The sequence below is a fragment of the Cupressus sempervirens genome, chromosome 7, assembly GCF_028749045.1.
Source record: "Cupressus sempervirens isolate cs-2001-9-10 chromosome 7, ASM2874904v1, whole genome shotgun sequence".
NCBI lineage: Eukaryota > Viridiplantae > Streptophyta > Pinopsida > Cupressales > Cupressaceae > Cupressus > Cupressus sempervirens.
The window spans coordinates 900574583-900646671 of NC_143124.1; the positions used below are offsets into that span (position 1 = coordinate 900574583).

Consider the following 72089-nt stretch of genomic DNA (forward strand, 5'->3'; position numbering starts at 1 on the left):
AACAATAACTTTGCAAACCTTTCCAAGTATCTTGCATTTTATTCTAAAAAGTGCCCTTCTTTGTTTAGGCTCTTCTTTGCTAGGCTCCTTGATCAAAACTCTTCTAAACATCAGATTTTCTCCCTTCTCAGAATCAAGATTCACTTCTGAAGTTATATTGTTGCTGCATTCTTCTTGAACATATGTTATCTTCTTATCCCCTTGGGAAGATGATGCCTTCTCAGGACATCTATAGGCTGGATGACCAAGTTGTCCACAATGGTAACATTTCATGTTTGCAAAATGTGAACCCCTGCTGAAATTGTTTGATCTGCCTCTAGCTCCACCACCAAATCCTCTTCCTCTAGTGAAATTACCTCTTTCACTTGTTTCCCCACTTTGCTCAATCAACTTGGAGTCTCCTGTGGCCTTGGGTTCATTGCTTCTTCCCCCATAACCACCTCTATGTCCTCTAGAGTCTCTCCCTCTTCCTCTACCCCTAGAGTTAGAGTCTTGTTTCCTTCTATTCTTATCTTCCACTTTGAGTGCCAATTGAAAACACTTATGAACAGTAGTAGGAGTCCAAAGGCTGATCTCCTCTTGAATACTCCATTTCAAACCACCTAAATATCTAGCCACCTTGATGCTCTCCTCCTCTTGGACCTTGGATCTCAAGCAAAGTTTTTGAAACTCTTCAGTATAGGAGGCCACATCCAAATCTTTTTGCTTCAAGCTTTGTCTCTTCTTGTGTAGCTGGATTTCATAGTCTTCAGGCAAATAGTTATCTCTGATTTTTGCCACCATAGCTTTCCAATTAGAGATAGGTTTCTTGCCTTCTCTTTCCCTCTCTTCTTGAATGAACTTCCACCATGTTAGGGCTGGTCCCCTTAATCTTGCTTTGGCAACCTTCACCTTTTGTGCCTTTGATACGCCTTCACATTCAAAATGGTTCTCCATCCCTTCAATCCATTCCATGACCAATTCTGAATTCATCTTACCAGTAAATAGGGGTATCCCCTCAAGAGATTTGCCACCCAATGCCTTGATGGCTTTAAGGAAAGGTTCCTCTTGTAATGGAGGATCAAGTTTAGGTACATAGTCCTCTTCATTCTCTTCCTTTCCCTTTTCTTTATTAATTTCCAACTTCTCTTTCATTTTTCCAGCTGTCTCTACCACTTCATCAAGCTTATCTTTCATAGCTTCTAAGGCTTCCTCAAGGAGCCTATTTTTCTCCCTTTGTTCTGTCACTTCCTTTGCCAACTCAGCATTTGTTACCATTGTGGTTTCTCCCACTGACTCACTTCCAAAATAAGACATACACAATGTCTTGTCCCAAACCTTTCAAGGCTCTGATACCAATTTGATGGGGAGGATCTTGAACAAGGTTCTAGCCTCAACTACTAGAACTCACTTTAGGCTTTCTCCTAGCCTCTTAGGGTATTTATCCTATACCCTACTCCAAGGGAATCTTCTCTCTATTCCCTTATTACACTAATCCTCACCAATCAACTCAAAACTCTATTTAACCATGGGGTCTCCCTAGTGCTCTCATTGCACCATTCTTGACAACTGGCTTCCAGGAGTGCATTCTTGGCTATATTGAATTCCAAGGCTTGTATTAGGTCTCATTCAATAGTTTTTAGGATCACTAAGTGAATTGGAGTATTGGGTTTCCAATCGATTTGAAGATTGCATAGTTAAGAGGGCTACCAAGACTAATAACAAAATTAGGCCTCCAAAACTGATTTTTGGCTTATATCTCCTCAAACCCTTAAGAAGTACTCAAAAAATTTTATGATTTGGATACCCTTTTGGCTCCCCTTGAAGATTTTTCAGGTCTGCAACACCCAGGTCATCCGTACAAGGGATTTCCAAAAATATGTCTATTTACAAGGGTTTCTTGTTTGTATGAATAGGAATATAGAGAGTTCTTCCTTCCACCACTCAAATGGACTCTAAATGACTGAACTCCTGGAATTAACTTCCTTCACTCACCACTCTTGCCTTCCATGAAGTTGTATTGCACCCAACACCCCATTCTATGCCCCTTTCAAACACTTATTTGCTGATTTCATTGCCTAGCCGGGTATGCAAACTCGCCTAGGGCCTCTTGGAAAAAACAACAAACCTCTGCAAAACAAGACAAAAATACATATTTACATTGTTTATACAGTCTAGTACTTGATTCCAAAAGGCCATCATGGTTCCACCATTGGAATTCAAGTTATAGAGATTTCTTTGCTGATTGCTGTGTACAGACCAGCGAACTGGCACCTTTAAAAAGATTTTTCAAACTAGTAATGAAACTGATCAAAAAAACTCCTAATCTTTACCAAAGCATCTACATTCCATACACTATAAAATCACATGAAAACAACAACCCTATCAATCCATTAAAGGTGTGGATGAAGGGTGAAATCAGAAAACTGTCATCAAAATGCTCAGTTTGCTCTTCATTCCAATGCCAAAATTCGTACAAAAGCATATGCCAGCCCTCAAACTAACTTGGATTGGTCTTAAATACCTCTTACCCACGTGAATCAACAGATCCCATAGGTTTCCAACTGATTCTTGAAGCCCTTATAAAGTTTTAGCACTTTTTGTCAATGTTGTTAAGCAACTTTGCAAAGTTGCAAAGTTGCCAAGTGCAACTTTTGCACTATTGTGCATTTAATGGCTCCATGACCTCAAACATGGTTAAATGAACCTATTTTCATGTAATTACAACTTTTAACATATTTTCCATGTTTCCCATCCTCCTGGGGTCTTGGTCAGTGTTTGACCATTCTAGGCTCTAACAAGCAATTTAAGCAATTTTGCCAACATAGAAGCAACTTGGAAACTCAAACACAACAAAAACCTATTTAAAAACACAACTCACACACTTGGGGCTTTATCACATAGCCCTTATTCATGTGGTCTAGCCAAGACCACTACAAGCCAAAAACGATTTAGGAAACTTGGCATATTTCCTAGGTGCTCCTGCACCATTTCCACTAATATAAGATTTATTGAAAAATACCTTCGTATGATGAAGATATGACCAAAATACCATTGATTGCTTTTTATGATTAAAAAAAACTCAAAGGGATGATGGTTTGAAGGTTGTCAAATTTTGGCCCTGAGGTGGATGATATCATGCCTTGCACATACAAGTGTACCTATCTACGTAAATACTTTGCTAATGTGCTTTTAAAGAGCAAAAAGTGCATGCACTTTAAAAAAAAAATGTGCTTTGTGATTTTTTTTCAAACTGTTTTTATTACCATGCATTTTTTTCTTTTCAAAAAAGGCATGCACTTTGTTGAATAAATCACTTTTTGATTTTTTTAGAAGAAATACAAAATCAACACCTCATTTTTCTTGCCCAAGGTCATAAAGTTTGGGGCAAAAAGGTTTTGCCTCAGATTGCGATTGTGCCCAAATTGGATGTGTCTTATGTGGAAATATGGGTGTTTGGGTGCTACGAATCCATCTATGAGGTCTGTTTGGACTCAAAGTGCACCAAAAATTAGTGACCACCCCTATTGCAAAACAAAAAAATTTAAAAAAACACAGTTTGACCTACATAAAACCTTGTTTCTTTGATAGCTTCAAAAATTGAACAAGTTGAGGAAGATATAGTTTTGATACCATGTAGAAGTTGAGAAATACAACTTTACATAACTCAGAGAACACTTGCATGCAAGAATATGTCATAGAGAAGTATAGAGAAGAAAAGGAAAGAGTTTGTGCTATGAAAATATTGAAGATATATTATCAGACTAAAAGGATGGAAAAATATACAATGGATCAATCATTTTAAAAGGAGATCAAAACCTAAAAGGGAAACCCTAAGAGATAAACATTTAATAATTTATATAATTATTAAATGTCACTAATCTAGGTTGCATTATAATAATTAATAAAAAAACTAATTATTATACACCTAATGTTTAGCTTAAGTGAAATAGAGATGATAAGTGAGTTAATAATTAAATCAAAGTGATTTAATTAACAAGACAATACCTTATTAGGTTAGCATACTTGAAATTGATGAATGCTTGAGATCTTGAATGTACTTGATGATGTGCTCGTAGATATCTCTTATGCGCCTATAATGTTCATGATGATGTGAAAAATAGATGCCCAAGCTCCCTTAAATACTAGTTTTTAGGGTTGAAAACAAAGCAAGTCAACTAGGGCATTGGAGAAAACAATTGAGGAACCAGAGAGGACACGAGATCCAAAGTTCATTTGGTTGTAGGTATAGGTCAAATTGGGTCAACCTATACCCAAAGGAATCCCTAAATTCATGATTTTGAGGTCTTAAGGGTTGTGCAAAAAGAATCAGGAAATAAATTATTTTATTAAAAGATATGAAAAAGACATTAAAATAACACTTATGAGGGTCATGCATAGAAATTGCTAATGACCTTGAGATTTGAGCAAGGTTGGAAGAAGAGAAAGGGACCAAAACCACACCAAGGAGAGCTAAAGGGTTTCAAAATAGGTGGTCCATTTTAAGATGATTCACCTTGGCATGATCCTTTTACTCTCATCATCCTGGGTGATGTGACGAGTTCTTTTACTTGGTGGTGGTTATGATGATTTCTTTTGCAGATGTCTTGTTGGAGCATGAGAGCTTGATGAAAATTTAAATGGTACATAGGTGGCTAAAAGACATAGTTTTCCCTTGTTAGCAATTCTTTGTTGGAAATCTAATAGGCAAAGTGAGATATTGGGGGGGGGGGGGGCGGGGGGGGGTGGGGGGGGGTGAAGGGGGTAGGGCGGTAAATCAGGATCTATAAAACTCTTCACACTTCAAACATGAAACATATTTGATATCTTGATACAAACATGAAACATATTTGATATCTTGATATTGCTATCAAGATTTAACTGTGTGGTTTTGAGTCAAACTCATTGGCCCATGTTTCATGAGCAGTGATTCAACATGAATCCATCTCTCATGATAATAAGTGAAACACTTAGCACTCGTTGGATCTAGGTTATGCTCACAGAGGTGAAATCTTGGACTTCACCAGACTTCACCTCTAGCAAGGATATAGATAGGTTGTGAACATAATTATTTAATATTATTTTTCCTACATGTAAATACTTAGAATGAAATAATTAATGACTCAGGGAGCACATGAGTGGCCTTTAATATTCTCCAAGTGGGGGATTAGAAGAGGCCTGACACGTCTTTTGGTATTTTGTCATTTATTACATTTAATGGAATGTTTATATGGTAAGATTGGGTACACAAGTTGGATGGAAATTATTGAAGCGAAAAATAGCATCCATTTGGTTCTTACGCGGGGAGTCCAAGGGGTGTTCGGTAAGAATGAAGAAACTTTTTGTGCACACCTTATCACTCGTTTTAGAGCTTTGGTCATTCTATACTTACAACTCTTTGGATGTAGAATGCACAACAATTGAATGTAGAATTGATTGGAGAAATAAGAACAAATATAAGGCGCGAGGAGGTTGTTCATGGACATCTTGAAAGCAAATAGACGAATAAGTGAATGTATTTAAATCACATCTATTATTGGTAGTACATACTTGACCTCATTCTTTAAAACTGAGAAGAGTGTTCTTCTCCATAAAAAAAACTCAATATTGCAAATCTTCCCAAACAAAATGAGTCTCCGGCAACAAGCGGTTTTAGCCTGAATGGATCTATATATAGAGCGAAAGAAAAGCAACCGTTAATGTTTTTAAAAATCGCAGGCGAGCCGCAGAGAAATATTGAATATCCATCCACCGGTCAGGCGATTCACTGTATCAGCTAGAACAGCAAGTGTCAAAGATGATGTCCGCCGATATTCCTCCTAATCAAACGATTTACGTTAACAATCTCAATGAGAAGATTAAAAAAGAAGGTATTTCTTTTCCCTGTTTACTTTTCCTATGTAAATTCCAGTTGCATTCGTTTCACTCGGAGGAGAAAATTTGTTTTTTCAAACGTTATAAACCCTAGCGTGGCGTCATTTGGCTCTATTTTTTTTCCTTGCAGCGAGGTTTTTATATTGAACCGATATCTCGGGCAGCGCATATATTGAACTAGCTTAGTTACCCTATACTAATATCTTATTACAAAAATTCCAGTGGAAAACTTGGAAGCGTAGCTTATTACCAAAGATAAAGCCCTTTCCTCAAATATTTCACTGTCAGTGTATTTGTTTGCACATATCTTCGTTTTAACATTAGAAACAATGGCGTGGAAGCATTGGGAACGATGCTGAATTCACATGAGTTTGACCTGTTGAGCTTTGCAAACAGCTGTTCTCTTGATCTTAAAACCTCTAAAGTGGGTTTTAGTCATTGAGCGAAAGGGGGATTGTATTGGACAATGTTTGTTCGAAATAATTTTAATTTTGGCTCGAGGTGCTGGCACTGAGATACTGGACGGCATCTTTTGTGGTGTAATGGTGGGTGGGTGAGATCAGCCTTACCATTCATTTTAATATATACCTTATTATCTTACATAACATTACGTACTCATATTTCAACTCCTAATATATGAGACACGCTGGCCGTCTTATTGTAGTCTGGGTTTGACCCTCTCTATCACGTGATTACTAATTTTTAGTGTAACATGGAAAAATTTCATGTAAGCGAGGAAAACTTATTACCATCTGTCTGCTTTAAATTCTCACTAACAGAATTTGGACATAGTTTCAGAAATACAATAGTTCAGAATCCAAACTAAAACTGGCTCATACAATTAAACCCTTCATCGAAGTTTGAATGTAGATTCTGAAATACACGAGTCCAGATTACACAAAATTACAACCAAGAACATGACCCTGTCCACGACAAGATGATGCAAAGTACGGCCCTTACGGATTTGACTCTTCATAGTTTGTTTAATAGACAGTACAGAATCTCTGTAAATTCTTTGAAGAGCACAAATATGTCAAGCAATAATGGAGTGGAAATTATACTGAAACATATTTTAGACTTCCAGGACTCAGGATGTTGATAGAAGAAAGAACTGACTAAAATGAAATCCACTTTTCCCCTGAAAAATTCAATTCTGGTAATGGGCTCAAAAAATCCCTGCTAAACTCCGTTTTTACGGATTCAAAAGCAGTAAGACAGAAAGATGTTAGATAGGTCATGGAGATTTACAGTTAGATGAATGGAATTGAGTGAGAGAGAATGTGCTTTGCACAAGTGATCATTTATACCATTGGCTTCTATGCTCCCGATTTGAATGTTCATTACGATTACATCTCTTCAAATCTCACTGGTCAATCCTGCCATGTTTCTTGCCTGTATATCAAGTCCACTGTCTTGCTAAGGGACACAAACTGAATTGAGTCAGAGAGAATGTGCTTTGCACAAGTGATCATTTATACCTTTGGCTTCTATGCTCCCGATTTGAATGTTGATTGTGATTACACCTCTTCAAATCTCACTGCTCAATCCTGCCATGTTTCTTGCCTGTATATCAAGTCCACTGTCTTGCTAAGGGACACAAACAGTATACACTGGTAGATCTCATCAAGTAATTCTTTCCTATTAATGTATCTCTTTTAACTTCTTTGTGGAAGTCATTATTTCCAATATATCTTGGCTGTATATCAAGCCTACATTGCAGAAAAGGAACAAAAAATATCTATACTGGTATGCTACACTACATAGTTATTTCCTTTTAATGTAAGCCTTTTAGTTATTTCCTTTCAATGTAAGCCTTTCAACTGCTCCAGTAAGGTCAATAAGGATCATGCATGATGATGCATTGTGTTTCTTGAAATTAAATTGTGTGAGTATAGCATGAACTTGTTTGTAGTCTTTAATGGTTAATCAGCCAACACCTATTTGGGCAAGGCAAACTCTCTTGCTAGGTATGCAAAGATGATACATTATACTTCCGAATTTCTTACCGCTTTTTTACTGTTTAGATAATTGAGGCGATTGCTCCTACAAATAAGGGACTTTGCTTTGATTGATCAATCAATGTGTTATATAATTGGGGGGGGGGGGGGGTGAATCAGTTATATAACTATTATGACAAATATCAACCTTATTAATCTTTAACAATATGAACAATATAATCAGCAACCATAACAAGATACTCATACACAATAAGAGCAGATATGTTAACTAGGGAAACTCTTGATTCGAGGGAAAACCCCGGTGGGGATATGGTAGCCACAAGATGATGTACTAATATAAATATTCCTTGTTAGAGGATGGACGCTATTAGGAGTCTATGAAATACATTCAGTACATATCAATCCCTGTTAGGAGACTTTGAATCCCTATTAGGAGATTTCAACCTTGTTAGGAGTTGAAGAAGGCAAATGGACCCACTATCGAAATAGCTTTAGGAGCAAGACCAACGAACCCACTGTCCAAATGATCTTTTTATTATTCCTTGTAGAATAATAGAAAAAAACTGTACTTTAGCTTCCTCTTCCTCTGTCCTGTCAACCAAACCGCTCTTCTTCTGATCTCGATACCGGATCACCAACTCTGCATCCAATAATCCCTTGGATCGCTTACTCGCATTTACCAAACACTTTGCTCTTGCTCACACTCTTGATACACACAATTCACACTTCTCAATCAAAGAAAATACTTTCCTTTATACCATGTCCTCAAAACAATTCCTTGAGTTGGCCTTGAGGCTCTCCCAATTAATTATAATAGGATCACAATAATATAATTAATTATTGCACAATTACACAACATTGTCAGCTCATAGTTTTTACAACTTCTCACATGTGTGACTCCAGACCATGCACACTCTCTGACGTCGTCACTAGACTGTCTTTTGTCACTGTATAACTTTGCATATCCTGATTCTATCTTTGTTAGGAGATACAATCCACTCATCAAAAACTGCTTAACAGGTACTCTGTCTCTGTACTACTTCTTATAAACCAATCATATCTTTTGTATGACTTCGAATTACTTTGTGCGCACTTAGCCTCATCATTAGGACACAATGTAGAACATTGTGTTTGTAATATCCTTTGCTCAAACTGACTGATTTCAGCTCAAGGAATATTGTCAAACACTTGTATGCTGCCTTTCAATGCTAAGAAATTTAGAATGTTCGCAAATGATATTACAATGCCTTTTACAATGAACTATTATGCAAGTGCAGTTCTTTGGGTATTTTCAATGCATATACATGGAAACTAAATATGGAATGCATACCGACAGCCAATTGACATTTTGAAAAACAATTGACATACAACTATTATGTTGATCATATATGCTATTAGATGGACATTTCATCAAACAAATGGTATGCAACATGTATCTCTTTTATTGAATTCATTCTCATGTACAATAGTGCTACGAGTTTGTCAAGACAAATGGGCTTACGATAATGACTACAGTAATAGCAAAATCATATGCCTAAAAATTACAATGCTAACTACTAATAGTTGCAAGTGGAACTTGATAATAGTGATACCCAAGAATGGAGATGAATCAAGTGTAAGTACTGTAGTGTGACATCGTTCTTGTGTATTGTAGCAGCCAACAATAAATGTATTCTCCAATTTAAACACAAATAGAACTCTTGAATTGAAGCTCTCCTGAATACCAAATTCAGTGGATATTTCACCACCTCAAATGGTTGCAACACTGAAGAGTTGACGCTCTCCAATGGCTGACTGAAATCAAATACCTTAGTTTCTTCTTCCAAGTTTATATCAAATATAATCAGATCATTAACAATGAAGCTCTCACCTCTATTTATTCTTTTCCTTCAACCTTCTAGAAGGAAATAAAATATTATTTAATTGCATTCTTTAGAAGCTTCCCCTTTTCCAATACAAAAATTAGTTGTGTTTCTATAAAATGCACTATCTAGAAGCTTCTCCCTTGCAATACAATAATTAATTGTGCTTCTAAAAAATTAAATTAATTAAATATAAAGTCATCTTTTAATTTTAATTTATTTAATGACTTTATAAGAAATTAATTTAATCAATTTCTTCTTATTTCTCCACTTAGCCTTCGAAGAATGTAAAGGCTAAGAATTTCATTGAAATGCTAAAAGGATGGGGACATTACAATCCGCCCTCCTTGAAATTGCTTGTCCTCAAACAACTTAAAGTTCGGATGCTGCAAAACCTCCTCATTCTCTCATGTCGCATCCTCTACTTTGCAGGTCCTTCCATTTCACCAAATACTGCCTTATAGTACACCACCTCAAGTTCCTTTCCCTGAAATCAATGATAGTCTTTGGCACTAATACCAATTTTCCCTCATCATCCAAGGGTGGAAGCACTGTAGAAGGAACAATATGATGTCCTAGCGCCTTCTTGAGGTGTGACACATGAAAAACGTTGTGCACCTTGCTCTCCGCCGACAAATTTAACTCATAAGCTATCTCTCCCACTTTCCTAATAATCTTGAATGGATCATAGTATCATGGCTTAAGTTTCTCGGCACCACTCTTCTTGAGAGTGGATTGACGGTAAGGCTACAACATAAGATACACCATATCTCCAACCTCAAAAGTCCGCTCAGACCTCTTCTGGTCTACATACTGCTTCTACTGATTTTGTGCCTTGGTTATATTATCCTTCAGAGTCTTAACAATGTCTTGACTTGCTTGTAACAAATCACTTGCATGGGGCACTCTACTATCACTCAAAAGTAGATCCATAAAATTAGGTGCCTCATACCCATATAGGGCCATAAAGGGTGACATCTGAATAGACATGTGATAAGTGGTATTGCAGCAATACTCTAGAGATAAATCCACTTTACCCATGCCTTCTGTTGCCCTGCTATATAATTTCTAAAATATCCCTCCACCCATTTATTCACTATCTCCGTTTGACCATTTGTCTGAGGGTGGTAGTTAGTACTCGGAGTGAGCTCTGTCATACACAACCTGAATAGCTCCTGCCAAAAGTGACTCATCAACCTGTTGTCTCTGTCACTAAGCCATGTACTCTGAATATCTCTTTGGAGAACAACTCTGCCACTTGTGTAGTAGTGTATGTAGCAGTAATAAAAAAGAAGTGTGCAAACTTCGTATGGCGATCCACAACCACATATATGCAGTCCCTGCCTTGGGCTCTAGGCAGTCCTGTGATGAAGTCCAATGATAAACACTCCCACTTCCTATCAGGAATTGGAAGTGGCTGAAGTAAACCGGTTGGATAGGAGTGTTCCTGCTTATTCTGTGGGCAGGTGGGACACTCCCTAACATACTGAAGTACCTCTGCTTTGAGTCCTTTCCATGCGAAGTGCTCTCTAATCGGCCGATATGTCTCGTAGAAACTAGGATGTCCTGCCATAGGTGAATCATGAAAAGAGTTCAGAACCATCCTCCTCACTCATCCTCCTCACTGTTGAGCCTAGAACCAAAAATATTTGCCCTTTGTAAATGATGAGCTCATTCACAAGGGTGTATCTGCTGTCTTGAATAGTTCCATCTATGAATCCGACTATCCATGCATCCTTTGCATACTCTGCAAGAATCAAGTGTCTCCAATCCTTTGATATATCTGTCAATAAGCTCAAATGGGGCCTATGTGATAAAGCATTAGCAACTACATTCTGTGTCCCCTTAAAATATGTAATATCATAGGACTATAACTTGCTCACCCACTTCTGCTGCCTATCATTGAGATTTCGCCGCCCCAAAAAGTGTTTTAGGCTATAATGGTCGGTTTTGATACAAAATTTGCTACCTACCAAATATTGCTTGAATTTAGCCAAAGCATGCATAATGGCTAACATCTCCTTGTCATATATGCTGAAGCTCCACTTTGAACCTCTTAATTTCTCATTTTTATAAGCAATAGGGTGCTTCTCCTGCATAAGCACTGCTCCAATATCCTCTCCAGAAGCATCATAGTGTAGCTCAAAAGGTTTGTTGAAATCTGGTAACACTAACACTGGACAGGAAGTCATCAACTCCTTAAATTTCTCAAAACACTCCTGTGCCTTAGGAGTCCACAAGAAAGCTCCCTTTCTCATCAAATTTGTCAAGACTCAAGGGTGCTGCATGCCTGGAATATCCATCTACAAACCTCCTATAGAAACCACATAATCCTAGAAAGCCCCTTAATTGTGTAAGGTTCACCGGTAAAGGCCACTCCACAATGGCTTGAATCTTTTCAGGATCCATGTGTACGCCTTCTGCACTGATGATGTGACCCAAATACATCAACTTTGTCATACCCAAATCACATTTCGACTCCTTTCCATACAAGGACTCTCTGCCCAATATATCCAACATTGTGTCAAGGTGAACCAAGTGATCCTCCCAAGATCTACTATACACCAAGATATCATTGAAGAAGACAAGTACAAATTTCCTCAATTGAGGATGGAAAACCCTATTCATTGTTGCCTAAAAAGTAGCAGGTGCGTTAGTTGGCCCAAATGGCATAACTACAAACTCAAAATGGCCACAACGACATCTAAAGGCAATCTTCTCGATGTCCTGCTCTCTAACACTGATCTGGTGATAACCTGATCTCAAATCTATTTTTGAGAAGCAAGCAAGCTCCAAGAAGCTCATCTATCAACTCATTGATCCTGAGAATGGGATACCAATTTTTAATTGTCTTCCTATTAAGCACCCTGTAATCAATGCACATCCTCAATGTCCCATCCTTCTTCACCAACACCACTGAAGAAGTGCAAGGAGACTTACTTGGTCTAATGTGGCCCATAGCAACTACTTTATGGTTTTTTCAATTTCATCCTTCAACATCTTTGAATGCCTGTAAGGTGTAATCATGATGGGCTTAGCCCCCTCCTCTAACTCAATAATGTGCTCAATACCCCTATCTGGTGGTCTTCCTGGTGGAATGTCACTGAACACCTTAGAGTTTTTAACTCTAAGCTCCTGAATATCAGGAGAATATTTAGTCTTTTGCTGTCCCTCCTGTGATGGCATTAACGTGCACTCTACTTAAGCTACATACTCTGCTTCAGCTGTACTCTGTAAAATACAATCTTGTTTCTTGCTCAACCAAGAAACAAATTTTCCTCCAAGGAAAAATGCTCCACTACTGGTGTTTTTTCTGTCATCCATATTGCCTGCCCAATCCGCATCAATATAAACATAAAGTGAAATCACTTGATCTGTCATAATTTAGTCCGTAATTAGATGTTCCCTTCAAATATCCGAATATCCTTTTTACTACTGCATAGTGATACTCCTTAGGATCAACTTGAAATCTAGCTACAATCCCAACTGCATTTGCTATATTTGGTCTTGTGTGAGTTAGATATTGCAAACCTCCTTTGTCTTTGCTTCTAATGATCGACTCTGTAGGATGATTCTTTATCAGGTTCTTGTTAGGTGTAGGAGTTGCTATCTCAAATCTTATCTCTTCTCTTGGTTCAACTCTCCATTCTCCTCTTTGTTCAATAATTTGCACATCATTCTACAAGTCATTGTTAGTCTCAAAGAAAATGTCTACATTTTGTCCAACAATTCTAGGATTTTCTTCTTCCTCATCAGAGTTATAATCTATTATTCTTTCTTTAACTCCAAACTTTTCATCAACTTTCACATTTGCACACTCAACAATAGTCTTATCTCTATGATTAAAACATTTGTAAGCTTTTTTTTTTAATGAATAACCAAGTAACATACCTTCATCGCTTCTTGGATCAAGCTTACCAACATCATCATCTCTCTTTATGCAACTTCCAAAAATTCTGAAGTACTTTACTGAAGGTGTATGACCAACCACAATTCATAGGGAGTCTTATTTGTATCTTTTCTTATCTGCACTTTGTTCATAGTGTATATTTTTGTATTGACTGCTTCTCTCCAAAATGTCTTGGATACATCATTCTCAAACATCATTGCTCTTGCTGCCTTTGATAATGATCTGTTTCTTCTCTCTGCTATCTCATTCTGCTCAAGAGTCTTAGGTGATGATAACTATCTCTTAATTCCATTTTCTTCACAAAACATTGTAAACTCTCTAGAAGTAAATTCTCCACCTCTACCTGATCTCAAACATATAATTTTTACATCAGATTCATTCCCAACTCTATTCTTGAATATCTTGAACTTCTCAAGTGCTCCAAACTTTTCTTTAAGGAAAGCTACCCCCATCATTCTAGTGAAATCATCAACAAAAATCATAAAGTACCTTTCTCCATAGAATCCTCTTGTTCTGGTAGGGCCACTCAGATATGTATGAACAATCTCCAACTTATCTGTGGTAGTGAATTTCTTACTAGGGAATGATACCTTCTTTTGCTTAGCCATGATATATTCTTTGTAAACAACATTAGTAGGCTTCATGATCTTAGGGAAATCTTTAACTGCAAATGTGCTACTAACCTTTAATATGTTATTAAAGTTTATATGACAAAACCTTCTATGCCATAACCAATTGTTATCCACTTTTGCAACCAAATATGTCTTCTTAGTAGAATTCAATTGAAATACACTACCTCTGGATCTTGTACTTTTTTCTAATCATCTTACCATCCTTATCTTTGATAATACAAGTTTTCTCTATAAACTGCAATTGACAACCTTTATCCACCAGCTGTCCAACACTCAACAAATTATGCTTTAAACCATTAACAAAGTAAACATCATTAGTGTTAGTCTTTTCATCAAGAGTAATAGATCCTATCCCTGTGATGTGATAGGCCACATTGTCACCAACTCTAACAATACCTCCATCATGATTTATAAATTTAACGAACTTGTTCATATCATCAGTCATATGATGTGAACAAACACTGCCTATGATCCAATCAGATTTCTTTTCAACTTGGGAAACTAGAGCCTTCTCTTCTCTAATTTCTTTATCAAGATCATCTTCTTTTATAGCCACAAATCCTAATTCATCATTATTCTCACCCTGAACTCTTTCCTCATCATCCTCATTAGTATACAATCTCTAGGATTTCTAGACTTGAAATTTCTCTTATACTTTTTCTTTCTTTTACGACACTTAGATGCATAATGACCAAATTCATTACAAGTCCAACATTTAAAGATTTTCTTACAATCTGCGCTGTGTATCCAACCAAACCCTGTACACAAGAATCATAAATGAAATTGCAAATAAACTCCACCATGTACATCACATGAGAATCATAAATGGAACTGCAAATAAGCTCCACCATGTACATACTGCAGATCTCCCTAGCTATTCCAAGCTAGAATTGTGATGCACACAAAGGGTCCCACAACACCCTGAAGAGTGTCCAATAAAGTATATTGGGATCCCAAATCTTGAACCCATGCCAACCAAGGAAATTTACCCAAGACGTCAATTGTGCTAACAAGATCCCAACATCAAAATGCTCTAGAAGGTGAATCAATCCGCTGGGACCCACCCAATGTGCACTGCTAAACCTGCCTCCACTTGGATCCCAGTATAAATGAGGCTCACATTTGTCCATTACAAGGAAGAAAGGATATTTGGCAACATTTGATAGACTAATTCTCCCTTTACACTCTACCAATCCTTCGTGAGTGTGAAGTCCAATAGTACTACAGGGACAAGAACTCCCACAAGTGTTTGTACCATACCCAAGATATCTATGCTTTGCTAAACCGCCATGGATGTATTGACCTTGCAAGTAGTCTCCTACCAACTTGTAGTTGCTAACTCCATCCACCGAAGATGACACATATCTATCCCATAAAGGGTGGTATCATCTAGGATCCAATCTACATAGTCATGTAACCAAATTGTTAACCTGTGGATCAAAAGAGAAATGATGCACACTCCTCACCGTGTAGTCATGTTAAAAGGCTCTGATAGATGCCCTACATACCCAATTGCTTACTCTCTCTCATGAAGCAACTGGGCATATTCTATTTTAAGTGCCTCCAGTGCCCTCTAGATGAACCTCAAATTAGGAATGTGAGTACTGACCTCAACACCATATTGCCTCTTCTCAAACTCGACTCTCCAAAGTATGTACTCAACATATTTATGTGTGCTGTCAAAACGAGACAAGGTTGAATTGGCCCTTCAATCTTTGAGGCTCAACCAATTGTTTATTAACAACAATTGCATGAGATGAAGTAATTGATTTGCTTCCAGGAGAGGAAAACAAATCAACTCAAGAGGGAGTGGTGTAGTGAATTGTCCCACAACTCACAACCAAATCCACCTCTACATCACAATGGCTATCAACAATTTGCCCTGCAACACTTGTCAATGGACTAACCTCAGGAGAACATGGTGTAGCAAGTGACTCTCCAATGCACTCATCCATTGTACCGATCCTAACTGCCACTACAACACTGGTATTTGAGATTAGATGTAGCCACATCCCCAACACATCCATCACTACAATCCGTGGATGTATGGTCATCATCGATTGCCACTATAGGATTCTGTATTGAATTTGCAGTTGTTGAACATTGTACTCTGCTCAACTCCACAATAACCTTATCCAATTGACACTACAACTCCTAAAGAGACAATTGGGTGCTATCCAATATCTCTAAAGTCACCTCAAGCTCATGAGTGAGCTCAACTACCTTCTCTTCCTTTACCAAAAAAGCATCATAACATGTGCAACCCCATTCGAGAAGGTAGTCTCTATCGGCCAATAGCTACAAATAGTTGTGTTTCATTACCTTGATGGCCTCTCGAAGAGTATGAAACACTACAAGGGAAAGATTGCTGTCATAATGCCCATCAATCACAAGAGCACCCCATCCATAGGTAGCTAACATCTAATGGGCAACTTCATAATGCTTTATAACTATAGCACTTTGACTATTACTCACCCTTAATTGCGAGACTACAAGGTGTCTCTGAACCCCCTTGCTAATGTAAGCTCTTTGGCCCACAAAGTGCATTGTGATAGGAAGTTGTATCCGCATAGCTCACCTCATGACACATAACACCATGTGTGCTATCATCTCACAGAAATATCCTAAATGGATATTTGCTCTGCTGCTGCTATAATGTTTGATTATATAAATTATATTTTCCTGTAGATTTTTCTTTGATCTTATAGAGCTAGAGAAAGTTGCAGAAGAATGTTGTTTCTTTTTGTATTTTTTAGAATAAAGGTATTACAACGAATAAATAACAGTAACTGATAAAATAGAAGTGATAGAAATCATATGCAACAATACATACTAATCTGTAAATGATTCTAAATCCATATCAATAGAATCTAATTTATTTCAGAATAGTACCAATACAGATGTACTTCAAACAAGATTGCCGCTAGCTGAAGATGGGAACTAGCTACAGCCAAACAAATTCAAATGATAAAGCCCAAGCTGTTGCAATAAAACAAATCTAGTCTATTGCAAATAAACACCTCAGAATTCCTCATGTGAGCTGCTATGAGGAAACGCTAGGCTGAACCAAAGTGGCCCTCCCTTCCCTAAAAAATTCGTTGCCTGCAATACTTGAAATCGATCCTCTGCCTTGATCAAACTGCATGCATAAGAACTTTCGAATTTGATCTTGTTGAGGGCTACATCCCAACAAATCTGCCCTTAGCACTAGGATTTGCGTCTTGGGTGAGGAATGCTTTTCCAGAGCAATTGCATCCAAATAGGTTGACAAAATGATGAAAGGTACTCGTGTAACATCCCGTTTTCCTAGGTCTTAAATTAACAACTAACATACTCGAGAAATTGAGTTATTACTTCAATTTCATAGGAAGATAGTTATATCAGTCATGTTCATGTGAAAGAGATTTACCGTTAAAAATAGTTAAACAAAATTTCTTAACTAAAAACTTAAAACACCATCAAGGAATTTATTATAGAAATTTAAATACACATACCAGGGAATTGAAATCGAGAGATCATTGTAGGGATATTTCTGCAATCACCCAGATTAGTCTACAAATACTACTATAACGATATCATATAACAACTTCCATCCAATATCGCTATGTCAAAATCAAATGACGAATATTATTAATTACCGCTATATAAAATTTAGGGCATCACATACCACTGTAACAATTTGGGCATCGATTACCATTGGATCATTTAGGGCTTCAGTTACCTTTGTATCAATTAGGGCTTTTGATACCACTAATTCAGTTAGGGCTTTTGATACCACTGATTCAATTAGGGCTTCCAATACCACTGTATCATTTAGGGTTCCAATTACCACTGAATCAATTAGTGCTTCAGATGCCACTATATCATTCCTTTCCTTCTGATTACTTAACTGTGGCAATAACTCAAGATTAGAAATATGCTCATATTTGATATTCATACCAATGAAAAACAATCCATAAATCTATCTCTCGCATCTAGGTGTAAGATAATTGTAACTATGAAATAACTCAATTAATCTTACCTTTTTGCATATACATCATAAAAGTGATATTACTTGTTTCCGACAAACAATTTAATGTACAACTTATTTTTGTCTGTTGTTTGTCCAACAACTTGGAGAGAGGTGAAATATTGTCAAGGGCTTAACCACCCAACCTTGGACCTTAACTTATTCCCCACACAATCTCTAACGAGAAAGGCCCTCCCTACCTGGAAGAGGACTTGGAACATTTGTCATCTATCGAACAATCCTAGTATCTACACCACTCGACTTGACAACAGATTCCATTACTGGAATATTCATGAGCTATTAATTATTTACTCCTAATCTGATTTCATGATTTTATATGCACGATTAATGTACACCTCTTCACCATTCATTGGCCTCTCAGTTGGGTGAATTCCTTGGTGTCCACATGATTCTGATTTGGTTTTACACCTCTTCACCATTGCTATGGCTTCTTTGCCAGGTGAATTCCTCGGTGTCAAAGTGTTCTAAATATGCTTGGAAATTTTATTAAAGCATGTGCAATGATGTGGTATAATAAAATCAATCAATTTATTACAACTACTAAGGATTTCATAAATGATATAAACTCAGGAATATTTGGTGAATGATCTCATATACACCTCAGATTGCAAACAACTAGTATTATGGTTAGATCTCTACTTAATAGGCCTAGCTGGCCGTGAGTGGATACTCGAATTAGAAAGAGAAAGAAAAAATTTGGAAATCATAATCAAACTATTCTCAACCTAACATTATGTATCGACTGTGATAGATATCAAACTCAGTAAGATCGATTCATTCTTTACATTGATTCTATGGTATTCAATCTTGCAATTAGAAGATCCAATCTAGTTAGCTTATCTTGGAAAACAAAAAGAAAGAAAGAAAATATCAGAAATCGTGACCTAAGACTTGGTGGTATCTTTTGTTCTAGCCGGCCTCTTGTCCACCCGCTAACTTGAGACTAAATCTAGACACAATTTGTTGGCAATAATAATGGAAGAACAACAGGAATTCGAGTATGAGTAAGGAAGGGCATTCGGTTGAGAACTCAATATGAAATGCAAACGTATGGGGTTAAGAGAGAACAGGAGATGGAAGGAGGTATATCTGCCTAATTTGATCATGGATCCTAAATAACTTAGCCAAGACTCCTCGGCTTCCATTTGTTTTAAGATTATAAACTATTCGTTTTCTAAATGTTTTAAAACAAAGAAAATTTAAATGGTTGGAAGATAAAGTTGGAAGAATATAAGACAATTCGAATTGCCAAATATTAAATTGATTTTATCATGCCAAGTTTTAATCACTTAAAAGCAAGAAAACTAAAATAAAAAGCATGGAAAGAGAGTTGGAAGATTGTAATTCGAAAATTATAATAATTTAAATTTTATTATAATTCAAATATTATTGTAATCTTATATGTACATGTAAACATCACTTTATTGAATTATTAAATTATAATGGTGCCAAATCATTTTTATATTATATGCACGTATATAAATATTTATTAAAATAATATGATGAAAGATAAATTAAAATCCTTTGAGATATGTTTTATATTTTAACCCAATTATTTTCTCAATTTATTTATTTAAATAACTCATGTGGGTCCCCCAGATGTATCCTATTTCATGTCGCTAGGTTCTCAACCCATTTGCCTAGTGATGGTGATGCTCCTGCCTAATTCTTTTTTGACAATGCTTCCACCCCTTAAACGTGTTTCCTGCAATGAAATTCTCCGAATGTAAATTATAAATTATTTAATCATAAATAATCATAATGGTTAACCTTCTTCTCAATTCCATGAATTCGTGACAAATGATCAACTAGCTTGTTATCTTCATTTTGAAATTATAACGACTAACCATCTTATCATTTCATAGGATTATAACCATATAAACTGTCAACTGACTTCATGTGAACCTCAACAACTATACTTTAAATTAGGTAAAAAATTAGGATGTAACATACCATTCCCCTTGTTGTTCATCATCCTTGATGAACTTAAAATTGAAATGAACATTATAAAGGAGCGTTTTAAAATTGGAATGTAACGTACCATTCCCCTTTGTGTTTCATTGTCCTCGATGATCATTGCAAATTAGACACTAAAAGAATATTCTAATACTATATATATATATAACATCATGATATCATTTCTTTTTCAAAATCAAAATTATAATTGGAACTCAAGATCCATTTTTACTTCAAAGTTTTCAGAAGATACTTGCATGGTAACATAAAATTAAACACTAAGTTCACCTTACCATACTTGTGGTCATCTCAGCATCAATTGAGTTGATTCTATTTCATATTCCTGTCATACTCATCTAGATACTCACCATATCATTAGTTCGATTCCATATGGATATCTTCATTTAAGAGAGTTTTCAGGTTTTATTAACTGAAAGTAAGATAAGTATTCAAAATTGGAATTCTTCAACTAGGAAGTTTTAGATCATAACTTGATCGTAATTTAAATCACTTATATGTACCTTTTGGCATATGGCACTTATTAATGGGTAGATCATCCTTGCAAACTTACAGATCACCTGAATTAGGTTAGTGAATCCATGTTTTTCCATTTATATGACTTTGGTCTTCATGCTTGTCTCATAACATTTCGTTAGAACAATCATCTCATGATAGAATACAACAACTTAGTATGTAAAATCAACATCATGCGTATTATACATGTATACTAGTGAAGTATGGATTCTTCACTAGTCTTGGACAGGCCTCAAGCCTTCTTTTCTTGAAACTTTCACAACTTTGTAGTCCTTGATTATTTTATTTCACCTTACCCTTGCTAGAAGTGAGGTGGTTCAATGTTACCCCCCTTGAATTAGGCCTGCTTTGGGTGAAAAAACCCTTATTGAAACCTTGAAATTGTGAATTGAATGCAATAATCAATTTGAAGTGAGGGTTTCATTGAGATGGAAGAGCAGATATTGGGGCTTGCTTGGACTGGAATGTCTGTGAGGATTCCACACCCCCCTTGGATAGCTTTGTTCAAGGGTAGTGTATGTTGCGCACTACCTTTGGACAGCTTGCCAAGAGCTTCCAAAGTCCTTATCTCTAAACATAAATTTTCACCTTTCAATTTTCTCTCATCTTTCAAAAACTCTTACTTCTTTATGCTTGTTAAATTGTTCATCATCAGATCTGGTCGAAAAGATCTCGAATATGAAATCAGAATTTGAACTCACATCAGATTCCCACACTTCATATTAGGTAATCAAGGCTCAACATCACCTAAACTTGGTTAAATATTTGGTTGCCTTTATTAACAACTCAACTCCTTTCTATGCCATGGCTTGGACACCTGAAAGCTTTAAGATTGGTGCCAAACTAAGCCTACCAAAAGACTAACCTACTCTCCAAGCGAAAGAGGGGGTCCCCATTTGCAATGGGGAGATGGTGTGGAAAGGTCACGACGCAACGTAATTCTCAGAATTTGAAAGGGTGCTGAACAGAGACCTCATTAGGAGCAGACATAAGATTATTTGGCAGGGGTAAAGGACTGAGGCGAGCACTTTTCTTTTGGCCTATTATATTGATGATATCATTTTAGAAGAAAACAGATGGAATTCGTAAGGCCCTTGTATGCATTTGCACCTTCTCAATTTTTTTAAGGAGGTGGTTAAGGTTCGATATTTACTTGGTTTAAGGTTGTCTTGTTAGATGATGACTCTGGGTATTTTTTTTAAGTACAGTAAAAATAGCCCTAGCTAGTGATGTGCGATAAACCTACAAGTATTTCTATATAATGTTTACCATTTAAAATATCCGCAGCTGATGATGGTTCCAGGTGTTTCTGTGGTATAGTTAAAATAGTCCTAGCTAATGATGGCTAGAAACTATGAGTATATCTTTACTATTTTCAAAATCGCTTTAGCTGACAAGGGTGAAGATGGCTCCAGCTGAAAGAATACATGGAATGGGTTTTGGGATATTCTGATTACTTTCTTTCTTATATCTTCCTCGGTTTTATCTTCTTTTAAAAAAATAATGTTACTTATGGAAAATTTTGTCTGTATCTCTGTGCTGAAAGCTTGTTATATTATTTTCTCGTGAATTTTAATTGAGGATAGCATCATTCTTGACTATTTATGCAATTCTTTATTCTATGTAATTTTGGTCTGGTTTAACTTTTGTACTGAACAGAAATTAAGAAATCCCTTTATGCGCTATTCTCTCAATTTGGAAGGATAGTAGATATTGTTGCTCTAAAGACTATGAAGCTAAGAGGGCAGGCATTCATTGTTTTTGATGAAGTGACAGCTGCCAGCAATGCACTTCGACAAATGCAAGGCTTCCCATTCTATGATAAACCAATGGTAGGTTAATGGTTACTGCAAAATTTAGTTTTTTATATACTCATTTCTTTAAACTCTTTGTTTTTACCTTTTTTTTCTTGTAGACTTCTAAATAGTCTCTAGCATTGATTACCAAACATAAATTTATTTGTGGTCCTTATATTCATTAGTTGTTTTGAGTCTGCCTTTTCTACCATGTAGGATATGTATGGCTTATTGTTGGAACTGGTTGCTGGATATCCATTGCACAGAGATAGGCAACAGTTAAAAATGCTTAAGATGTCTGTTCTTTCTTCAATTCAGGCAATATAGGCTTTGATTGCCCAGTATTAATGCTTATTATAAATCTGATAGTAATAATGCTACTGGTAAATTCAAGTATCCCTGTGTAAGCTGATACGCTTGAATACAGAATATGAATTCTTATTATAAAATTGTTAGTAGAAGTGCCACCAGTGAATTCTATTTACCAGTGCAACTAGGAAAATGCTACATAAAGTGATTAAAAAATTACGTGTGAATTTACTTTTTGCAGATCGGCAATATCTCTTTGCTGAAAGCTACTTAAATAATGCTAGAATCAGCTACTGTGTATTTTATCTTCCTCGCTGATAATATGCTTGAAAAACTGTAGTCAAATATCAACTCATGATTTTTTGAATGGCAGAGGATACAGTATGGAAAGACGAAATCAGATGCTATAGCAAAAGCAGAAGGTACATTTGTACCGAGGGATAAGAGGAAAAAACAGGAAGAAAAAGGTTTGAGGACTTGCTGTTTATTTATTTATTTGGGGATACTCTGCTTTTATATTTATTTGCTACAAGTTCTAAAATGCTATTTAGAAAGCTTCTTGCAGATAACTTTGTGAATTTTAGTATCAATGTTTCAAATCTAAGTTAAAAAGAAGGTTCTGCTAGGTGGAGGGGAGGTAGGGTGGGGAGGACAGGGAAGAGACATGTAACATGAGGGTTGTATAGGCTCAGGAAACAAAAAAAATGTTATACATATCGAAAAACAATTGGAATGATGAAAAGGTTGACATAAACTGCCAAATTTCGAACACTAGGAAATCACAAATCAATTACTATTATTTGTCTAAATATAAAAAGCTTGATAATTTTTTTCGTGAAAAGTTTGTTAGCAAATCGGCAGTAAATCCTTGTTTGCCTGGCTGTGATACATTTCTGAATTGGATTTCGGTACGCGGATGCTTGTGGAATCAGGCAGCATGTATTTTTTTTTGGTGGATTTGTTTTTAGTCATCAATGAGCAGAACTAGCTGATTCCAACTTACACAAGGTGTTTTATTAGTGATTTCAGTGGCAGATGAAAATTGCAAGTGATTTTCTCAACTTTTTTTTACCATAAATATATGACTATGTTACCTCAAGTTTTTGGGATGGGGGATGCATTTCAAGGTGGGGATGTGAGAGAGGCCATTTTTAGGGTATGATAGGGAACGAATCTAAAAAATAAGGAAAATTTAGTGGATGCAAAAGTTTAAAACTTCCTAAGATAATTATCATATACATCATAAAACCTTAACACATTATATAAAAAAGGTAAAATTAAAAATATATAGTTTAAAAAAAATATTTGTATGATAGCATTAACAAGGCAACCGTCATAGACATCATAGAACCTGAACACATAATACTGGAGCTTGATTGATATTTTCATATCATAGAAAAAAACAATGTGCAAATATATTATATAAAAATAGCATCAAAATGCCCAAGGGCTGCAGATTCCAAGTACAAAATGACAAAGTAGTAGCATACAACTGTCCATAATCAACATGCCATAATACTTAATTGAAATTGGTGTCTCAGCCACTGCTACTATGAGAGGTTGCCTAATCGTAATCCAGTGAAACCCTAATAAATACATCATGTGCCTCCTCATCAATCTTTGTAGTATCTTCAGGAACAGCAGACCATGTGGTTAAAGATTTAATACTTAAGTGTGCATTAACCATGAATCCACAAGGCACTATGCAAAGCCTCCATATTTATCTTGATTGACTGGATGAAGCTATATGTAGACCAATTCCTTTCTGCAGTGGAGGAACTTTCAACCTGTGAAAGAAGATGACCACAAAAACTCGCAAAGTCTAGTCACATTGCTCTAACTTTGCTAGATTTCTCTGTAGTATACATTTTCAGAAGGGCCGTCATGAAGCCTTCTTTCATCTCTTCATCATTGGATGGAGGCTCTCTCCTAGGTCTTGCTACATTCCATCTGTGATTTTGAGGTAGGATACATATGAAGTGTGGTGTTCATAGTGTCTCCCACTGCATCACAATAGGCCTAACGTGCTCATAAAAATCCCAAGTTAGCATCCATTCTTTGAATTACTTGCTTCACCAGTCCAAGTATGCTATCATCTGTCTCAAAAATCTTTTCAAAGCTAGGAGGGTTTTTCCAACATATCTCATAACCTGTACAAGAGGTGCTATAATAGAGAAATTATTTGCAAAGAATGAATATAATTTAGTAAATTTACAAGTCAGGAATTTAGAATATTTGAGCCAGCGATTCAAACAACCTCCAGAAGGGATAATAGTTGGAATGTTGCATTCAACTTTGATTTTGTTCCCCTTCTTTATCAAACTTAAGACTATAGGACATTCAACTCAACTTTATTTTTAGGTTTTTAATTTATTAAATTTTTGTTAAATTTGACGTCATTTATAATCAGCATGAGATCTGCTAAAGGTCTTTATCATGGAATGCATCTCTCTATTTGCAGCTGAGAGGAAGCGGAAAGACCATGAATCTCAACATACTGGGAATGGGCCTGCATCTGGTCTTGGGGCAACTACTGTAAGTTTCATGTCTTGTATATTTCAGATGGCAAATATTTCATTTGCATCTCAGAAGTTAAATTTGCTTTCAGTTGAATGCACAGAGAAACAACATCATGTTATGTTCAAGCTTTAAGGTTTTACTTTGTGTTTTTCTTTCTGCATTGTAAAAATTGCAAACTATGGTGTTTTTACAATTGTGGGAAGCAGGTATATTGACAGATATAAAAAATAAGACATTTCATGAAAAGTAATATTATAGTGATAGCACCATTCAAAATGGAAGGCAATATGAGTGCACACTATAAATTAGTTTTGTATATAGTTGTATGTAAAAAATGCCACATCAGTGATAAATATTGAATTTGATTAGGGGCTAGTTGTCTGCTCTGAATGAAAGAATGTATATATTGTGAAACTTATATTATTTGCATCATGCCACTAGATGCACAAGCTAGTTGGCACCATAGGTGTGTCCAAGAGCCAGTTTTTGGATGCCTGACCTGAACGTATGACTGTTGTTTTGTTCCTAAACGATTTGCTATTTGACATGTGATTTCAGGGCAATTTGAGGCGGACCACAGTCATTTTGTATGATTTTTATGGCTTTTAAAGATCCAAAAAAGGCAAAAGACAGCCTAAAATGCAACATGACTTTCCCATTCTTCATTCTGCAATGACCAATAGTGTTATGTAGTGTAGGAGAAAAGAAAAGCGACACAAAAGAAGATGTTGAGCGTTCTTCATTCCACCAACATAGGAGTCAGGGTTTTGATAGTTTTGCAAATCGTCACCTTCCCTATAATTCAAAAGAGCCTTTTGTTGTCATTTATTTTTATTGTGTAGGAGAAAAGAAAGGCGACACAAAAGAAGATGTTGAGCGTTCTTCATTCCACCAACATAGGAGTCAGGGTTTTGATAGTTTTGCAAATCTTCACCTTCCCTATAATTCAAAAGAGCCTTTTGTTGTCATTTATTTTTATTGGATTTAAAAATTGAAATAAAACTTTTTTTTTTGAAATTGTATTTTTAAAAATTTTCTTTTGCTGGTTTATTGTGTTTATTAAAAGTGCCATTTTGGGTTCTATGTTTATTTTTTAGTGCAAAGATTAAGATTCTATGTTTTTAAAATAATCTCAAAGAAAACCTCTTAGATGCTAGAGTTTCATCGAGAATTTGAAAATATTTAAAAATATACCTGAGCCACAAAGACAATTTGGAGCCAAAATGCTAGGAATCATGTTTTTTAAATGTCCTTAAATCCTTAGAAATTACTAAGATGGCTATGGACAAAGCGTTTCAATAAGGGTCCAGTTCCCTAAGTCTAAACTGCATCCCAGAAATCATTGACTAATTCATAACACTTGTAAAATCCTAAGTCTCAAGCTTTTGAAGAGACCTCAACACTTGAGAATCAGACTCATCATGGAGAGATTCAAAACCACATCCATTTCTTGGATAAATTAAAATCTCAATCCTCTCGACAAATTTGAAGGTTTACAAAATTTGGAAATTCCTTGCCTTATTGGGATCTTTGACAAATTCATGTCCCTCTGAATGTTCTGACAAACCTTGGAAATAACAGAATTTTGGCAATTTGTTTCCTATTCTGAATCACGAGTCAATTCTGGACGCTATTTCATCTTGTGGAATTACTGACGAAGCTTGATTAAACAAATCTTTAGAAAAGATTGGACTTTGTATTGTCCTTATTTTTGGGACCTTTTGCATTGCAGTTGGCACCGACCTTTTGGGTAAGTGTCAACATTATCAGGACATTTATTTGATGATTCCAACGAGCTCAGATGATTCAGAAGAGTTAAATGATGCTTTCAAATGTTTGGGCTCCATGATTCTTGGAGGGAGCGTCTATTTTTAGTAAGTTACCTAGTCAGGATCGTTCATCACTTTTTATCATTGAGATGACTCCTGTACTATCAGATTTTGATTTTGGTGCTGTTAGGCCATTTCCGCAAGTTGGGTGCACTATTGGTTATAATTTAATTATATTTACTCAGGTTGTCATTTTTATTGAAATTGTTTAATGGGCACCTTAGTGTTATAGCTCATTAGAACTGGGATGAGAAGTTTTAAATCACAAGCACAAGAAACAAGGACCTTGTGCATCAAAATATCAATATATTAAAGAAAAGGCTTTTTCCAGAGCAACAAGGGAGTTTAAATTAATAAAATAGCATTAAGTTGCTTTTGGAGTGAAAATGGAATAGAAGTAATAAAAAAAGTTTTTCTCTCAATATTGGAAAAGAAGGTTATAAAAGGAGGGAAAAGGAAAAAGAGATTCATTCTTGATATATCATTTTAATAGAACTCCTTGTAGAGAGCTTTGACTTTCATTTATAGGAAACTTGAGGATGAAAGCCCTTGGAGTTTCTTGGTGGTTTGGATGGAAACCCAAACTCATCTTAGGCGTGGGTTCATCAAGAATTCACCATTGTACTTCATTATCAAATTGTTGCAGGTTTTGACTGGAAAACTCTCAAGAGGGTTTGATAGGCAAATTTATAGAGTTTGCAAGCAAGACAAAATTTTCATGTTTGCTTATATCAACTGGGGCATTGCCTATATTGTTCTGGGTATCTTTGCATATGAATTCCCATAGTTGGGCAATGAAGATTGATATATATATATATATATATATATATATATATATATATATATATATATATATATGTATGTATGTATATATATATATATATATATATATATATGTATGTATGTATATATATATATATATATATATATATATATATATATATATATATATATATATATATATGTATGTATGTATGTATATGCAGATTTATAGTGCTGCTTGAATTTTTTTTATTGGTAGGCAAATAATCAGATACCATTTTTTGATGTGTTACTGTAATTTGGAGTTGTATGCAAATGAAGAACTATTAATGAAGTCTATTTGCCAGCGCAATCTGATTGGTCGGATCAGTGCATCACAATCCCTATTTATCGAGAAGGTATTTATACTTAAATTTATTGTTTCAGATGTTACAATTTCTGAGATCTTTATTTCATCTGTTCACTGAGGTCAGAGCATTATTTGTTTATCACTAAGCAGCAGTGCATAATGTTTAAGCTTTAGATATTCAGTCATATGATATGATTTCAAACTGTTTGTCACAATGTCTCCTTGATTGTATGAAAGTCGAGATGAATTATGGGAAGGGGAAAATATTATGACAGCATTAAACAAATCATATAGTCTTATAGATAATAATATTCAGAACTATTCATATTGAAGTGTACTGGAAGTGTTTGATAAAATGTCACACATCCAAAACTGAAAAAACAGGGCAGAATTAGGAGGGGTTCTTACGGACATAGGGAAAATCAGAGGAGAGCTCGAAACTTCAAAAATCCAAAAAACAACATTAATTCTCAGACATTTGCAAGGAAGATTGAAGTTTGAAAAGTTTGTGAGAATTCTTTATAATCGTGGATATTTTGATGATTGTTCAAGTAACAAATGAATTGATTGTCTTGAATTTTGGCAATTTGCTGCTCCTTTGGAATCTGCAATGCAACATAGAATATCACCCATTTTGTGGTTTCTGTCTGTTGTTGGAATCTGTGATTGAAGTTTAAATGAACTAAACCAACAAATGAAAAGCAGAGACAATTATAATCTCGGTAAAATGCTAAGATCCTTCAAAAACCCGAAAACTCAAGAAAAAATAAGATTTCCACTCACTTCAGAATTCTAAAATCCAAACTCACTTCAGAATTCCAAAATCCTTGTCATAACAAAGATTTAAAAATCCTTGGAGGGGTAAGATTTCCGAAGTCCTTATTAGACTTAAAATCCCGAAAACCCTCTAGAAGCCTGAAATCTCCGAAAATCACTAGAAGGTTTCCAATTTCCCTTGAGTCTACAAAAATTTTGAAAGCTCCATGCCTCAAAAGACCTTGAAGGTCTCATCTATGAAATTATTATTATGTAAAATTGAGAGATGAGATCAAGAAGAATTCAAATAAAACACAATTTTTGAAATCTATGATTGGATTATAACCCCAAAATCCAAAACTGAGAAATCTTCCAAAGATCCAAAGCTGGTGGTAACTTCCGAAATAGCATTAAGGAAAAGTTGGCAATATGTGATGCATATTGGACTTAAAACCATTGTAGTATTTTATTTTAGAATGATGAAGTTGAACACTTTACATTATGGATGTTATATGAGAATTATTTGCTCTTTTAATTAATTGTCAATGGGGCAACTTGAGCTGTTTTCATCTTTCAAGTTAAGTGCAGCCTGTTAAAACATATTATTTGTGAAGGCTTGCCAAACTCGAAGATTGCTTCACATTGTAGGATGGTTAGTGACACCAACCTTGGACACATTGACATGGAGGACTTTGTAGAGAGGATGTACGGACGTAATCCCCATGAGAAATCCCCATGAGATGGCAAAGAAAGTGGTAAAAATGTGATTGCACAAGCAACAGGTTTTGCTCATCCTTCTGATGTTATGGGCTAGTGGTGGAATGTGCTGAACACTACCTACTTAATGAAAAGAGAATAGCGGCTCTGGACAGGATAATTTTTTCAAATTGCATAGAGGAGGTCACTGCAGAGGCCTTAAACATACCAATTTACATACCATGCCCTATCTATAGAAAGATCAAGCCAAAAAATGTATATCATCAAGGAGCTGAAGAGTGCTTAGAGGTCATTAATGCTCATTTGTTAGCCAAGCCAAGACACCACTACAAAATGTAAAAAATCCTCTACAGGTCTGATTTTCATAGCGAATATGGTGACCTCATCACCTTATTGAGTAGGGTAATGGGCTGTCGAGAAGCCTCTACTTAAAGAGGGGATGCTATATTATACAAAGTCTCATTAAGGAAGAAGACGATTCCGTGGGCAAGGATAATTGGTTACAACTTAGATGCTCAGTTGAAGAGATTAGGGATAACCCACATATTCTATAGGACCTCGTATTTTGTTGATACACTAGCCAGAAGTCTTAGAAACAAGGGATTAACATGCTGTGGAGTTGTTGGCGATTACGAAGGGCAATATAGGGTCTATGAATGTTAACCTTAATTGCATCTTAACAAAACTATCACATTTTAAGAGGGCAAATGATTTCTTTGCTGATGTATATAATGAGGATTCTATAGGGAGACACCATAAATAAATTTTCTTTGCAGACAATGGAGTTGGTGAAGGAATATTTTTTCGATACATCTGGTTCTCTCAATTCACATAAATCAGAATCCAATGATTCTCTACTAGACCATATTGACTTCCAAATCCAATGGACAAAATCATAATGATGGAAGAAGACAAATTTGTGCATATGCTAAAGGTTAGGAGGATAGGCACGAGGATGGATTGGGAAATTCTCTCGATATTTGTTCCTCAGAATGGGTTGCAAAAAGGTCTCTTTAAGAGTCACAGTTTGATTCCCTAAAGACACATTGTGATAAGGAATTCTGATTGCTATCATTTCATAAGAAATAACAATTAAAAATTATTGGGCCAATGCATTTGCGAGATCCACTTCCCCCACAACACATTAAAGATCATTTCTTGAGTCTTGATGATTTTGAATTCAGGAAGACGATATTTTCTTGAATGCTTGTGGGGGATGATAAGGACTCGTAGGTTATCCTTAGTTCTTAACCAAGCTCTAGATAGTGGGGATTACATCCAACATCAGGATTATGAGCTAATTAAAGATAAACCAATATGTGTAGTTAATTGGTTCGATGAAGTAGTGGACTTAGATGAGTTGATGATTCTAACACTTCAGTACCCCCAATGATGGGTTCATCTTCAAATTACCAACCTAATGGAGAGGGATGCAACATTGAACTGTGTGTTGATCAAAGCTTTGGTCTCCTAGTCATTTTAGCCCATAGAAGAAGACGATGAAGAAATCAAGAAAAGAGAGGGGAATCGTACTAACACAGCCTAGAAGAAGAGTAACCACTTAAACGAAAGAACCAAATCAAAAGAGACAAAAGGGAAGAAAAACTCAGCCTTATTGTCATACTTCCTCTCGAGTACCTCATCTTCCAACTCCCTCTCAACCATAAGTGATTGCTAATATTCCTTTATTAACATAAACTACATTTATAGACCCAATACTTGTTTCCAACGACAATGTTGAAGCTGAAGTAGTAACTATCTCAAATGATCTAAGTGAGCAAGACGAGAAAGCCTTTATGAATCAAAAAAAGCAAATGGTATACCAAAGGAAGTCATCTTAACAAGGGAATGTATTGTTCCATAAATTGGATAGTATTGAGAAAATCTTCAAAGATATGAAAGAATAAGAGGATTTCTTCTAAGGTAAAAAAATCCCGTTGTAGATTATGGTAATGATGTAGAACAGGTAAGGGCGCAAGAAGAAGATAAGATGACATTTATTAATGTCCGACAAAGAGCCAACAAAAAGGGCCCAAGGGACTGCAGGAAACAAAGTAGCAACCCGACGTACAACAGGAGCACCAAACGGTGTTTGGAAAAAGATAGAGTAACAAGCAAAGATCTGAACCAAAACTGAACCCCGCGCAGGAGAACGACTCCAAACAAAAACAAAACAACCCAAAAAGTTAGTTGCTCTGATCAACCGGGAACAAGTCTAGAATCAACGGATAGGTCGTAGGGTGGGGAACCCCAAGGCATCTTTGAGAACCCTTGGAGGTGATAGAAGAAGAAATAACCCTTTATTAAATGGAGGATCTACATAGTTGCACAACCCTAGGAGACTTGGTAAACCTTGAAGAGGGATCCAACACCTGCTTGGTCCCTTGCATGGGAAGAAACACAGTAAAGGAAAATGTGATGAGCTGATCAGAATGCGATCTCTAAGTGTGAATCCGTTGCAAGGTGTAGTCCCAAAGTCGCTAAGTCTCTTGAAGATAAAGAGAAAGGCCCCTTTAATCAGTGTATGTGAAGAAGGCTGCAAGAGACTGAACCTCTCTAATTAGGTAGTAGAATCTCTCTTTGAAAAATGGGGCATTGAAAAATGAAAGTCTCCGTCTTGACCTCCCCCAAATAACAAAGCTAGCAGATACTATCTTCCCTAGCCAAGTGTTGGTCGGGCTGGGCGCAAAGTCGATGGAAACCCACTTTGAAATAAGCAAGGGAATTGTGGAGAGCATGAGACCAATCATGGGCAAGGTACGAGGGGCGCACAATGACCTCATCTTGTAATCCGAGGAAGTACTGCACATAGAATGCCATCTTAAGATGGACCCCCCCCTCCCCCATTCAAGTAGTACAAATATACTATTTGTGGATGTTTGTCCTGATATGTATGTTCAACTCTTGTCTAGGAGGTAGAAAATGACTAGGGACATCCACAGAATATTGGAAGGGGGTAGATGGTCAATATTAATCCCAATAGAACCCAACAGGGTTGAGGCTAGGGCAAACCAACAACGAGTACAACTAGTAGGGTCTGAGTGTGCAACTGGCATCAAAGAACAATAAGCTAGGTAAGAATATTTGTGCTGCCCCTTTGAAGAGTCTGCGAAGTGTGCAAGCGATGTAAGAACCATATTAGATCAAAAATAGTACCAAGTTTGAAGGGATAAGCCCCCTGTTGGTTCCCAAAATTGCAGATTGGGATCCTATGAACCTTGCCTGCTTGATGTTGGGATATCCAACCGGTTAAGACTAACTTGACGGGATTGATTGATGCGATCCAAATTCCCTGCGTTTCCGACCCTGCAAAATCAAGGCGGGTATACCTGATCTTAGACAACGACCTTAATTCCAAGATGCTTAAAGCAGATTGATAAGAACACAAATGTATTAAAAGTTTCCTAGAGGGCAAGGATTACAGAAAACCTCAAACTTGCAAATTATGAATTAAAAATAAAGTAAATGACTATATGAATGTGATGATTTTTTAAATAAAGAATAATTATATATTACTACAGCAAATGAATATATTAGTTCCTCAATGGAAAGAAATGAAACAGTTGCCAGCATATGGGTTTTGAATCAAGAGTTAAAAACCTGTGCTTAATTAAATGGGCAATCAGAGTCAATATTATAAGTTGCAACGTACAACTTTATAAAATTCAATAAATTTAAACTATAAATAATTTTAATAATTCAGACGCGACAAATCAATTATGTGGGCTTAATTTTAAACTAGTCTAGGATGCACTTTAACTCCTGTGATATGGAGACAAACTAGGCATAAATACGAAAGCAATTAAATATTTCACAATATCTATGTTTATCAAATTTAAAATGCAATAATGATCCAGTCCATTTATCCGAATATTAAAATATTTATAGAAATTAATAAAAAACATTTATAAAGGACACAACTTAATAATAATTTATAACTCTAATGCAAATAAATTAAAATAAATATTTCTTACTGATTCAGAAATAAAATTATACTGGAGACAGGATGATCCATCCAATATTGTTTGACTCTAGAATTGCACAAGAATTCATTTGGGAATCCACCGTCCATAGGCTTAGTTCAAAACTTCCTTCATTTACCATTAAAAGAAAAAATATATCATTGAACATAGGATAGGTTAAATTTTAAATATAAAATAATGAATTGTCTATCTTTGTCTTTGTTTTACATCTCATATTTATAAGTTTTGAAAGGTGTTCATAAAACATCACACCTGTTCATAACAAATAACCACCAACATAAAATTTTAATATAATCCCGGTGGTTTAATAATTTTAGGCCTTGTATTTTATTGATCTTGTGTTGTCCTCAAACACCAGCCAAGACTATAATCCGAGAAAATGAAATCTCCGAAGTGAGGATTTTCCTGTGGAATGCGTAGAGATTCGAACGCTTGGACCTTTGGCATCAAGTCTTTTCGTGCAGGTTCTACTCTTTTCGAACACTTCTGTGATTCAATTTTCTTTCTCCTGTGTATTCCTCATCCTGCAACAATCACGGCAAAACATCAGATATCTATGAAAAAACATCCCTGGCTTTGGCGGTTCTACAAGACAAAGCCACTCCATTCTCCATCATCGTGGATGAGATACAATCCATAAATGTGGGGAACATCAAACTCTTCAGCAAAAACATTTTAAGTATATGTAAGAGGCTCACGCCGTGTACAGTTCATTACTTAGGCATGTATAAGACCTCAGGCAACATCTCTCTTCCTACATGCCCCTTTTCTTGCCATGGAGTAGCCAAAAGGTGAGTTCAAAAGTCCGATGTCTCACTATTTCCTGCCGTAGAAGAGAACTTTTCTTCTGTTGCAAAACGTCTTCGATTAATCATCTCCCGCCATTGAAACTCATACATATGTCTATCGTTACTCTTGAGACACCTAGCACTCATTTATGACTGGATAGGCTCTTCCGATAGCATGTTTATTTTGAAAGACCCCATTGTGCCATATTTGACTGCGATAAAATTAATCTTCTAACATTGTCATTGTAAAAAATCTCTCAAACCTCAATAGGACGAGAACTCTCATGAACATCTGTGTTCTATTTGTTGTCATTTATTTTCTGTAAACATTCCATCATTTTCGTAATATGCTCTACTTCCAAGTGAGATGATACATTAAATGGAATTGAGATAGTACTTGCAGAAGTCATTGCTTCCTTCTATATACTGACATGCTCAATCTTACACACATACATATCCATATCCAGTAGAAGATAATATTAGTCCCCAGAATCATTGTTAAAACCAAAACTGATGCCTCATGTTGTAGCTATAGTAACATACACACAGGTCAAGGATATTCTTTAATTTAGATCTTTTCCTTCCCAAACTTTCAATGTCAGTTGTCTCAGCAATCTTACACTGGTATAGATATTTGCAATTTCTACACAAGAATCAACTAATGGTTTGATTACATTGGTGCTCATATCCTTGAGTAGATTCTGCAATTTCTCGGTTTGCATACCATTAACCAACAATGAGAGGAGAGGATCATATATTACTGAAATAAGTTTGAAGCTATATTAGGAACTGATGTAACAATATTTTGATCCTCTCTTCCTAGTCTCCTTAACCACAATAAAAAACTTTCCACATTTTGCCCAATCTTGACAAAAATTGGGGACTGTAATCAAGTTTCCATCACCCCAACTTGGCAAGAACAATATTGTGAGTTTTATGTTGTCTACATTTGATAATCGGCTTAGAAGAAGGGTTTGGACCCTCTCCATTGAAGCCCAGTTAGACTCTAGTAAAGATGACCCCCGAACTACAAAACCATAGAGTACAATTGGTGTAATCAAAGTGTTGAAAAGAGTCAACTTGGACCTAGTATCCTGGAAATGATGTTTGAAACATTGTATCTCAATAAGGACAAAAGAACCATAGCTTTTGTTGATTCAAGGTTGAATCGTCAATTTCAAGTGAGGGCCCAAAAACTTAACCCCCAAATAAGTGTATGAGGAAACAATCTTAATCTCTTCTCCTTGAAATGAAAAGCGGAGGTGAGAGGTCTTAAGACAATTAAAGACCATCACCTTGGTCTTACTTAGGTTCATTATCAATTGTTGTAGATCGCAGAAAGAAGCAAGGGCATCAAGGATTCTCTGGAGTTCCTTTAGTGAGGACCACATCATTCGTGTACAATAGGATAAAGATCAAAACCTGGTGTAAGTAACAATCGTACTCGGGGAGGGAGTGTGTTTGGAGGAACAACTATAACTCATCAATGTAGAGCTCAAATCAAGTGGGAGACAGGGGACATACTTGCTTCACCCCAATGGTGTTGTGAATGAAATCCAACATCCCATGAGGGGTCCTAATGCAAACAACTGCCATCTTGTAAAGTCTCATGATGGCGGACAAAAGGGTTGCCTATACACCATGTTGTACAATCTCTGAAATAGGCTGCCCTAGGCGTAAAATTGAATGCCTTGCAGAGGTCCATAAAGCAATAGTATACCTTTGAGGGGCGATGATGTGCTTCCACAATGATAACTCTAAGAGTCAATATGTGGTCCATACTCTGGAAATTTGGTCGAAAGCCCGCTTGCCATCTAGCACAAATATTGCTTTGATCAAGCTCATGAGAAAGAATGTCATGAAGGACTATAGCATATAGTTTAGAGAAAGTGTGCCCCACTATGGTTATCCTATAATTGTCAAGATGATTTGGGCTTGACCTTGTGGACCAAATTGATAATGTGATGTGACCAAGAGGGGGGGAACCTTGGTGCAAACCACTCTATTAAGTAACTCTGTGAGAAAGGGGCCCAAAAACGTGATGCCAAACTTGAAGAGTTCCGCTTGAACCCTTCCTCATCTGCAACCCTGTTGTTGTTCATGGAACTAATCGCCTTATTGATGTTGGTGAAGGTGAAAAGGTGGCAATAGGGGGTAGGGGTGACAGTGAAAGGGGGCTGGCCAGGGATATCGTACATGGTGGTGGTGTGGGAGACTAAAGTGATGTAGTCAAGGGCGGGGGGAACTTGTGAGGGAAGACAGAGCCCTAAAAGGTCAGAGTGACTAAAGGAGTGAGGTTCGAAGAGACTAGTTGTGGTGAGATGAAAGCACTTTTCTTGCAGTAGGGGGAGTGGTGATAAGAGTCCTTAAGCTTTCTAGAGGAGGTCGGGTGGAGAATGGAGGCCGTGCACAATTGGTGGCGGAAGGACTTATAGTCATCATCATACCACTAGTTCATGGGTCAAGTTCTCTAATTTGAGACTTGAAATCTGTTCTAATAGCTCAAATACGTGAGTAGTGTCGCCCTTGATGTGTTGGTATATTTGCAATGCGGTAGAGGACATTCCTGCATCGCATGATGTAGGTTCTATGAAGTGGGAGTAGCATTGTTGGCAACAAGAAAAGCCCAGTGGCCAGAGTAAGCGATGAAGTTGTACTTTGTAGAATAGATTGCATATTGCACAAAGAAGAAATAATTAATGATATTTGAGACAAATGACTTTCTTTCCTAAAGACAAAAGTTGGGAAGACAATTGGTGAGAAAGAAGGAATTGATATTGATGTACAATTGCTAAAAAAAATTGCCATTGTGATTGCTTTTCTAAAACAAATCTTGTTTACTCGAAGAGTAGTGGCAACCACACTAGTAGTTGGAGAGATTGCAATCATATCCCAATCTTCCTCTACGCTTGAGAGGGGAAACTCCCTCATAAGATAGGGGTATTTGTTTGTATACTTTTCACCTGAAAGTACCAAATAGAGATGAGATAAAACTAGAGAAAATAAAGAGTGAAAAACCCAATAGTACACATATTGAATAGCATTTGAGATTCACAATGTATAATGATTAGAAAGAGGTTTTATCACTAATGCAATGATGAAATAGGAAGGATAACAAACCTTGACATACAAAAAATAGGCTATGCCGACACATTTCCTCACATCAATTACATAGATTAGAAAAACCATTGAATTCCACCAATACATAAAGATATCACCAACTTAAATTATGAACAATTAGTAATAATAAGCTGTGAATTCATTCAAGACATAAGACTTAAATGCATTTTTTACTGTCTCTTTGAAAATATACAATTTCAAAACTCCTTTTGTGTAGAGTGTAAGGCCAAGAGTTTGTGTGGTAATTTCTCCATAGATCCCCCTATGTGAGCCATTTTTTTATATTACAAATAGTTTTGTATATATAGGCTTTCCTTGATAACTAACCCTTAACTAGTTAGCATTACCCCCTATGTAACCACTTAGGATAACTACTTAGGCTATTATACTGAGCATAATTGCTTGTGTCAAACACGTAGCATAACTACCTAAGACAACTACTTAGAATAACTTACTTAGGGAGACTTCCTAAAATAGTTACTTAGGATTACATCTAATCTGAAGAGAAGCTAGACTCTACCTACCTTTTAAAGTAGAAAAGTCCAATTTCTAAGTTTAGTTACAATAAGTGAGAGAAGTCACTTTTACAAAGTGATGTAGGAGCATCCTTGGTTCATGACAATCTTGCATCAACCAAAAAATTTGTTTTTCAGTTGATCCTAATAATATAGTTTTTCTTTTTCCTTTGACATTTTTTTGAGTTGGCTTGTTTTCTCTTGTAAACCTCATGGCATGTTCTAGACATCACATGTTTTACCTTAGTATAAGTTTGCACCTCAATCTATTTCTTAGCTACAATAACATCAACACTCCCTCTTAGCTATAAGAATTTCTAGTTCGTCCTCTCGATGTTGACACCAACACTCCATCATAGTTAGGGAGGACCTTCTTAAATATCTGAATTATAATGTCCAACATGGCCTACTCTAAAAGGGTAGATCCATCGTGGTTGCTCCCATGAATGTAAATGAAACAAGGTCTTTTACCTCAAATTTCTTCACCTTGGAGAAATTGCACTATGGGGGTTGACACCTCAAATTTTTCCATCCTAGAGAAATTGCATTGCGAGGGCTGATACCTCACATTTCACCATCTCAAAGAATTTGCACTACGGGGGTTGACATCTCAAATTTCTTTGGCTCAACCAAATGTATTGCGAGGGTTGACACCTCGTATTTCTTCATCAAAGAAATCGCACTGCAAGCGCTAACACCTCAAATTTATCCATCTTAGAGAAATTTCACTACGAGCGCTGACACCTCAAATTTCTTCATCTTAGAGAAATTTCACTGCGAGGGCTAATAGCTTGAATTTTTGTCTCGAAGAAATTGCACTAGGAGAGCTGACACCTTGAATTTCTTCGTCTTAGTGATTACAGTACGAGGGTTGACTTTTAGAATTTATCCCTCTCAAAGAAATTGCACTGTGAGCACTGACACCTCGAATTTCTCTATCTCAGAGAAAAATGCATTATAGTAAATCTCTAGAAATCATTGATGTTGACATCCTCTAGCAAGGGCTTTATTCTCCACAACTCCAAGCTTGTTTGAAAAATGCACAAACTTTACTTTAGGAAGAGGCTTGGAGAGAGTATTAGTTGTAAGTGGTTGTGTACGTTAATTTAATAACATTCATTTGCAGCATATCTCTAATATAGTTATATTTGATCTCCACATGCTTTGACTTGTCATGAAATACAAGGTTGGAGTCTGCATTACTCTAGGTGAATCCCAAGCTCACCAAGTATCTATCTATCTAGGAATATCACGACCTAGGTGTTCACATAAAGACCTTCCAACCTACGTACATGAGACTCCATCCAATGATTCATACACCTTTGGCTGATCACTAGAGAAACCATCACGACATGGTCCACTTTTTTTGTATCAATATGAGTAAGATCCTTGGAAGTCATCTGAAACAAATCCTCTAGCTGCTTCCTCTGTACAGAAGAATACTAGAGAATTCATCATGACATGGTCCACCTTTTTTGTATCAATGTGACCAAGATCCTTGGAAGTCAACTCAAGCAAATCCTCTAGCTGCTCCCTTTGTCACAGAAGCATACTTTGCTAAAATGGTCCCAATCATGGTAGAGTTTTTGCTCCATGAGACTTTCATCATCTGGAACATGATTATTACAATAGGTTATAGTTTACTCCAATGACAACCAACAAGGAGCTTTCAAAGACACACTGCTTCATGAGCTTCTTGATCCTCCCCAAATGTCTAAACCTGAAACTCTCAAGTAAAGCTACGTTTTCTTGGAATTTAACTCCCTGTGAATGCAATCTCTCATCATTTGTATGCTTCTTGATCTGTCTTGGATGCATTTTAGAGAGATTAGTAATAGACTCAACCTATGTCTTGACTAATGCTAGAAACATACATGATTCATTGTTCTCTATGTTGTTGCATGAATTAACTACATAAAATTCATGATAAATATTCAAAGGTATAATCATAAAATACTTCTCTTTTAGTCAAAGGATAATGCCCTCCAAGCAATACTTGAACCCCTTAAGCATCATCTTCCCCAATGTGAGTCGCCTCTCTCTCTCTCTCTCTCTCTCTCTCTCTCTCTCGCTCTGCATCAGAGGACTCACATTGCTGCCTGAGGTAGTTGCTGGCATTGAGATGCAGCTTTCAGTTTAATGCTAGTGTTCCTTTCCTCAAACTCCAGACAGCCTTGTGCCAATAGAATCTTCTTGCTACAATAAGACAGGCTCGGTTTGATGATCACAAAACTCATCTCACCTCCGGTAATACACATACAACAAGGACCATTGATGGAGTTTAAGCCACCTCTAACTTCCACCAATTCAATTGTTACTACTCTTGCAGGAATATTATTGGCTCTGTCGCCTTATTCTTACTGCCTAAACAGTCAGAATCAATTCACTGTGCATAAGTTTTGGAGAGAATTTGGTATCACATTATTTAATCTGCTCACACAGCTCCAAGAAAATCTTTGAATCCACAGGAATCACAAAAATTTCCTTCTAATTTTTACATTCCCATGATGGAATTATCTATACACCTGACCCTCTCATGGCTTATACAGGCACCAGGAAGAAACCCACCCTTCCAAACTAATGCTTATTTGATGCTGGAGTGAATTGTTGTGCTGGAGACTCTTGAATGTGTTGTATACTAGTTCATTATCCTCTATATATTTTGTTCCTTAAAAAATATATTCCAAACTATAGTCCTAAATATTCCAGCTTGTTTTTTTGTGCTTCCTGCTAACCTCCAGAGGTACCATGTGACGCGGATTTTTGTATGAATGTCACCTTCTCCGGTCTCCTCTGTTCAATCCATCTCAAACTCTATGAAGCTTCCTAATACAGAAATGCTGGAATATAATTGTTCCCCAACATACAGCCTTATGAAAGTTTTTATCTATCCTCAAACCCAAGGCTTGGCAAATATGACATAGATTTATAAGTTCTCCTTAAGTGAGCAGCGCAATACAAAAATTAATCTCCGAACCTTAGCGAACCTCAATATATGTCAGGCCAATATATTCCATCCGCTTAAATACTTTCTCATTAATTTTACTATGCTCCCAACAATGGAAAAGCACTAAAATATTTCTCCAATATTATTAAAGTCAGCTCACAAAATTATGAAGAATAAAATTTAAATCGGCAGCAACAATAATATCTTTATTATTTGTCCCACAATTTTTTTCTTTTTCAAATGAGCCTTATATGCTTCAATTTTTATAACATCCTCAAAGATTAATCAAAGCTATGATGAAAATAGTAATAGTATTCAACATGAAATCAACACAGCATACATATCCTTTGATTACTAGGCAAATACCAGAGATAGATGCTAGAAAGCCAATTGCAAGCCTCGCTGCCAAGAATAATACCAAATCAATGCAGATTGCATATGTAAGGACGACATATACAGAGATCGATATCACAGCATGTCTCCTCCTTTGTGGAACTTGCCTATTGTTCTACTTAATGAGGGGCTTTCAAATACTGCAGATCTGGGCTGATGAAAGGACCAATAGCTCACTATACACAATTTGAATCTGTCAACATAGATCATAAGGCAAGCACTTGAACGCATTAAGAGGTAGAGAAGAATCCCGTGATTGAGGCACTTATTGGTAAGAGATTTAATATGAACCATGGTTGTAGGCAAGCCACACAAGCTTCAAACTCTATACAATCAGGTGCTCCATGAATCTGCCTAGGATTTATTAATTCCTAGAAATATATTTCATTCTCTAGTGTTGATGAGAGGCTAATGTCATCTAGCGCCGTAGGGAACAAAGATCATATATAATAGCTTGGTCTGCTATTTTTCAAATCAGGTGAACAGTTTTCGGCAATAGATCAGATGTCTTCACTTATATCATGCACATTCCTATTGTTTGTTAGTAACAGGGAACTTGGAACTGATTTCCACTTCTACTCATGTCACATACTAACTGAAATATCTGCATGAAGTACTAAAAAACTAACTGCTTTTTTCACAAAAAAGGTCATGCCTATATTGATCGTTCTGATCTCCACCATCGTTGATAATATTTCTGCAATCACTTGGGGCCTCGTCAATATTTTATTATTGTAAAAAACATGTTAAGACACAAAATGAACTTGGCTCTGATATCAGGTTGATTTTACTGGTTGGGTGCGTATATTAAACTGTTTCATTTGTAGAAAGGAAGATTTTACTCTTATCTCTCTTGGTGGCGCCCCTTCACCAAGGGTCACCATTCTTCCAAGGTGGATCAATAATTATAATATAATAACTATATTATATTATTGTATTAAATATCTTTTGTAGTTAATTATATATTAATTTATGTTATTAATATATAATTATGTTATCTCAATAAACATAAATTTTATTTTGTGATAATGATTATATTATCAATATTGTTATACTATCCCAATAATTAGGTATAAATTTAATAATTATATCATCAATATAATTGCATGAGGATTTCAATTTTCAGAGATTCCTTAGTACACCTTAGGCTTCCATTTTATCCAGATTGAACTTAGCTGAAGCTCAATCCACAAATTGTTTTGTGCTAAGAGTGCACGCTTTGCCCATGTCTCACCATTATCTACGCAAGGTGGAGATTGAGTCTTGGCGAGGATTCATCTTCCCATCTTTTGTTTCTTTCAACACCCTATTCATTATCACCCTCCACTAATTCACAATTATATACCACTGTTTTACTTTCGATTATATTACCAAGCAGAATTGAAATGGGCCTAAGGATTTTAGTGCTGGGTGAAGGTTGCTAGGTTGGAGGATAAAGAATCCTCCAAGGGTGGCAGATTTTTACCATCCTTAGAGGATTTTCCTGAAGTCTTGGATATTCGGTCACCTTCATGGTTTTTGATTGATTTGTTCTTCATGCGAGTTGAGAGGATCGGATTAGCTTCAACTCTTAGATGCAAAGCAGAATTCAGCATCGATACCCACTCAATTCTCCACCAACCTATTTTGTCATCCAAACTTACTCGACCAATTCTTTGTTTATCCTTCTCATGTTTCATTAGCTTTTCATACCCTCGGGGGCTAGAGCAACTCATTAAGCCACATTCTACAGGGGAATAATTTTTGGCATAGAGAGGATAAAATGACTCCTCTAAGGGTGGCCGAATTTGCCACCTTTAGAGGAATTTTCCTCGTGGTTGCTTATTCTCCGCTAACTTTAAGATGCCTCCTTAAAGCTTTGCTCAGATTCCCCATTTACTTTGAATTGGGGATGCTTCAGAGTGGTCTCAGCCCACCATTCAAACTTTCATCATGCACTCACCTTGACTTTGAGTGTGGATTTGAAATTGGGAGAATGTCATGCGTAGATAAGGGGTGGAAATTAGAGCATTCAGACAATATAATCCTCATGGAAGATGATTCTCCTCTAATACAAGTACAATAACATTTGCTTAATCCACCTAAGGCCTAGAAACTAGAAATCGCTGCTAGCCACGACCCCTAAAACCATCTAAACCTACTGGCAAAATGAGAAGACAAGGTCCCCATTTGCAATGGGATGATGGTGTGAATACTTCACAAGAGGTCCTTAGTTTGAAGGGTCAATACATCGAAGAGTCAAGACAATGAAGGGTCAAGACAGGTTAATATATTTCAAGAATCAATTCACTTATATGATGAAGATTGATATCTTTTGTTTTCTGAGAGATCCATACTAAGGAATTTATTATTGTCTGCATATTGTTAGGTGCTATGATCATCACTTAAGTTTAGTCTAGTGTTTAGGCAAATTTTAAAACTGTCTTTGGTTCTTTCATTATGTATCTGTGGCTGAGTTTTTCTTCCTCAAGTTGGAGGGTCTTTCCAGGATAATTCATTGTGCCCATTTTTGTATCTGTTATGTCTTATTGTGCATTATTTGTTATTCTGCATTGTCTTATTTCTGATAATAAAAAATCAACAGATACATATAGAGATTGTTCAAGGGAATTGGGAATAAGAGGTGAAGTGTTGCATGTCTGATTTCAGCAATGAATATAACGCAACAAGTTGCCAAAAAATAAGCTTGAAACAGAGAGACAAATTGAAGAACTTGGTTCTTCACTTGAAGTGCCTTGTTTTGTTGACTTTTGCATTGATGGGTTAAGTTGTAGTTTAAATCATTCATAGATTCAATGCTTTATGCTGGCTGCCTACTATCATGATGTGAGCTCTTCTGATGATGAAGCTCTTCTTTTGATGAAGGGCTAGCTTTGAATGCCATGGGATGGTGGTAATGTGCCTGAGCTAGAATCCCTCATGCAGGTCTAACATATAGGACAATATAATGCTGAACTGCCATACCCATGAAAACCAACATGTTGTATCCATGGATGATGAAGGTTTGTGATATTGCTATCAGGATTTAACTCTGTAGTTTTTCAGTCAAACTCATTGACCCATATAACATGAGTAGTGATTCACACATGAATCCATCTCTCATGAGAATAAATGGAAAACTTAACACTCATTGGATCTAGGTGATGCTCATAGAGGTGAAGCACTGTGACTTCCTGGGAGGTTACCCATTCTAGTACTACTCCAACTTGAGTGCGGTTAGCTACGGAGTTCCCTCCATGATGAAGGTTGGCTATCTGCAATGCATTCTACAATTCAAAGAACTTAGTTGTTCACTCGAAGTGCCTTGTAGTGTTGACTTTTGCATTGATGGGTTTAGTTGCAGTTCAAATTATTCTCAAGTTCAATGCTGTATGCTGGCTGCGTACTGGCTTCATGTGAGCAGTTGTGATTATCAAAGTTTTCTTTTGATGAAGGGCTAGCTTTGAATGCCATGGAATAGTGGTCACGTGCTTGAGCTAAAACCCCAAATGTGGCTCCAACATATAGGGGACTATGATGTTGAACTGCAATTCTGTAATGGGCACCCCTGGATGTTCCAAAAAACCAAACCAAATTGCTGAAAGGAATTATGTCAAACAGTTTGCATTCAACTTCTTATTTCTCCGTTTAATGTTTTAAACCCCTTATAACTCCGGAAATCAAACGTTTATTGTTTGTTGTGTTTCGTGCATGGAATTGGTATCATACAACATAAACAAGAAAGAAACTACAATGATATGCAAAGTGGAAATGAACTGCTGCTAATAAAATGTTATTTTCAGAATTCATAAAACCAAATACATAGCAGATTTATCAACTCACTAATTACTTCAGCAGTATTGACATAATACTCCAGCCCATGCTTACGAACTTGCTGCTACAATACTTTGTCCTTCAATCAGTCCACTACCTTCATAATACCATTCCCTCCAAGCGGCATAAGCGTCGGACAAGTAGTGAAGAAGATATGAGCAAAATACCAAATCTGCCTGTAGCCGGAAATGCAACTAAACTACCTGATAATGAAGGTAATAACAAAGAATTCCAAAGGCCAAACCCCAAGGGAATGACGTCTAGAATGTTACAAGAGAGGATAGACGTCCTCAAATGCCAAGAACGGAGCTGCAACTCACACACCAATTTCTTCTCATATTCAACCTGTCTAATGAAGCCACAAATGCTTCCTTTTATTCTATTTCCAAGGGTCCGCTCAACTCATATGAGCAATGTGGGATAAAAGATGTGTAATATATAAAACATATATTAAAATACCCCTTATGTCTCCCTTGGGTACACATCACCATAAAATAAATATTAAAGTAACACTTTAATATTTTACAATTAAATTAGACGTTACTTTAATAAAACTTCAGGCATTAAAATGTATTAGCAATCGGACTCTGAATAATGTGAGTGATAGCTCATCGGAAAGCTCTCACCGAGGAGTATCGAATCCAATCACCAAAATTGACCTGCACTGTGTCCTGCCGACTTACTAAAAATAGTAAATATGCCTGAAATTGAGTAAATCAACTTCGTTTTGGCCCAAACTGGAAATCACTAGGCCAAAACATTCCAGGATCCCATTAAACCCTTCGTTAGCCCTCGGGACCATGTAGAACAAGGCTAACGCACACACACTTGGTCAACTGCTAAAATGGGGACATTACAAATTCCCTTGAGAACCTACATGTTGAAGCCATGGATGATGAAGGTTTGCTATCCTCAATGTATTCCAATTTTAATTATTGTGATTAGAGTGCATCTGTAGTGTTACCTTTGCCCTGCAGGTTGGCAAAATCAAAGCTCTGATACCAATTGTAATGTCCCCCCTTTGAAATATTCTATAAAATAATAGAAATCATTCAAGATATACTAATATTGTCAAGCATTTCAATCCATACAAATATATTCAAGTCAATACATCACTGCACTACAGCCAAGTCTTTGTTTTTTTGTTCTATTTTGTTTGGTACAGCCTTTTAAGCTTCCAAACACTCCACAAATTCAAACCTGGGAGCATAACAGCCCAGCATAGGTGCAAAGCCTTTAAAGTTTCTAACACAATAGGCCAGTGGGGGTTTGAACCTTGGTGGTAGCCTCACCAACGAAATGTTTCAATTGCTGCTCTAAATGGGTCACACCATTGCATGATATACAAGTTGATCTTCAGTTTCTAAAGATGATTAAACCCTTGGAATGGTCTCTCCTTGATAGTTAATTGGTGAAAGAATTGCCATCTTTGACAAAAATTGGGTCACCACCCTTAATTGCTGCCTTTGGAGAGTATGTATTATTTCCAAATCTCTTGGGTTCCTTTATTACCGAGTGTCATTTTGAATTTCTGCTGTAAAGCGTTAGCATCATACACCTTTGCACTACTTCCACCTTTTGAAAGATTCACAATTGTTCATCCTTAATCGCTCTCTTTTGAAAATAATTATTTATTTTATATTTCCTTGAGTCAATTTTTTGTCTTTTGCAAAATGATGATAGATTCACTCCTTTTATGCCTTTGATTCTCCAATTCAACAAACTTGATTAAATTATATTTTTACATCTTTATTAGCATGACATGACACAAATACTTAGCATGACTTGAGATTGTTTTCCAGGCAGAGTCCAAATACTAACAAACATGTGTTATAAAGTAGGTTTTTTGTAGTTGGAAAAATGCTATTATTACCTCAAGGTTCCTATGGTAATGACTTAAGTTGTATCTTAATGAACTAGTTGAAGAGCACACAATTATACTGAGAGAGGGAGGGGGATCAATTGTAAGATAGGTTGGAGTGTGTCCACAGTCTCGACAATTGACTATTCGACACACTAACCCCAGGATGCTCAGTGGCAGGATAAGGGTGTCCCAAGCCAACTTCTCATCAATGACAACCACATTGTACCTTTGACATTGATGATGGATATTATACTAACAATCTTGTCCAGGACTTTGACGTCAATGACAATATTTCCATCACTAGTCAAATCCCATATGTGGCTTTTTGAACCTAATCGTGCTATTGGAGTATCACCAGATGATTTGAAAGGATAGTGATATGGGCACATTACCTGAAGTATATCTCCTTTTTCATTCCTTGATTACTTAAACCAACATCTTACATATAGCTGATTCTCAGATTTTGCTTCAACTGCAATTTGCTTGTGAAGTTAAGAAGAAACTAATTGCTGCCTTCCCATTGCACAAAATATCAATGTTTGTTTATTTGTAGTGCTATGTGACAATAATTAATAAAATACATTTTATTGTTCATGGATTGATCTGCTCTTTTTTAAGTACGTTCATTTGTTATTGTTTACAGGCTTCTCATTCACAGTTTCAGCAAGGCAAGCCTAGTTCACATGAGGCACCTGCCCCACCTAATAGTATTCTATTCATCCAGAATCTGCCATATGAGACAACCACTATGATGTTACAGATGTTGTTCCAACAGTACCCTGGCTTCAAGGAAGTCCGTATGATTGAGGCAAAACCTGGCATTGCCTTTGTGGAGTACGCAGATGAAATGCAATCTTCTGTAGCAATGCAAGCTCTTCAAGGCTTTAAAATCACTCCCCAAAACCCAATGCTTATTACTTATGCCAAGAAGTAGTCTTTCATAAATATAACCAGAAATCCTGAACAGATTATTCAGGTATATGTAAGATATGATTTTGGCTGTCACAGAAAATTGAAACTTTTCCATCCATTCATTGAGAAGGGTATTGGAATGCACCCTCCATTGAAAATAGGCAGATGCAGATGTATGAATCTGTTCACGGATAGATATATCTTATCCTTATATGTGTTTAGAATGGTTGTTTGTGAAGCATGATGACCATTCGATCTGGTTAAGACATTGTCCAATACTGTCGGCAGTTCTTTTTGTTTTAGGTATCCTGTGTTGGTGTCAGAACAACACGCCCGAAATAAGGTAAAATGATTTGAGAAAGAGTCCCTCGTTTTTGGGACAGGAGATTGAGCTAGGGAGGCAGTTAGTGCTTGCAGTAATAGCTGTATTTTTGAAACTTGTTAAGAGTAGCAATGCTTTCCACGTTTTCGTTAGAATGACTAGTTAATTGCAGGTTTACTTGTGCATTCAACTAATAAATGTCTGTTAGCTCCCTTAAATATATTTGATAGCTCCCTGTTTGTTTACTGTTTATGCGCTTATCTTGGACACTTCCCAACTTTCACGCATTTAAGAATCTTTGAATTGCTATTCGAACACCTCCGGTAAGGAATTAAGTTAAAATTTTTAAAAACTAGGAGGTGAATCTCATGAATCAACAAAATTAATTTACCATGTGCTGTCATATATTGCTACGAAGATACATTCATTTTATTAAGGAACAAGTTCCCATGACCACTCAAATGTTGTGGTGCGTACACATGCATGCACACAGCAATAAACTGATTAACATATAGCCTAAAAGATAAGTGCATATAGCATGCTGTCTCAATAGATATCGTAAGTTCTCTTTATTTATTTTAAATTTCAATTTGTAAATCAATAATATCGATTCCACGGAAAAAGTTAGCTCGAGCAGACAAATGTTGCTTTGACCCAAGAGGATAAAACTTAATTTCAGAGGGTTGGGAAATGATCTCAAATGTTGGGACGAAGTTGTTCATTGATAGAAGGGTTTCTGGTTGTTCATTTGACCCACATGCTGTCATCCATTTGTGCAATGTGGCGCTTGGATTTTATAGTGGGATGTTAAAGTAGAATTCATTAAAACAAGTGATGCATGTTACAGAAGGATCGTTATAAAAATGTAAATGGTGAAATTGGTGTTTTGGAACTTATCATGCATGCATTAGTAAAGTAACGTTAGTTCCGCAAAGGAAGATGCGATAATTACCAAGTACGGGAATATATATTTTAATCATTTGTTTGCCAACGTTGGAAATGTTAAATCAGTAGATTTAAGTAATAATGTTAAGTTGGTAATATTTATGGATTTGACCACTAACGTTTTTTTAAACGTTTTGGAATGTGTATTCTATGATTGTTGAGATAGGAAATGAAAAAGTATAGATATGCAGTATGATCTGAAACAGTTCACACTTTCAACTTCAGAAATATTTTTCTAAGTTTTTATTATGGCCTTCACAATTTTACTTAAGAAAGTAAAATAAATGTTGGTATAAAATGGTTATTGTTATTATTTTTGAATTTGATTGTATACTTTTTGCATGTGACCATAGTAAGATAATGTACATCTTAATAGTATTGTTATTATTTTTGAATTTGATTGTATACTTTTTGCATGTGACCATAGTAAGATAATGTACATCTTAATATAAGTAAACTGGCAGTTGTTTGTTTGTTTTTCTATGTACAAAAATAAAGTTTTGATCACTGAATAGACATTCAGTCTTAAGAGAAGACCCACATTTATTTCATGATCAAAAGTTTCCTTTCACAAAAGAAAATTGTACCTCACAATATTGTAATATAATTGCATATTATTTGTTCTTGTCATAGGTAGGATACTATAGCATTCATGAAATGTCAATTTATTTTATTCTTTAACCAATCAAATCGTAGATTTACAAATGTTGGTACTTTTATAATGTTTCTAATTTCTATTTCTTTCATAAAATTTATTACAAATCTTTTATTTCATTTCTTATTGGTTAGTACAATGAATAGTCACGAGTCTAATAGTTTCTAATAATTACTTTGAAATAAAAGTCAAATATTTCTCCTAAAGATTTGCTTTTTCCTATTAAGCATGGGAAAAAATCGAGCAATGGTTGGTGTTTGCAATTAAATGCATAAAGTAAAAAATCTTTCTTCATCTAAAGATAAATTCAATACAAAATTTTCATTACTAGTTCCCAAGGTTATGTCTTAAAACATCATTATTCTAATTTCATTTTTAATTAATAATAGTCATTTAAAGAGGACATTTGTTCATATTAAAAAATTAACAAACCATATTAATCTTACTTTTCCCAACTATATTTAAAAAAATAAAATTACTAATGATAGGAACTAGACACAATGCGTCCTTGTTGAAATAATTACACAAATGCTCATATACCAATCCTGGTATAGTGATTAAGTACACATTTTATTAAAGGGGATGTTGTGTTAGCATTTATGACATTTACTTCACATTTATCATGCAAATATTTAAATAGGAAATTATATTTATAATACAGAAAAAATTAGTATTTTAAATTGTAACAAAAAATAATAATATTTTATTCATAGAACTAAATACATTTATTTAGCTCTATAATTTAACATTCACTTTGTAAAATATTGATATAATTTTTTTAAATCTAAATTAATTTATATTTATTAAATTAGTTAAATTAAACTTTTAAAAAAGATTAATAGATTTGTTGTCCTACACAGAGTCCATTGTATGTGGACACGCAATTGATAAAAGACAAACTTTACCCTATTAAAATATAAAAATGTCCCATAGAATTTTTTTTTTTGTAAGACATTAGAATCTCTTTTTCCAACAAAATAAAAGGTAACTTATTTTCTTTAAAGATTTTTTTATTCTCATGAATTATTCACAATGCTATATTCTGGTAATGAAGCCAACTTGCCTCTAAAAACATCAGATTTCTTCACATGTACATCTTCCTTGGAGATTTTTTTATTTTATTTGTTTGTACTTTTATTTAAACATTTCAAGTTCAAAATAGAAAACATTTACAATATTTTCATCAATCTAAGATCAAATTAGTCCAAGCTATGCTAAAAGTAAATAATAAAGATTTATCTAGACAAATTTCACAATTTTGTTTGTTTGTTTAATAATTTGATTGGTAAATGACCGAAGTCTAGATTAATTATTGTTATTTTTTGTAATTAATTATTTTTATGTGTTAAGAAAATTTAAACCCAAGAACTACCACATGAGAGGCTCACAAGTTACTGTTGTGTTGTGGGCTCTTGCTTACAAATTTCACAATTTTATTCCACTTTAACCTAAACCAAATGTAAACATATTTCATTAAAAATATTCAAGATTGATGAACTTTATATGAAAGTTTGACATTCCTCTTTTCTTGATATTGCAAGCATTTTCCATGACATTCCCTACAGGTTTTTCAGCAAAGCAATAAATAAGAGTCCAATTTAGATTGGAAAGTTGCATTCTATTTCAACTCTGAATCACCATTTCATTGTGATTAGTAGTAAAATATTATCCTTTATATATTTCATACACCATGATCAAGGATGCATTTTCAACCCTTGAATAACCAAGTTTTTTCATTTTCTTGAAATATTTTAAAATTGATTACAATTTTGAAAGCATTACTCTTGCTATACTTTTATATGTTATGGTTGAACATAATCATGCCCTTTTAACCCCTATTACTTGGTGGATAGGGTAAGCCTATTTAATTTCCCTCTCCTTTTCTTCAACCAACACTTCACTACAAATCATTTGGTTGACCCATATTTTTGCTCAAGTTTATGTATGTATAGATAATTTAATGACAAAAATTTGATTATATGGAGAATACGTTAATGAAAAAAATGAGACGAGAAAGGAGACATACATATTAAGAAATCTTTACACAAAGGAACACAAATGAAAATGCAAAAACAAATAAAAGATTCATTACCTCAAAAAATATATTTCAAGGATAAAAGTGAAACATTATGGTTCTTAAAGTTGTTTAGAAAAAAACACCACCACTAAATTAAGATTCTACCATTAGATCTTTTATTTTATAAACAGTCCTAAAGAGAATTAGAAACAAGATGCCATAATTAGAAACATGCAAATTCTAAAATTAAAATAGAATCCTAGAAAGTGGTTGCCACAATTAGAAAGTCGTCAATTTTATTATCATTAATTAAATATTCATAATAAATTGATATTTAATCTTTAACACATTAATTTCTCTTTTTTCTAACTTCCACATTTAGACTTTTTAAATTAAATTATATATTTAATTAAATTTTTAATTAATTAAATATCATGGTATTATAATTATTCCATTTCATTAAATAATATTTATAATTCTAATATTACATGATTAATCCAAATATTATAATTAAACTTTTTACCAAATAAATTAAATAGCCAAATCCACATAAAAACTATACAAGCAAAACTGACCCAAAATCAAACAACACATACACAGATAAACTCACGGGTTTAAAAAGGGTATGCAGTCAGAGACATGTCCTTTTTATGACAAGTAATTAGGATTTGGCTGGGATTGGACCTGAACATTATCTTCCCATTCTTATCATTGAGTTATTGCAACAGGGCATGCTCATCCTAGCAATTTAGGGAAGTTGATACTTGGTACTTGCAATCTGCATAAAAGATGAGCATGCACATGTACATATATATCTAAACTAAACAAATAATGACAGGGAGTGGTAAATCATGCAGATCCCAACTTGTAGGTGACTACGACTCCCTCCCTCAACCACACCAGGCACATAAGACATAAATGTAAAACAAACACACACCATACACATGCAAGTATGGGGTAAGTACCATAAATAAATCATGAGTATAAATAACATCAAATTCTAATATAAATAACTCATCATCACAAATATATAGTAACCTTCATTTGAAGACATCACATAACATCGTCACGAGTGTCCAAGATAATAAAAGTAATTCTTGGCTAGAAAAAATGTGAACATGTTAAGGATGGCATTGTTTCTCATTCCCTTCCTAGGGATAAATATGGAGTTGGAAAGGCCATAAGTTCCTATCAAAATACTTCTTCTGCATTGAGAACGACCCATTTTGCTTCAACGAGGGAGACTAGGGTTTTTTCCTCAATCATGGCCAAATGACATTCCTTCCAGGATCAAGAACAATATCCAAAAAAGGAAAGAACAAAGGGAATAATTCCTTCACGTCCTCTAACTTCGACTATCCGTACTTGGATTTGGGAGGTAAATTGACCAGAAATGGGAATCTTTGGGTAATCCCCACCAACATTCCGTTTGTGGCTACAGGGAAAAATTTAGTTCTGCTGGGTTTTGGATTTAGCAATCAAATGACCCCTCAAACTAAGCAGAAGGATAAAACCCTTATGGCTCCCCCTCAAAGGAATTATCAAAAGGGTTCTCACCAAAAATCTCCATTGGGTGATTCTTTGATGGAGCTTCAAATCATTATCATAAGCAACCCTCACTTGGATGAAATGAGGGAATCCTACAACTCTCAAGGCATCTTTTCAAAATGGAATGGTATCAACCCTATTCCAATAGAGTTCTTTGTCTGAATGATTTCAATCTTGGCAGATCAAGTAAGTATTACTAATCTTCTTAATAATACTTTGTTCATAGAATGCAAATCAAAGAACTAAGGAATAGCTTGTTTTTGGCGGCCCTTTCTTTCTAGAAGGCCAATTCATTAAGTTCCTCGAATGGAACCCTAATTCAACCCTGAAACCACCAATGATCAAATATTCTCTAAATAGGTTTCCTTCAAGAATTCCCATGTGGAGCTCCTCAATGAAAAAATTCTAAAACAAATTGGGGAATCCCAAGGGGGATTTCAAGGTTTGATGGAAGATTTCGCTTCTTCCTCTGAAATCATAAAGTGGGTTGACATTAAGGTGGGTGAATACACATTGAAGCCTATTCAAATAATAATAATCAATCTATATACTACCTTAATCCAAAGATTTATCAAGGGAATGTAGAAGGTCGATTGCAATGGTTTCCCTCTGCGAAAACTCCCAATAATCATTCTAGGATTTGCTGGAAAAAAGTAGGGCATCTGACTCCTATGGATAAACCCCTTAATAAGCAATCTAATAAGGACCCCAACAAGGCTCCTATGATTTTTTCTCACCATCAGAGCAAACCCTATAATCTCCAAAATACTTCACTTAATCCTTCTTTAAATATTGTCTTAAGTCCAGTTTTAGGAGGATTCACTATTTTGCATGGTTCACCCTCCCTTGTAGAAGATTTGGTAGAAGCTCATAACCATGCAACTCTAACTAAGAAATATATGAGGGATAATTTATTCTTAGGGGATGCTAACTCATCTCAATTGGAAAATTATGAGGAACAAAGATGCAATTTGGATCTAGCTCCGGATAGCCCCCTATCCCTCCTCATTTGAGGTTAAGGTCTATTGCAATCTATTCTCCATATTTAATGGAGGAGAATGCACTATCTCAAGATAGTGAAGCCCCTTATAACTCAAAAATGAGTGGGGAAGAAAAAGGAAGCCTTCTGTGACCAACTTACTGAAAAGCTCATTAACATGTGTATTGAGGAGGCTGTTCTTGAAGGATTAGTTATGGAAAAGGAAATTTATTAATCAACTACTGGCCCTAGGAGGAGATAGATATACACATGAATATCTCAAGAATGATCTTATCAGTATGGAACATGAGGACAACCTTCAAGGATTGGAGCAATCTTAGGAACCCAGGGCTTCTCCAAAGATGAGTAGGTTATCTTAAAAAAGAGGAAGGAAGTATTTGAATGAACTAAGATCTCTAGATGCTGAAACCAATGGCCAAACTAATGACCACTCTATTTGATGTAGGGAAGGGGAAGTTCCTTCCCATGGGAAGATGACAATCATAACTTGGAATGTTAGGGGGTCTAAATGACCCTAACATGCAATGCCTGACCTGTGGGGAATCAGGAGGGCTGGTTGTTACATGGAATCCTCAAGCTATTGATCTTTCCCTTCTAAGAGGAGAAATGTATTGGATGTTAGTTAATATTAAGGGAATTGGAAGTTCTCATTATTTAGTAGTTATAGACCAACCCCTACAATTGATTAAAAAAAAATTATGGTTGGAATTGGATGCAATTTTAAGTCATTCAATCTCCCCTTCCATCATAGGGGGTGATTTTAATGTTACTACATACTTTGTTGAAAAAGAGGTCTCTCAAAACTATCTCAAGCCTCACTTGACTTTAATAATTGGTTGTATCAAGCGAGCTTGCTAGAGGTTAAGTCTAAGGAAAATGCCTTTACTTGGAATAATAGAAGACTAGACTTTAGCCAGATTGCAGAAAAATTAGATAGATTCTTGATTTATGGCGATTTGTCTAGAAAGGTTGCATCCATGATTTTTGAAACTCTCCCATTCTCTAGCTTTAATCACTATTCGATTCTCTTCAGTAGAATCTTAAGCTTCAGTTGCTAGAAACCCTTTTAAGTTTAAATTAATATGGTTCAAGGATGATACGTTGCCTCCAACTTTGGAGCAATGGTGGACCAATGTAAAGATTGAAGGGTCTAAATTTTATAAAGTTGTCCAAAAACTTAAAATTAAATTAACACTAAAGGGTCTAGATTTTATAAAGTTTGGCATCATCTTTGACTCCAAGAGGTCAATTGAAGCGAACTTGGCCCATGTTAATACATAAGTTATGCAAAGGGGCATGTATGCGAGGTTATATGTTAAAGAAAGAGGCCTTAGACTTAAATTAGAAGATATCCTGGCCAAAGAGGTGATCTATTGGAAACAAAAATCAAAGGAATCTTGGTTAAATGTTGGTGATGGAAATGCAAAATTCTCACAATAGCATGAAACAAAGAAGAGCCATTAATAATATATCCAAAATTAACAATAAATATAATATTTCAGTGGATCCTCCCTCTAAAATTGCGATGGAGGTTGTAAATTATTTTGAAGAGATGCTTAATAACTCAGAAGGATCTCCCCTAAACTCACAAAATGCCCTGCTAAGTAACATTCCCAAAATCATTTTAGATGAGTAGAATAAAACTCTTCTATAGAAAACATCTAAGGAAGAAGTTACAAAAGCCCTCTTTCAAATGGCCCTAGATAAATATCCTAGGCCAGATGGTTTTCCCACTTTCTTTTTTCAAAAATGTTGGCATTTATTGGGAGATGAAGTCACAAAAGCTCTAGAAAGTTTTAGGAACTCAGGTGGCCTTTTGAAAGTGGTAAATCATACATTCTTAGCCTTGATCCCAAAGAGGGTTTCTCCAAAAAATTTCAGGGATTTCATACCTATTGCCCTTTGCAATACTCTATATAAGTTACTATCCAAAACATTGGTTAATCATTTGACACATCTCCTTCCTACTCTAATTAATGAAAAACAATAAGGTTTTTCTCCTCGAAGATCCATCTATGATGGCATAATAATTGTACAAGAAGCAATTCATTCCTTTTCTAAGAATAATGTGCCAGGTATGATGATTAAACTAGACATTAGCAAAGATTATGACAAAGTAGATTGGTAGTTCCTCTGCAAATGTCTCACTACCTTTGGTTTTTCCAAACAATGGATAAATCTAATTTTTGAGCGTATTTCAACCCCCAAATTTTCAATCTTGGTCAATGGATCCCCTGAAGGTTTCTTCTCTCCATCTAGAGGTCTAAGACAAGGGGACCCTATCTCCCCTTCTTTGTTCAATGTTATGTTTGAATCCTTGGGGAAAGTAGTGAATTGATTTAAAAATAATCAAAGCCTCAAAGGAATCCACATCTCCCAAGAAGCATATGTGACTACTCACCAACAATTTGTTGATGACACCATGCTATTTGAGGCAACAACTTGTAGGGAGGCCAAAGTCTTGAAAGAGGTCCTTCATTCCTCTGTGTTGGCCTTCAAACAAGAAATAAATCTTTCCACATATGAGATTTTCTTTTTTAATACTTCCACATTCCAAGAATAGAGTATTGTCAAAATCTTGAACATTAAAAGAGGCTCCCTACCTTGTAAATATTTGGGGGTTTCTCTAGAATAGGGAAGAAAAAATCTTCTAGTTGGGATGTCCTGAGTTGTAAGATCAAGTCAAGAATGCAAACTTGGAAAGGTAAATGCCTATCCCTATTTGGAAGAATTAGTTTGCTCAAATTTGTTTCTCTAGTATCCCTATTTATCAACTTTCAATTCTCAAGCTCCCATCTCATAACAAAGATCGCCTCAACAAGATTATAAAGGATTACTTATGGTAAGGTTCTAAAGATAAAAATAAAATTACTCTCCTAGCATGGGACAAGGTATGTAGACCTAAACAGGAAGGAGGTTTTGGCATTAAAAATATGAAACATCAAGCTATGGCTTTGATGGCTAAATTGATCTAGAAAATGATTAGAAGTCCCAATCTAAAATGGGCAAGGACATTATTCAATAAATATTTGCTACCTAATGATCCCTTAAGTATCCTCAGAACCAAGAATCCTCCAAGAGGCTCTAACCTATGGAACTTTCTGCTATCTTGTAAGGTAATCATTTCTAATAAGGTTACATGCAAAATTGGAAAAGGTGATCAAGTGAGATTTTGGATTGATTCCCGGGAAGGCTATCCAATTATAAGTTAGCTCTCGGATTTACAATCCTCTTAATCTATTCTAGAAGATAGTCTAGGTCAGTTCCTTAATAATTATGTTGAAAGAGATAATGAGGCCCCCCTTGGGTGGAAATGGAAATCTTTTTCCATCTTCTAAATACCCAAAGTTGAGGAAGAAGCTTTCAATCAGATCTTGAAGTAGAGGAATATTACCTTCTTAGGATTTGAAGATTCATTCATGTGGGATTGGATCCAAGACTGGTGACTACAACACCAAGAATGGTTACAACTATATTTCCGCTCTCAAGTTCCACCCCAAGGTGGAATTGCCATTCTATTTGTGTTGGGATGCCTTATGTCTCCTAAAAGAAGGGGATTTTTCATGGCTTACTCTTCAGAAATGCATCCTTATAGAAGACATAATACAGAGGATTGGTTTTGAAGGTCCTTCTTTTTGTCTCCTCTATTACTCCTCTAAGGAAAATGTGGACCATCTCCTTCTTACTTGTTGTTATGCTTCAAAAGTTTGGTATTGGCTTTGTGAAAAATTGACCTCAAGATGACTTTACCTAACTCAGCATCGTCTCTTATGCTCTCATGGCCAAGGTTGCATTTTGAAAGTATATATTATGATTTATGGATCATTTCCTCATATTCCATAATTATTTGGGAATTATGGAAGGAATGTAATAGGAGGATCTTTAAAAATTCTAGTACATCTTGGGAACATCTCTCTCTCAAAATTGAGACTCTCATCCTTGAAATCCTTAATTGTAAAATTATTAACCCCAATGGAACTTCAAAATCTATGACGATTTGGGACAACAAAATTGGAGTCTCATGGCTCGACCTAAAACTTCTAGCTTTTTATGGTAAAGGGAAAGAGGATAGTAAAAAGAGGAAGGCTCAATGCAGATGGATACCCCCTACCGCTAATTGGGTTAAACTCAACTTTGATGGGGACTTTGAGGCAATCTGGATAAAGCTAGGATCAGTTGTTGTATTTCAAATCATTATAGGGACATTTTTCTAAATGCATGAAACTAATTGGTAAGACCACTAACAATGAAGAGAAACTTAAAGCCTTGATTAAAGGATTGCAACTTTGCAAAAAACTAAATCTCAATAATGTGGAAATTGAAGGGGATTCTAAAATTATGGTTAATGCCTTCAAAAGCAAATCTATACCCAATTGGAGGTTAAATTCTTTATTAAGTAAAGCCCTTGACTTAGCCTCCAATATTAAAAACCTTACTATTAATCATATCTATTGTGAAGGCAATGACATGGTAGACAAACTTGCCAATGAGGGGGTTGATGGAAAAAATGAAACCTTCCTTTACCCTCATCCTTTTTGCCTTAATTTTCTCCTCTTTTTATTTAAACATTTTTTCTACCTAATTGTTAACTCATCAAGCCATTTAATATGTGCTTTCATAATTCTCTTTCCCATGTGAAACTTAATCTGTGTGCCTTGTGTCATCTCTTATCATTTAATTCATTGTTTAGGTGAGTTCTTTTGCACAAGTCTCCCTTAGCCCAATGTAGAAGCCTTTAATGCATGATAAAAAATATCTTCCTTATTTAACAAGGATGGTAATCTTGTTTTGGCCTAACTTCTTCCCATGGATACTTTGATTAATCTCTCTAGCCCTTCTCGCCTCATGGTCTTCAACAAGCCTGTGAGAATTGAGAGGATTATGCAATTTGTTAATGTTCACAATAGAGTCATTTGAAGGGCCATTCTTCGATGTCTCAGGAATCAATTTACTAATAGTCCTTACAAATTTTGGTCTAACCCAAACATTATTTCCACATTCATTGCTATAGCTCACCACTTCTATGTGGACCATGATCATAGTGCCAGTCTTTGTTAGGAACTTTTCACTGAAGCTTTTCTTGGGGACTTGGATACTGTTATAAAAATTATTAGGGATGACTTATCAATCCCTTAGGCTAAAAATTACAATATGCTTTATGTTAGAGGGGATCCCTTCAAAACTTACCCAATCATCTTCATCAAAGATCGGACTAGTTTCTAGGCTAAGAGTGATGTCTACAAAAGGAACTTGCACTTCCTTCTTCACTTATGATCTATAATAGATCTCGTCTAGGATGACTAGTTGGACAAATACTTTGAGGAGGAAGATATTTTGAATGATAGAAACCTTTGGGTTGCCATTAAAGACCTTCAAGAAGCCTTTAAGGATGGCTAGTTTCTTCTTGCTTTTTTGAACTGTTTAGTCATTGTGTTTAGAATTTTTTCTAACTAGTGATATATAACTCTATTGATAGTTTTTAACTAGACTTAATTAGTATCTCTTTTTATTTTAATATGATATTGTATGATTTTTTTTTCCAGCAAGTTTTTCCTTTGTGGGCTGGTGTGTTTCCTATGGTTTGGTAATTTGATTGACGGTATTGTGGAAGTTTAGTTTTGGTTCAAAGGGGCTTGATGACTTTTATTTTAATTGGGTAGCTTTGAAAAAGAATTCTGACTATGATTCTTATCCATAGTTCTCTAGAGATAACCCATTTTGCTGATAATTTTTATATAGACTTTATTGATATCTTTTAATATCTAACTTAAATATGATACTTAGTGATTATTTTAACTCCACGACAAGTTCTTTTTTGGCTGATGCTGCCTTAAAAGTGGACTGTTATTTTTTTTTTTCATCATTGGCACTAAAGTAGCTATGGTTTGGTATGGTGAGGCTCGAGGAAGTTTTCTTCATCTAACCCACAAATCTTTTGTGCACTCTTACTTCAAAATTACATTTTAGTTGGCAATTTATTATTATGTAGATGTTTATAATCCTTTAGGATCGACATTATTTTGGCTTTGTGGGCCACTAAAATCATTTTCCTTAGCCTATTTGACACATGCCAAGAGGATTTCTCTATTCAGATTTCTGCAATCTCTGGGATAGGTCTTAATCCTATATCATTCTATTATTTAATAATTTTTTCTAATCATCCACTTCCACGACACTAGCTCTAGGTTTTTGGTTGGTCTCTTTCAGTATTTGTTTCAATATTTCTAGATGATCCTGTTGTTTACTGATGTCACTAACTTCTTTTGGAGCTAGTTTGTTGGGTTTTGGTTGTCCTATTGTGATAGGTGGCCTGGACATTGCTTGGGCATCACATCTATGGTGTGTTAGCATTTTCTCAGTTGGATGCCTACTCTGTTGCTTCTTTTGGGTCAGCTTATAAATGATGTCTTCACAAGCATTTTATTTAAAATATTTGTAATGTGGGGGTATACATCCTAGATTTCTTGTAAAAGAGGGAATGCTCTCTTCTAACCCTCCTATGGAGACTTTTGTACGTATACAGGACGCTGTTTTCAGGCTATACTGGGGGTTTTCTTAACCCTGTTCTTTTTTCCTAGGTGCTCGCACTTTGAATGTGATCATGTAAATACTTTTGAAATTAACAAAATGGGCAATTGCCTCTTATCTATCAAACAAACAAACAAAAAACTTAAAAAAAAAGGTAACTCAACTTAAAATAAAAGAATAGTTTTTCTTTTTTATTATTATATATTTTAAAAATAAATAAAATCTATTTTTTTAAAGAAAAGAAATACATAATTTATTTTTTATTTTATTTCTTTTAATATTAAATAAATAAATATTCTTTATTAATTTACTTTCTTTTTAAAAAATATACATACATACATACATACATACATACATACATACATACATACATACATATATATATATATATATATATATATACATACATATATATACATACATATACATATATATATATACATACATACATATATATATATATATATATACATACATATATATATATATATATATATATATATATATATATACATACATATATATACATACATATATATACATATGTATGTATATATACATACATATATATACATATACATACATATATATACATATATATACATATGTATGTATATATACATACATATATATACATACATATATATACATATATATATATATATACATATATATATATACATATATATATATATATATATATACATATATACACACACACACACACACACACACACACACACACACACACACACATATATATATATATCTTTTTTATATAATAAAGTAAATAAATATCCTTTAAAAAAAATACTTAATTGATTCTCCACTCAAACTTCTAATAATTTTTTAAAATTTTAAATTATTAATTAAAGTGCAGTTATATTACATATGATTATCTTAATCAATTATAATAATTAAAGGTCACTAATATTATACAATTCTAATTTTGTTATCATTAATTAAATATTCATGATAAATCAAAATTTAATCTTTAATATATTAACTTCTCTTTTTCTAACTTTCACATTTAGATTTTTTAAATTAAGTCTTCTAAATTAAAATCATATATTTAATTAATTTCTAATTACTTAAATGTCATGGTATTATAATTATTCCTTTTTATTAGATAATATTTAATAATTTTAATATTATATGATTAATCCAAGTATCATAATTAAACCTTTTACCAAATAAATCACATAGCCAAATCCACATAAAAACCATACAAGCAAAACTGACCCAAAATCAAACAACACATACAAAGATAAACTCACGGGTTTAAAAAGGGTAGGCAGTCAGATACATGTCCTCCTTCTTAGGACATGTAATTAGGATTTGGTTAGGGTTGGACCTAAACATTATATCCACATTCTTGCCATTGATTTATTGTGATAGGGCACACTCATCCTAGCAATTTAGGGAAGTTGATGCTTGGTACCTGCAACTTGAATAAAAGACGAGCATGTACATGTACATATATATCTAAATTAAACATATAATGACAAGGAGTGGTACATCATGTAGATCCTGACTTGTACATGACTATGACTCCGTCCCTCAACCACATTAGGCACATAAGACATAAATATAAAACAAACACACACACACACACACACACACACACATATGCAAGTATGAGGTAAGTACCATAAATAAATCACTAGTTTAATCCTATTAGCTAAAGCTTTCACAATGTTTTATAGGAGGTATTAAGAAGTGTGATAAGACACTAACCACATATAATATCTTCTCCTTTTCCTTTGGAAAAAATGTTTCATTATGCCACTACTAATGGGTGAACTCAAAGATCCTCTTTCAAAGGCTTCCAAATGTAAGGAATACAATATTTTTAAATGTGGTGCCATATTACTTTGTAGAATTTAACAAGGAACTATGATAATGTTAGAATATATAGTCCACCAATATAACTGAGAGCAGGGAGGGGGGTGAATAAGTTATCCAACTATTGTCAAAATGATCAACCTTTATAAAACTTAGCCATGTGAACAATATAATCAGAAACCATAACAAGATACTCATACACAATAACACCAGATATGTTAACTAGGAAAACCTTGATCAAAGGGAAAACCCAGGTGGGGACGATACCCACAAGATGATGTACTAATATAAATATTCCTTGTTAGAGGATGTACCCTATTAAGAGTCTATAACAACATTCAGTACACATCAATCCCTATTAGGAGACTTTGAATCCTTGTTAGGAGATTCCAATCCTGTTAGGAGTTGTAGAAGGAAGATGGACCCACTATCCAAACAACTTTAGAGGCAAGGCCAATGAACCCACTATCCTAATGATCTCTGTATTATTTCTTGTAGAATAATGGAATTGTACTGTATTGCTTCTTTCTCTTTCTTTGTCTTGTCAACCAAACCTATGCTCCTTTTGATATTGTTACCAGAACACAACCCTCACATCTAATAATCCCTTGGATTTCTTACTCCCATTCACCAAACACTCTACTCCTTTTCACACTTCCTTAAACACTTGGCACTTGATCACTTCGCAATCATCATTTTATAACAAAGAAAAATAGTTTCGTTTATACTCTATCTTCAAAATAATTCCTTGAGTCGGCCTTGAGGCTTTCCCAATTAATCATAATAAGATAATTAATTATTTTGTAATCACAATAGTACTGTCAGCTCACAGTCTATACAAATTCTTACACATGCAACACTAGGACTTGGGCACTCATTGGCATCACCATCAGATTGTCTTTTGTCACTGCCTAACTACACATCTCTAGATTATATCTTTGGTATAAGATATAATGCAATCACCAGAAACTGCTTCTCAGGTACTTTGTCTCTGTATTGCTCACTGTAAATCAGGCATATCTTCCATACATCTTCGACTTACTTTACACACATTGAACCTTATCATCAAGACACAATGTGGAACATGTCCTTACCTGCACATCACCAGATCATGAAACGTTTGTCTATATGACCTTGATCTCTATCTATTACTCTGCCAATCTTCACATACTTACTTCTTTGTTAACATCAATGAAAAACACAATCATGAATGCAACATGTCAATACTGCCACATCCTCACCAACACTTAGGATACTCCCCCAAAGGGATACCATTAGCATTCATGCTAACAATCTCCCCTTTTGGCATTGATGACAATATAAATGAACAAACATCTAGGTTCCAAGAATACCAAATAGTACTCTACTACTACTGTTGTTTACATCTTTTCAAATCCTCTTCATCAATCAAATATCAAATCCTTTGGAACACTGCTCTATTTTGAATCTTATAAATCAGAATCATGAGTTGTTCATTAAGAAAATTCTTAGCTTCTTTCATGTTGCATAACATGAATCTTTCTAAAACTCCCTAATAACCATATCTTCCCCATTCATACTTAGGAGATGTGTTGTATGCATTCTCTCCCCCATTGACATCAATGAAAAAGGCTTCATTATGTCAATTTACTACTTCAAGTATTCAACTAGCTCAAGTGTCCAAAGACATTGTTCAATACCAAATACCAAGAGTCCTCAATGACTTAGCTCATCACAGATACTCCGCCATATAAGAAGCATCCACATTCAGTCTAGTCAAACAATAGTGCTTTGTACCACTAGAATGATATAATCTCTGCATCATCTACTTTGAAGTAGGAAGGGGCATAACCCCAATTATACCTCTCAAGTACTCAAATGTATCTTTCGGTAAGGGCTTTGTAAAGATATTTACAATCTGATCTTTAGTACTCACATACTCCAATCCATCTCCTTTTCTACTGCCTTCTCTCTCAAAACATGATACTTAATAGATATATGCTTAGTCTTAGAATGCAATACATGATTCCTAGACATATTTAATGTACTTGTGTTGTCACAGTATATGATAACAATTTTTGAAAATTCTATCCTGATATCTTTCAACATTTTGCTTCATCCACATCACTTGATTACATTTATTTATTGTTGTTACATACTTTGCCTCAGCTGTACTATGCAAAATACAATCTTGTTTCTTGCTCATCCAAGAAACCAATCTTCCTCTAAGAAAGAATACTCCACCACTGATACTCTTTCTATTATCCATACTGCCTACCCAATCTACATTAGTATAAGCACATAAAGTGAAATCACTTGGTCTACCATACCATATTCCATAATCAGATGTTCCCTTCAAATATCTAAATATCCTCTTTACTGCTGCATAATGATACTCTTTAGGATCAGCTTGAAATTTAGCTACAATTCCAACTAAATTTGCTATATCTAGTCTAGTGTGAGTCAGATATTGCAAACCTCCAATCATGGATTTGTATTTCTTCTCAACTATAGGTGTCTCATCTTTGCTAGATAACTTGTGACCAACTATCATTGGTGTACCAAAAGGCTTGCAACTTTCCAATACAAATCTCTTCAACAAGTCTTTGAAATACTTAGCTTGTGAAATAAAAATAGCATCACTATTTTGCATAATCTGCAAACCTAGGAAAAATCGCATTTCTCCAATCATATTCATTTCAAACTCATTTTTCATTTCTTCATCATACTTATCACTTGCTTCATCATTACCTCTAAATATTATGTCATCAAAAAATATTACTATTATTAACAATCCTTTCTCTATTTCTTTCAAATACAAGTTACTATTTGCTATACGTTTAGTAAATCCAAGCTTTTCCAAATAATTGTGCAACCCTACATACTAGTTTCTAGGTGCTTGCTTCAGACCATATAGAGATTTCTTTAGTTTGCATACCATGGATTTTTCTTCTATTAGAGGGAAAGCTTTAGGATTTTCAATGTAAACTTATTCTTCAAGTTCTCCATTCAAGAAGGCTAATTTTACATCCATCTGATACATTTTGAATTTCTTATTCGATGCATAGGCCAAGAAAATTCTCATTGCTTCCATTCTGGCTATAGGGGCATATGTCTCCTCAGAATCTAATCCTTCTTACTATGAATATCCTTTTCATACAAGTCTAGCTTTGTTGCTTACAACTTTACCTTGTTCATTCATCTTGTTTTTGAATACCCATTTGGTTCTATTAGTTGGTGTTTTGAACCGCAATTTTGAACTTAGAATTTCAGTCTTCCTAATGATTCTCCTCTAATTTATATTAAAAATGTTGTATAAAGCTATATTGTGGAAGGTAGGTTTCCAATGAGATCTCATGACCGTAAACCAAAATATTCAAGTCCAAGATTTAAGACTTTCCTTTGTAATTTTGGAACCATATTGAGCTAGGTTCAAAGTGGTTATGAACCACTTTTTACTCATTCTACAAGTTTTTAGGTTTAGTACATAGGTTCAGTGGTTTACATGGTTCAGAGTTTAAGTTTGCAGAGAAAAAGTTCAAGTTTCAATTTTAGATGTATGCCATTATCGGATTTGAAATGTGAATCCAGATGCAAGTTCACTGATTAGTTTCAAAGTACCTTTCAAGGTTCAAAGTTCAAAGGCTTAACATCTACAAATTCAAGATGCAGATTCAGTTTTCAAATTTAGAACCATAGTAAAAAATGCAGATTTTGAGGTGTAAGTAATCAGTTCAGATTTAAGGTTCAGTATGGAGATTCATAGGTTTGACAGTTCAAGAGGACAAAACAAGTTCAAGTCACATCAACATGTTTTAATTAATTGGCTCACATAATGTTGATAAGGATTTGATTTCAAATCTTTGTTAGATGGGATATCTCGGGTGATATAGATAGGGGTGTGCCTTTTTCAACAATATCCAAGCCCGAGTATGCATTTCCCTCAAACCTGATGCATAAGATATTCTCGATAACACATGCATAAGTCATAAAAGAACGAAAAACAAGTGGAGTAATCGATCAAAGATGTTGAGGTGGGCATGATACATGCTTGAGCACTGTCGTATTATTGATGAACAAGTAATGGGATGAGCACTTTCTTCTTAAATGTTGTGGCAAACAAAATAGTAAACCCAACCTATGAAATTGACATCCCCCAAAAATGATAATTTGAAAGTACCCATAATGCTTACCAATTGTTTGTCAAAATAACAAAAGCTATCGATCAATTTTTTTCCAAAGAGATCCCTCAATTGATCAAAGAGTAGACACAATGGTATTCATGTATTTCAAATTTATAGGGAGTCGATCTTAGGAAATGACTTCAGATGTTAGCATCATGGTTTCATACCCAATAGGCGCACAGTCAAGTAGAATAGATGAAGGCCATGGACCAACACATGGAAAAGGCATCATGACACCAAACATACATGCAGATTGGAGATGTATTCTTGCTGGAATCACATGATCAGGTCTTCAAAGCCAAGACAAATGTCATTTCCATGCTTTGAAAGAAAGAGATTAATCTTCATCAAGTTACCTTCAAATGGTAGATAATATGCATGGTGAAGGAGTATGCTGGATAATTGCAATGTGTATGAGAGAATGTCCAAGCTCCAAAAATGTATACAGGAGAAACTTGATGAATGTTTGAGCTTGATCAATGGAGAAGACTTATTTCATTATAGTAATACCTCATGAAATAAGTTATTGATGCTCAATTAGTTAATAGAGCCACAGATTTGTGAAAGCTTCATATCTATGCATTTCAGATTTAATCAATCTCGACTTACAATAGACATGAATCAGTTCATTTTTTGGCAACAGATAAGCCCGGGTGTAATAGTCTTGTGGATTGTATGAACATCAGATGGAAGAAGTTGAATGTCCTTGTGAGTGGGATTAGTAGGCTCGCAATGTAGTGTAATAAGTGCAGATTGTGTTTGCCGATCTAGTATCATCACGATGGAACTTCAACCCAATCCCTCTTCACCAAAATCAAGCATGGGCTTGGGTACCTCTGGTATAGAAAGTCATGAATATGAGATACCCACATAGGGGATACACATATAGTGTTTGACAAAATTCCCCGATGGTGGAAAGTGAGACTTGAATAAGAGCAATTAACAGAATGGTTGATTATTGCATCAAGCCTTCAAAGGTGATCACCTGATGGCAATCAATGACTCTTGCTCGATGATCATTTGTCCTCAATCTCCCAATCCATGAAGCCAAGTCTAGAAGTTGAGGCCCATAGCATTCAAGGAATACATGTTTTAAGAGCATAATGATGGATTTGGAGCTTCGAGTCTACACCAAGAAGATAAAAAGAGAGAAAATCCTCGGGCTCGTACAAAACATCCACAAACTAATTTTTGGGATGTTTGTGATATCAAAAATACCCCCATTTATATAGAGACTTGATGTGGCAATATAAAGATTGGCTCTCAACATGATGATTCGGGTGGAAACATAACAAGTGATGGGGTCTTATGGGGACATTTGGCTTTGTGCTGTCTATTTAAAATTTATCCAAATTTCCATACTGACATCCAAGCATATCCCTTTCAAAGCATTCAAATACTTTAATTAATATTTGAAATGTAAAGTTATAAAACATGAGCACAGGTTTAATATTTAGTTCATGTAGCTAAATATTAGATAAACTTGAAATTTTTTCCCGAGTGTTGGAAATGAAGATTTTAAAGATTCAGTTTTAATAACTGAAAAGGAAGCTTATCAAAGGAGAAAAAGATCAATATGGAAAAAGATCAGTTATGGTAACCGTGCAATGTACCCACCACTTCTATATATTGGGAAAGCATTGAACAGTTAAGGGTTCCACTTTTTTTGAATGGATGGTGTGTTGCAGAATAGAGGAGAGCCATTTAGATAGTATTTTCATGTTTAAGTACTTGAAGTTTTTCTAAATAAGATGAAGCCGTACAAAACCTCCTTTCCTTGTGCATTGAATTAGTTTAGAGACTACAATTACATTTCTAAGTTTTTGTTCTTCAAGTTAATAACATGGTAATGAATTGTATGTCTTTACTTTGGCTGTGTAGTGTTTTTATGAAGTGATTGATAGTTAAGAATAGTGAGGGTAGCCCTCACTTTTAGGTTAAAAACATTTATCAATTGAATTCCTTGTATATCTAATCAAGGAGCTATACCTTGTATAATTTAGAGGGCACTTGCATAAACTCATTGCAACGCGACCCAACTGTTAGTTCTGTTTTGTCTTTGAATTGGTTTTGGGTGTGATGAGTTAAATCAAGTGGTTTGTTATGTGAAGACAAATCTGTTCACCAACAGGTTCCAATAACATTCTTGTCTTAAGGTATTGGAACTAATTCCCATGTTTCATTCTTCACAATCTGATCTAATTCTTCCTTCATTGCTGGAATCCAATGATCATATTTACATGCTTCATCTATACTCTTAGGTTTAACTTTATAAATCAAACATATCTCTTTATTAATTCTGTTCATTGTCATCACTCCTTTGTCTTTTCTTCCAATTATCTGTTCTGGAGGTTGATTCTTTGTCAAATTCTTGTTATAGGTGGGATTTTCTAACTCAACTCTTACTTCTCTTGGTTCAGATCTTTCTCCTCTTTTCTCAACAATTTGTACATCATTCTACATATTATTGTTAGTCTCAAAGAAAACTTCTACATTCTATCTAACAATTCCAGTATTATCTTCTTCTTCATTAGAATTGTAATCCATCATCTTTTCCTTAATTCCAAAACTTTTCATCAACTTTTACATTTGTGCATTCAACAATTGTCTTGGTTCTATGATTAAAATATATGTAAGCTTTAATTTTCAATGAATAACCAAGAAACACACCTTCATCACTTCTTGGATCAAACTTACCAATATTATCATCTCTCTTTATATAACATTTGCTTCCAAAGATTCTAAAATACTTTATCGAGGGCGAATGACCAAACCATAATTCATAAGGGGCCTTATCTATACCTTTTCTGATCTGTACTCTATTCATAGTGTACACTACTGTATTGATTGCTTCTCTCTAGAATGTCTTGGATACATAATTCTCAATCATCATTTCTCTTTCCGCCTTTGCTACTAATCTATTTCTTCTTTCAACAATCCCATTATGCTTTGGGGTCTTGGGTGAAGACAACTATCTCTTGATTCCATTCTCTTCACAAAACATGTTAAACTATCTAAAGATAAAATCTCTTCCTCTATCTGATCTCAAACATTTTATCTTAACATAGGATTTGTTCTCAACTCTATTCATAAATATCTTAAAATTCTCAAATGCTTCAAACTTTTGTTTAAGGAATACTACCCACATCATTCTAGTGAAATCATAAACAAAAATCAAGAAATATCTTTCTCCATGGAATCCTCTTGTCCTTGAGGGGCTACTCAAATATGTGTGAACAATCTCTAGCTTCTCTATAGTAGTGAACTTCTTGCTAGGAAATGATATCTTCTTTTGCTTAGCCAAGATACATTCTTTGCAAACAATGTTAGTAGACTTTATTATCTTAAGAAAATTTCTAACTGCAAATGTGCAACTAACCTTCACAATGTTATTAAATTTTATATGATAAAACCTTCTATGCCATAACCAATTGCTATCCGCTTTTGCAACCAAACATGCTATCTCAGTGGGATTCAACTAAAATACATTACCTCTGGACCTTGTTCCTATTCCAATCAGCTTACCATCTTTATCTTTGATAATGGAATTATTTTCTAAGAATTGCAATTGATAAGCTTTATCCACCAACTATCCAACACTCAACATGTTATGCTTTAATCCATCAAAAAAAGTAATCATCATCAGTGTCAGTCTTTCAATCAAGAGTAATCTTCTTATCCCTGTAATGTGACATGCTACATTGTTACCAACTCTAACAATACCTCCATCATGATTCCTGAATTTAACAGACTTATCCATAGCACTAGTCATGTGATGTGAACATCCATTGTCTATTATCCAATCAAATTTCTTTTCCACTAAAAGACGGGTAAATTTTTTATTGAATATCAAAGAGAGCTGAACAACACAAGAAACAAAGAGAACTACATAGCTTTATCTTGGTTCACAAGTTGAACCAGCATTTGAGATAAATCAAGGGGAAGCATCCTATGATTAAGAATATTCCAAGCCGACCCCTGCTCAGAGGCCCACTCAATCAAATTTCTTTTCAACTTGAGAAACTAGAGCTTTTTCTTCTCTAATTTCTATCTCAAGATCATCATCTTTAATGGCTATGAATCCTAGCTCATCATCAGTTTCACGTTGAACTTTTCCATCAGATTCCTCATCGTCATTTGCATACAAAAAATTTCTAGTTCTTCTAGACTTAAACTTTCCCTTATAAATTTTCTTTCTTTTAGGACATTTAGATGCATGTAATGACCAAATTCATTACAAGTCAAACATTTAAATTTATTCTTAGCATTTGTTCTCTTCTTTCAAGAAGAGCTATACCTTCTTCAATCTTCTTATCTTCATTAGATATGGTTCTACTATTGCTAGAAAAATCTTCATGTGTGCTTGCACTTTTAGACAAATTTGGTCAAACACTTAAGGCACTAAAAGATGTTTCAACTCTTTTCAATTCTCCAGACTATCTCAAACTTTCTTCAGCTACTTCCAATCTTCCAAGAAAAGTTTTCTTGGTGAACTTCTTAGTATAGGGTATCAACAGTTCAATCATTTGTGCTACTTTCTTGAATGGTAGTGTCAAAGTTTTCAAGATCTTCTACACAACCTCATCTTCTTCCTTGGTTCCACCATATGACTTGATTCCTGCAATGATCTCATATATCAACCAATATAGCTTCTTATAGATTAATCTTACATCATTTTATCATCTTGAAAAGCACATATCCAATTCTAAAATCTTATCCTTTTTGTATGTGTATCTCCTTCAAAAATAAATTTTAGTGCTTTCCAAATTAGATGGGATGTTTGAATTGACTTTACCTCACTATATTCATTCTCAGCAAAAGCTGTCAGTAGAGCTTCTTTAGCTCACTTCATTGTATTCTTCAAGTTTTTCTTCCTCCACAATTTCTTTGTTATCTTTTGTCAAAATCCAGGATCTTGGACCCATCTCCATCTTCATCTTCTCTTTCCAACTGTCATA

The 72089-nt window shown here is 35.1% G+C and overlaps 1 protein-coding gene across 1 annotated transcript; it reads left to right on the plus strand.

The window, feature by feature from the left end:
- The first annotated feature begins 5304 nt into the window (after positions 1-5304).
- LOC149550407 (U2 small nuclear ribonucleoprotein B''-like) lies at positions 5305-48585 on the plus strand. The gene is made up of 5 exons (XM_089793424.1): positions 5305-5849; positions 22395-22567; positions 23214-23307; positions 25302-25375; positions 47840-48585. The coding sequence occupies exons 1-5, from the start codon at positions 5777-5779 to the stop codon at positions 48128-48130; spliced, it is 705 nt and encodes a 234-aa protein (XP_089649550.1). The 5' UTR covers positions 5305-5776; the 3' UTR covers positions 48131-48585.
- The last annotated feature ends 23504 nt before the right edge of the window (positions 48586-72089 follow it).

Coding starts and splice junctions, on each gene's coding strand:
- LOC149550407 (XM_089793424.1), top strand. CDS start 5,777: ATGATGTCCGCCGATATTCCTCCTAATCAAACGATTTACGTTAACAAT. Junction 23,308..25,301: donor GAAAAAACAGGAAGAAAAAG/GTTTGAGGACTT, acceptor CTCTATTTGCAG/CTGAGAGGAAGCGGAAAGAC. Junction 25,376..47,839: donor CTGGTCTTGGGGCAACTACT/GTAAGTTTCATG, acceptor TATTGTTTACAG/GCTTCTCATTCACAGTTTCA.